Below are 72,089 nucleotides of genomic sequence, written 5' to 3' on the forward strand. Positions count from 1 at the left end.
TTTATACCATGTTTTTGCTACTTCCAGGTGATTTTACTCAGATAAGACGAAACATCTAGTGGTAAGAGGATTAGAAACAATCTCCACTATCTCATAATCTGTTTATTATCGTCTAGTTTCAGCAAGAATTTGAAGAATTTTTAAAATACGTCTTTTCAACAAGACCTGAGAGACACAGACGTGTAAACCGAGATAGGCCAGTGTTGGTGAGATCTATCTGGAAAAGTGATATGCACAATAGTTCTAGACCAACTGTACAAATACTGATTAAAAATGAAGCTGGAGTTTGTATCATCATCATCATCATCATCCGGACCTTCTCTCCCACCCAAGGGCAGGGTGAGGAGTAGCAATGCCCAGACAGCACAAACTTGCCCAATCCAATAGGCCACGCTTCCATTCACTCATCATTCAAGCCCCCGGAATCCTGGCTCTACCGGTTACGCCAAAAACATTCACCACATTCTGCAGCTTCACACAAACGTATCTGATTAAGTCAATTCGGTCGCTGCCATGCTCACAAGGGATGCCAAAATCCCTGATCATGCACTTCTCCTCAACATTCATCCAGCCAGCTCGATCTCTTGTCAGTTCCCTAGCCTCACCGACTTCCAAACCTCTCTTCCTCAAACACTCATCCACCATATCTCTCCATGTTCTCCTTGGCCTACCTCGCCTCCTCCCATCTTCAAATTCGCTCAGGTATACCTTTTTCACCACTCTATTGTTAACCATTCCTTCCACATGACCATACCATCGCAGGACACTCTCTTCGATTCTGGTGTCCGCTGACTTCCTCACTCCACACCTTACATGAATCACATTATTTCATATCCTATCCACCCTCTGTACTCAACATACATTCCTCAGCAGTCCCATCTCCACTGCTCTTACTCTTAACTTTTCACTTTCGTGCCACACCATAGTCTCACACCCATATGTTAAAGTTGGCACTAACACTCCCTCATGTATGCCTCGTGCAACTGCAACACTCAAGCCTCTGTTTCTTATCAAGGCCTTCATTGCACCAGCTACTTTTCCTCCTTGTGTCACTCTACTTTCAACTTCTTTTGCACATTTTCCTCTCTTTTCTCACTGTACCCAAGTATTTGAACTCTCTCACCAATTCCAGTCTCTCTCTGTTCACTGTGACATCACACTGGGAGTCACTTTCTCTCTCAGTAACCATCACTTTATTCTTCTCTACATTTACTCTCAAGGCACGATGCTCACAGACATCAGCAAATCTCAACACTAACCTACCAAGTTCTTGTCCGGTACTTGCAAGCAATACTGCATCATCAGCATACAACATATTTGAGATATTCCATCTACCACCATTCATTACCAACGCCATCCCTCTCTCCATTACTCGTGTTTTTACTTCTCTCATCACCCCATCCATACATATACTGAACATATATATATTTGAGTTTGTAAACTTATCTAAAGTAAGGAAATGCTTGTCTTATATACTGGTAATGTCAGTGTATTGAACATTGCTAGTAAGAGAGAATTATTTTATGGAACAGTTTAAACTGATGGAAGACAAGACTATTATCATTAAAGACAATGCTTAAGGTTCACTGCATTATCAGCATCATCGTAATTATCACCATCGTAATTATCACCACCATCATCATCCCAGCTTCTCATCTCATGCAAAGGGAGGATAGAGTTCAGGAAGCTGAAAAGCGTAATGGACTGGAAGAAGGAGTTACCAAAAGCATTAACAGTGAAACAGGCCAAACTTTTCTTCACTCCCCAGTCAACAAATCTTGGCTCCATCCCTTCCATCCCCAGGTATCATTATCATATTGAGAGGATTAAGAAGCTATCCTGCAAGATGAGGTGACAGTAAATATATTCCATCCCTCTGCATTTATATTTTACACACTTTGACGAATTAAGGCAGTTAGTTTCCTGGACGGAGTGCTTCATAACAGTGCTTCAGGTGAGGCATAACCCAGTGGTGACTGTATAAATGGCGTGGATGTTTGGCCTCTGGTGTGTAGATCAGGTAAAAGAAAATCCTCCTAAATAAGATTCTTGAAATTCAACTCCAGCAGGTACCTGCAATGTGTCATTAGTCTTTAATTCACAATGATGGACTGTATAAAACAGTTAGGTAGGTAGATAGTTAGACACTGTAAAATATATATAAATAAATAGATAGACAGATGGATAGATAGATAGTCGGATAGTATAATGTTAATATATCCAGTACCTGCTTGATTTTTTTCATAATTTAATTGATTTTTCTTTCCTATCCCATGCACGGTAATACTGAATGCCAGTTTTTTCATCAGCATCACCATCACCAATGACTCGCCTTTCTCCCTGTTCTTGGTGTATGCCATTGAGCATCCTAGTAAATGTGAGTATTTTTCTGCCTGTGCCTCACTTTCGACTACCCTCCTCATGCGTGGTATTGATTTACTTAATTTTATGTCAAGTACATCTCAGCCCTCGTTAGAATCCGTTTTCCTTTCATTCCTAACTCCTTTCTCATGCCTGGCCAAAGAAATGAAGGTCCACCACAACGAATATACAAGTGAGTGTGCCTGGGACTGCCCGGCGGCCATTTTGTTGCATCAGGTATTGAGCGAGGGACTCCAGGTGTGTGGGTGATGCAGGGGCTGTTGCATTATGCTCGGGGGGATTCCCTCTGACACTCACGAGGACAACATTGCAAAACATCCAGTATATATGTGGAAAATGGCCACTGGGGGAAAGACGACGAGATTTCCTTTCTTATATACCAATTAATGTAACGAGGTGTATATTTCACACCTTTTTTCCGGTAGATAATTACTATTTTGGAACTAATCGAAACTGTGAGGGGAATATATTGTTCCAGAAGCCTTGTAATATCTAATGACTATCTTCCCAAATTCACCCTTCTTATCAATCTTGCAATCTTGCCTCCAACCGTAGTCTAATTCCTATCTTTGTCCTTGGGTTCTTTATCTCATATTTCTTAGATTTAATTCATTCTTAGTTCACTTTTAGCCTTTCTTCACTGTCTCCATGTTCATTCCTCACTCCATACTTTATGCCTTTTACTTCCTTCTTTTCTTCATTAAGTCCTTCTATATACTTACTTTACTCCTTTCTCTGTGCTTTATTTTCTTCATTATGTCCTTGTTCATTTTCTTTCTTTTTTTTTTTTCATTCTATTCCATACCTTGTAACTTCCCTTACACTTCAATTACTCCCAGCCGGTTTCTCTCATGGCTTCTCCCTTCTACATATCTATCCTAAATCTTAATCATTTCTCTGTCTTTTTTCTTACTCCAAATCATCATCATTATTCCTATGTCTGCCTTCTTCCTCCTTCACCTGTCTTCCAGAGTTTCAGTCCATCTCATTTTTTTAGTGTCTCATCTAATTCGCCTTCTCCTTCTTTACGTACTTCATTTCTTTCTGTACCTCTTTCTTTCATTCCATACATTTTTTTTTTCATTCCGCACTCCCTTATCTCCTTCCATACTCCCTCTTTTAATACTCCCATCCCCCGTCCCATTCTCCTTCCTCTCATTCCATCCTGCATCCTTTCATTCTACTCACCTGCCATGCATTTTATACTCCCTCATTTAATAATCAGTTCATACTCCTCTTTCATTCCATACTCTTTTCTCTCATTCCATACTCTTTTCTCTCATTCCATACTCTTGTTTCTCACTCAGTACTCCTATTCCTCATTCTGTTTTTTTTTCTTTTTTATCTATGCTTCCCTTTACTATATAACTTCCTCTCATTCCATGCTCCTTTCTTTCATTCTACCTACTCCTTTCTCGCACCTTCCTTTCTATGCCTCATTCCCCTCCTCTTCCTGTGATTACCTGACGTTTCCTTGTCTCCCTCACTCCTTGCTTCTTCGCAATATCCTATGTTGTTGTTGATGATTCTCTCCTCAATTCGAGGAGACCGGGCCTTGCTGTAGCCCGGTTGCTGGTGGTTGTCTTGAGTAAAGGTAAGGGGGGAAGACAGGGCCTGGGGAATGCCCAGCACACACGCCCTGTCTCCTGGCTGAGTTGCGGTGTGTGTGGCAATATCCTATTTCCTCCTTTGTGCCTCACTTCTACCTGTCGTTCTCATACCCTACATATCCATCCTACCTCATGCCTTTCGTTTATCTGCTTATTTATCTCCTTATCAAACGTCTAAGCCCAGAGTTCATCCATGTTGTATCTCAGTCATTTCCTGTGGCACCCCACGGGATGCATAGGGCCTCAATGAACTCTCCACCAATATTTGTCTCTTGCCATCTCCTTCAGGTCCCACCAACACTCCTCTTCTGCTCCTTTTTTCATTGTCCTCAACCAGGTTTCCCTCGGCCTACTTCTACCTCTTCTTCCTCTAGCAGTCCACTCTGGCACATCCTGTATTAAACTACATTCTTTTCTGTATATGTGCCCCAGCCACTTCAGCGAGACACTCACATATTCATTAACTGGTTCCAATCTCGTAATATCCCTTACTCTTGCATTTGTAACTCTGTCTTGCCACTTTACCCCAAGAATCCTTCTCAGTATTTTATTTTCAAATCCTAATACTTTCTGATCTGTTGCAATTGTACTGTACCATGACTCATGCCCGTAAATTAAAATTGGTCTAACCATGGACTTGTAAATTTTCACTTTAGTATGTACCGAAAGCATATTATTATTCCAAACAGATTTCAGCATTCCAACAGCTCGCCAAGCCTGTCTAATCCTGTCCTCAATTTCATTGTTTAATGATCCATTAGATTATACAATCGTTCCCAGATATTTAAAGTTTTCTACATTCTTCACCACATTATTCCCAATTACACAATCGATTTGGTTCTCCACGTTCATATTAATAATTTCAGTCTTTCCACAATTTATTACCAATCCCACTTTTTCTCCTTCCTCCACCAGACAATCAAGCACCCTCTGCATCTCGTAAATACTTCCACAAATCAGTACAGTATCATCAGAATAGTCCAAATCCATCAGCTTCTTATTTTCTTTCCAGTTAATTCCTGCACCTGTTCTCCTTACAACCTTTTTCATAACATAATCCATAACCAAAACAAACAACAATGGCGAAAGAACTCCTCCTTGAATTACTCCTGATCTAACTTGAAATGGATCACTCAAAGAACCACCCACCATTACCTTACAAAAAGTACCTTCATGCAAGCTTTTAATAATATTTACAAACTTTTCTGGTATACCTTAGAATCTCATAATTTTCAACATAGCTCCACGTGAAACACTATCAAATGCCTTTTCAAAATCCACAAAACACATACTAAGTGGCATTTTCATCTCATTAGCTTGTTGCATTAGATGCCTTACAATAAAAATCTGATCATTACAACCTCGACCTTTTCTAAATCCCTCTTGTTCTTCTCTTAAAATTTTATCAATTACTGGCTCTATCTTGTTCAACAAGATTCTGGAAAAGACTTTTGCAACTACAGGTGTCAAAATTATCCCCCTCCAATTGCCACACACACTTAAATCTCCCTTTTTTGGTATTTTTATAATCACTCAATTTTTCTACTCTTTTGGAATTCCACCATTATCCCAAGCCACATTAAATAGTTTCAAAAACGCATTCATCAACTCGTCATTTTCCACCTTAAGCATTTCAGGGAATATTCCATCCTCTCCTGGGGCCTTAAAATTCTTTAACTCTTTTATAGATTTTGCTACCTCTTCCAAAGTTATATCCCCTGTTTCTATCTGCAAATCTCTCTTGGCTGGCAAAATGTCCTCTTCAGCTGGGATTGGTCTATTTAGAACAGGTTCAAAGTGCTCTTTCCACCTTTCTTTTATATCAGATCTTTAGTCATCAAATTACCATTTCTATCTCGTACAGGTATTTCCTTCCTTCTCTTTTCAGTCCCAGTTAACTCCTTTATGGCCTGATACGCTGCTCTTGTGCTCTTACCGTCATTTTTATTTAATTTGATTTCTGTCTCTGTCGCCTTTTCATCATATAGTCTCCTCTTATCAAGTATAATGAGTCTTTTTACTTCAGAATGTAAACTCCAGTACTTTGCTCTAAGTACTTCAACTACCTGGCCATCAACATGTTGTTCTTCACTTCTTAACTTAGCCTCTTTCCTTTTCTGAATTGCATTCCATGTTTCATCTGACATCCACTTTTTCCTTCTCGCTTTTCCCTTTTTCTTAATAGTAACCTTAGCACTTTCATGCAAAACCTCTTTTACCTCTCTCCACATTTGATTAATATCATTGTCTTCAGATTCCATCAAAGTCTGCAAGACTAGAAACCTGTTCCTACATTCCCACCGAAACTTTTCCCTCGTGCTCTCATCACTTCTCAGCTCATCAAAATCATAATTATTACCTCCTGTACAATTACCATTAACGTTTCTCTTAAGTTTTATTTTAATCTTTGACACAACAAGTTGATGATTACTACCTATAGCTGCCCCCCTCCTTACGCAAACATCTTGCAAATAACTCCTATGCCTTCTGCTAATTGCAATGTGGTCAATCTGGTTTCAATATTTACCACATGGTGAAATCCGAGTAGTCTTATATATTTTTCTATGCTCAAAGATAGTTCCACCAATTATAAGGTCATTTCCCAAACTAAAGCTTCCAAGTCGCACCCCATTTTCGTTCCTTAAACCAACACCCTCCTTACCCATACAGTCTTCAAAGCCATCCCTACTACTGCCAACAATCGCATTAAAATCACCAATGAAAACTAACACATCATGTCTTGCCACTTTATTCACTACATCCTGCAGCTTCTCATAAAAGTCATCCTTCATTTCATCAACAGCCTCATTTGTCGGAGCGTACCGTACAACCATACTGATATTACCATGGTCAGATTTAAAACGAGCATAAAGCAAGCGCTCATTAATTGGTTCAAACTCACATACTGCCTTACAAGCATTATCTACTCAGCAGTAAGCCTACTCCTTGGTAATGATTTCCATCACTCCTACCAGAAACCAACATAGTAATACCATCTTCCAAATTCATTTTATCAACTCCAAGCAACCTCGTTTCTGTAAGAGCACAAATATCCATCTTGTATTCCTTGAACACTGAAATAAGTTCTTCCATTTTACCAGCCTGATTGAGAGTTCGAACATTCCAGTTTCCTATTCTTAAGGTTCGTGTTGGATGTATAAACTTATTTTTACACCGTGGGATTCTTAGCACCCCCTGCCCACTTAAGGGCTGCACGGAACTGAGGGCCATTGCTTCGTCACCAGAGTTCATCAAGCTTTCTTAGGCAGAAAAATATTTTACCCTGGAGCCAATGCCAGTGACTCGCAGGACCCAAACAGTGGAGAGAGGAAATTAACTAAATGAAAGTAAAATGCAGAGGGTTTGGACAGACAAAGTACAAGGGAAAGAAAGAGAGCAAAGAGAATGTAGATAAAAGTGTCCCTTTTAGTCGCCTCTTACGACAAGCAGGGAATACTGGGGAAGTATTCTATCCTCCCTTCCCCAGGGGAAGGGAGCCCCACCAGTCATCACATATCCCTCCTCCCTCCTGCAAGCTCAAGTTACCTTTTTCCTATAATCCTTCACTTTATCCTTCCACCTCGTTCTAGGTCATCATCTTACCATCATCCTCTATCTACACACTATCGTCTACCTACTTTTCATGTATCTCCATTTCTGTTCACTTTCTTCTTACCATTCTTCATTTATTCACACTCATGTTTCACTTTTGCCTGTCTCCTTTCTTATATTTGTTCTGCCTTAGTTTTTCTTTTCTTTTCTTTTCTTTTTTACTTTTAATCTTCAGAACTAGTTGTCTGTCTCGCACTATAATTCCGCCTACTGCCATCACAGCACAGGTCTACTTGCCATTCATGCCTCAGTTCTCTTCCTCGTACCTTTTCGTTTTGCCTTTTTTCATGCCTCAGTTCTGTCTTCCTCATACCCTTTCGTTTCGCCTGATTCATGCCTCACTCATACCTCGTCTTATACTCCTTTCTTTTGATCCATGTGTAAGTTTCTTAATAATTTCATTGTCTTTCACACTCCATAGGCAATTCTGCTCCCATACTTCTCGTTCTTTAATTCCTTACATCCATTTTCCACCTCCTTCACACTTACCTACTTCTTTTTTGGCCTCTCCTGCCTGTCACTGCACACTTCACTGAATGGAGTTCTTTAAGTAATTAACAGACTGGTGAGATGGACTGGAATGAAAGAGTGGTGATAGAGAGGGTTGGGGGCATGTTTGTCTCGGTCTTCCTGGATGAACCCCGGGATTAGCTGTCTGACAATACATGCATAAACAGACGAGAGGCAGAAGGTAAGACAGACAGGAGATGTACGAGGAGGGTTCGAAAGTGAGGCGGTAAGACGTGGTAGGAAATTACGTAGAAGGAACCTAAAGAGGGAGAAAAGTGAGACATCTAAAAAGAGAGCGAGGATCATTTTAGGAATGGGTGACAGGAGTGAGGAAAGATGGACTGGAACTTGGATTGAGAGGAAGAAGCTTGGAATGTGAGGAAGAAGTATTGAATGACGGAAAGGAGTACGAGGTGTTTAAAGGGAGAAGAGTAAGGCTTGATGCAAAGGGGTTTGTAACAACGAAAGTAGATATGAGATGAAAAAAAGGGAGTATGGAATATTGGAAGGATGTGCATGGAGTAATGGAAAGGAACATAGAATGGGAAAATGGAAACATGCCAATGAAAGGGTACAAAGGAACATTAAGAGACAAGTACAGTCAGAACATATGAGAGAGAAGAAAAGAAACAGAACTTGTATTGGTGAACCCTTTAACTACAAGGACGTAATTTTCCTTAGTTAACCTTGCTACTACCGAACTAATAATTTCAGCTTAGGAGAACCCCTAGTAGTGAGTGTTATTGAAGGCAACCTGGTATATCATCCCTTCAATCTCAACAGTCTCTACTAAGATGAATAGAATCGTCTGTAAGTAGTATGAATGAATTGCAAGAGATATCATGTGACTGTGGGCATATACTGTACATGCAAAGTGAGAAGCTGGGGAAGAAAAGAAAGGGATTAAATAAGGAATGAGGGAGGTAAATACAGTAATATGGAATAAGACTATGTTTATGAGAATGAAAAAACAGGAATAGTATGGTGACGAAAGTGTATGTAAACTGAGAAAGGGACAGTGTAAGCAAATCACAAAAAATGAAAGATTTACAAGGATTGCAAAGATAGTGGCAAAAGGGAAAATGAAGAAGGTGGACATGAGAAGACAGGTATAAGGTAACATAGTGTTTCTTGATAACACAACAGAGGCTTAACATCCAAGCTTGGTCTAAGTCCAGCAACATGATTCTTTGCGCCTTGTCAAAGTAATTCATCTTCATCACCCTAACCAGTTCCTGCAAAAAATAGAGTGTATAGGATCTATATTTAGGGAAAGCAGTGCATCACAGTACAAGATCCCTCAATACAGCTTCAGATGAAATGGGCCATACATCTACTCATTCAGTAATTTGTATATGATAAAAAGAATTGACTGTAGTATTCATCACAGCCTATACTCGATGCTTTTATTGCTGTCATTACTGGGAACAGAAAGATCCCCCGCACAAAACAACCGTTCCTGCAACACCCACACACCCCAGAGTCCCTCGCTCGATAGCCCATGCAACAAAATGGCTGCCGGGTACTCCAAGCCTAACTTACATTAACCCTTTCCATCTGATGACGTTTTTGGCCTATCTCCAACCGATTTCATATAAACTTATCCATCTGGAGGGGCTAGTTAAGGCCTCCAATGACTCCCTTACTCTAAAATACCTCCCAAAAGCTTAATAAAATTGCCTGGTATAAGTAGAAAGAATTTAAAATTAACGTCCTCGAACTAAACGAGTTCATTTTCTTCGTGATACATAGCAAAGCAATCAATCTGTAACTGAAAAAGAGTGTGAAGGAAAGCACGGTATGGTAGCCTAATATCTGAAGGCTAAGAAACTGACAGGTATTATACAATGGATGGATGGAGTATATATGGAGATAAACATGACAAGGACAATCGGAGGAATTATTGTTTTACTGGTGTATATAAGGCGCATCGATAAATAAAAACAAAAAATACCCACGGTAGGTTCTCTTGAAATGAAACCCTGATATCGAAGGCTTAAATGAAGTATGAACGATTATATGACTCATTTCACTAGATATACTGTTTGATATTCTCCTAACTTTGTGCTTTCTCTTTATTAGCTTCTAGATCCTTCCCTACTTCATCCTAAAGGTGAGAATTGGGACTGGGATGGAAATGATAGCGATGGTAATTGTGATGATGATGATGATGATGATGATGATGATGATGATGATGATGATCCTTTCTGGCCTCATCTTTTAAGTGGGAATTAAGACTGGGATAATGATGATGATGATGATGATGATGATGATGATGATCCTTTCTGGCCTCATCTTCTAAGTGGGAATTAGGGCTGGGATAATGATGATGATGATGATGATGATGATGATGATGATGATGATGATGATTATGATGATCAGACCTAAGTACCTAGACAATCAAATGTGTTGTTATTTTACGTCTGCATTTTATTAAATTGCTACATCCATCTCTTTACCATCTTAACCTCTTCACTTCGATGTCTTATTTCATATCATAATCCTACTGCCGAACAGACAACTTGATGCAACTTAGGTGAGATCTCTGGTAATGAAGAGTTTCCTTAAGATTATACCTAGCCACTCCAGTTAGACGAGTTTGAGCTAATCTTAGTAAATTTGACATACCATAGGAAGAATAATTTCGAAATATATCATCGGATTGAAGGAGTTAAATAATTTGCATTTATTTCATTCCCTACTCTCTGATTTCTTTTAAGCCAATCAGAATACCCTGTAGAGCCTGAATGAAATTAATTACAGTATATTAAAATTCTGGCCCATGGTCCCTACGCTTCTGATGGGCCAAGGAAGGATTAGCTGAAAAAAAATAATAAGTATTGGTAGATATTAATAATCTAGGAATGCAGAATATCTTGCTTCTTCAGTGCGATTATAGGAGTCGTCTGTGCTTCAAACCTCTCGGAATTCTAAATAATTTTACTGTCTGATGGATTCCACTTTTTCACCCTTGTTTATAATGTGCAGTATAAATATTGACAGCTTCACTAGGAATACGTTTGTGTGTGTGTGTGTGTGTGTGTGTGTGTGTGTGTGTGTGTGTGTGTGTGTGTGTGTGTGTGTGTGTGTGTGTGTGTGTGTGTGTGTGTTTTCTAGCTACAACCTGACGATTTCATTTAGCTTAAGAGGAACTTTTCGAATTCCATGGGTTAAATGTAGTAGGATAGAAGTTGTGGAAGCAATGAAGAAAGTTAAATCGGGAAAAGCCCCAGGAATTGATGGAGTGTGTGGTGAAATGCTGAAGCATGGGGGAGAGATAGTAGTAGAATGGATGTGGAAGATGTGCAGATTGGCCTGGGAGGAAGGTAGAGTCCCGGAGGATTGGAAGTCAGGTATAATTATTCCCTTGTACAAAGGAAAAGGGGAAAAAGAAGTGTGTGGTAATCATAGGGGCATTTGTCTTCTTAGTATAATAGGAAAAGTGTATGGTAGGATACTTATAGACAGAGTCAGAGAAAGAACAGAGAAATTAGTTGGAGAAGAACAGGGAGGCTTTAGGAAGGGAAGAGGTTGTGTAGATCAGATATTCATTCATAGATCTTTAGTGGAAAAGTTTCTAGAGAAGGGAAAGAAGTTGTATGCGGCTTTCATGGATTTGGAGAAAGCATATGACAGGGTGGATAGACAAGGATTGTGGAAAGTGTTAAGAATATATGGAGTAGATGGGAAGTTGTTGAATGCTGTGAAGAGTATGTACGATGGTGCGAAGGCTGCAGTGCGTGTGGATGAACTAAGTGAATTTTTCTCTTTGAAAGTTGGGTTGAAACAGGGATGTGTCATGTCTCCATGGTTGTTCAGTCTGTACATGGATGGGGTAATAAGAGGTACAAGGTAGGGAAGTGGATGTTGGAGTGGCCCTGGTGAGAGAGGATAGTGTTTGGAAACTCCCTGTACTGTTGTTTGCAGATGATACTGTGTTGTTGAATGAAGACGAAGGGGAGCTGCAAGGCTTGGTGGATGAGTCTGAAAGAGTGTGTAAGAAACGGAATCTAAAGGTGAATGTAGGGAAGAGTAAAGTGATGGTCTTTGAGAGAGGTGTAGTTAGTGAATGTACAGCGAGGTTGGATGGTGAGGAATTGGAAAATGTGAGTACGTTTAAGTACTTGGGTAGTGTGATGAGTAAGGATGGAGGTTTGGAGGGTGAAGTGCTTGAAAGGGTACTGCAGGGAAGAAAGGTTGCTGGTTCTTTGAAAGCAGTGATAAGAAACAGGGAAGTGAGCATGGAAGTGAAAAAGTTACTACATGACAGTATTGTGATACCAACTCTAACGTACGGAAGTGAATCTTGGACATTGTTGGAAGGACACAAGTCCAGAGTGAGAGCAGTGGAAATGAGTTATTTAAGAGGAGCCTGTGGAGTCACGTGGAGAGACAGGCTGACGAATGAAGATATAAAGGAGTGTTGTGGTGTTGATGTGGATGTGATAGGAAGCGTTATGAGGAACACACTGAGGTGGTTTGGCCATGCGGAGAGGATGGAGGGTGAAAGACTGACGAAGAGAGTGTATGTGAGTGAGGTGGAGGGGGGAAGAGGGAGGGGGAGGCCGAGGATGAGATGGAGGGATGGGGTGGAGAGGTATATGAGAGAGGGGGGTGTGAGTTGGGAGCAGGGCAGTGAAATGGTGGGAGACAGGGCGACTTGGAGGCGATTTGTTTGTGGCCACCCCAAACGGGATTGAGGCGTCTGGCAATAGATAGATAGAAATGTAGCTTTCAGAAACCCTTTCTCAATTGGAGGTCGTCTTTTAGTGCAGAGTTTGCTTTAATTCACACAGGAGCATTCGAAACTGCACAGTGAAGTTACGCTTATGCAAACATACCTGCAGACATAGGTAAATCGGGTGTAGGCGAAAAAACTCCGTGACACAGAAATCCTTCCTGCTTTCTAGGTAAGTATCATCATCATCGTGGCCATTTTCCTACTTAAGAATATACTAACCATTATATTAATCATTTCACCGCGACGACATCTGTTTTTGTTATAATCTTGCTACAGCCAGACGATTTAACTCTGATTAGGAAGGGGAAGGTTGTTCTTTGTTTATGATAACATTTTGAATCTTCAATAACCCCTCCAATATAATGACGTCATATTTACTTCGTTCCTAATATCAACCATTGATGTTATTCTGTCCCAAATATAAGCCTAGAGGTAAGGGTACAGATTAATAAGTTTTTAGCCAGTTCTTCAACATTATTTTATTATTAATTTTTTATCGTGGATCTTTAACTGCCAAAATTATCACATGTTATATATCTTACTCAGTGTTTTTCGTACTTTGATAAATCTTTAATCTGTATTCGTCTGTTTCTTCAAGTTCAAATTTTCTTTGTCCATCACGTCCTCTGACTCCTCCACAGTGCTTTCTTACTGTACACTTTACTGTGGTGCTGTTACTCCCCGTCAACATGGACCTCTCATGAGCTATCCTTTCATCCCAAGTGTTTACCTGGGTACACACAAGTCAGGTTAGGACACAAGCTGGAATGAGTAGAATGGAATCGTGAGAACTGAACATGCTGATAAAGAAAACACGCTGCTGCTGATGATGACAATGATGATAATGATAGTGACACACACAGGTTTAACATCGTCTCCGGACGATTTTTTTCACCTCAGGATAAACTTTTCAAAATAGAAGGGTTAGATTATTGGCTCCATTAACCCCTGGATCCGTAGAAACCCCTCGTAAGCTATATATCATCATCTGTTACTAGCTTGGTTAACACACAAAAAAGAAAAAGAAAAAAATCATCTTTGTGAAAGGCCTAAGTATCAGGGAACACTCATATCACACACAGGATCATTTTAGAGTAGGTTGTATATATTTTTTTTCTATCAGTCTGGCTGTCAATGGTTAATTCCAACTGATATAAAATGTGTCTAACCTTGACCAAACAAAACTCACCTGGTGGAAGCAAGAATAAAGTACTTAAGTGAGGTGGAAGACAGAGTTTGGGATGATGATGATGATGATGATGATGAAAAGGATAAAGGACGAGGATACCAAACGAAGTGACGGACATTATGGCATCACAAAATAACTCAGTGACTCTCATACTAAAATCAAATTGTAATCATCCACAAAGAGTTATGCCACGAGAACGAGATGGAGACAGTCAGAAACTAAGCCTGAGAATATACAGACGAATAGAAAAGTCAGTATACCCGAGTAATGGGAAGGTTACAGGAAAATGAGTTAGGGAAAGAGTAAAAGTGAGATGTGTATATCTGAGGAGCGAGTGGGAGCATGTAAGAAGCGAGAGAAGTGGAAGGGAAGAATAAAGAATGAGAGACACATCACTGAGGAATGAAATGGGACGGGGAATAAGGAAGGCAGACAAGTACGAGACATGGAGAAGGTAATTATGTATGGAAGAGGGGATGAAGATAGGCAGAAATGAAGCATGAAGAGAGGTAGAAGTGAAACAGATGAGACAAGATTGAGGCATGAAGAATCCTAGCAAAAATGAGCCATAAGGAAATTATACAGAGATGTGTCTTATTGGAGGTTGGCAGAAGTGAGGTACGAGGAAGGTGAAATGAGAAAGACTGTTGCATGTGAGGCATGAAATTAGGCGGAAGAGAGACATGAGGAGTCTGACATGGGAAGGATAGGCAGAAATGTGACATGATGGAGGTCACCATGTCTGATATACTAGGGAAATGATGGCATGAAGAGATAAGCAGGAGAGGGATCTGAATGAGAGGGAATTGAAGAATGCGGTGCATCGAATGGATGTGAGAGACATAGTGAGGAATGAGATTTACTGCTAATAAAAGAATATAGACGCACGTGAGGAGTCAGGTGACCGAAATGGAAGTGGGACACAGAAGAGTGGAATCTGGGGTGAAAGGAGGAATTGGGAAAGGATGGAAACAGAGATGAGGGGCAAGAGGAAAAAATTGTTAAGGAAATGGGGAAAATAGAGATATAAAATAAGACCTACTATGATAAAGGAAATCTATACGAAAAATATAAGGAGACAAGACTGTAGAACAAAATTATGAAGAGAGAGAGAGGTGGCAGTGAATCGACAGTGGCATATAAAACTAGCCAAAATTCCGGGGACTTTGATGATGGGTAAACTGAGTGTGTGGCCCATTCCACCAGGTATGCTCTTAATTAGTTCATCCTTTAACGTGCCGTCTCTTCTCTTGCTTTCTCAGCACGGCCTCACCTCATCTTTGGGTGGGAGAAGAGATTGGGATGATGATGATGATGATGATGATAGGTGTTCGGATCATCAGGACTTACACTCTGTCTTTTTAGTGTTAGGGTAACCAGTAGTAGTACATACACTGGCCAAATTTATACCTGCCCTCACACTGAAGAGTTCCTCGGTCGATGGATGCAGCAACGAGAGGGCCACCAATTGCTGTGGATCTGCCTCACTATTATTTCTCAGGGTTGTGAATAGTTCCCTTGTACAAAGGAAAAGGGGAAAAAGAAGTGTGTGGTAATCATAGGGGCATTTGTCTTCTTAGTATAATAGGAAAAGTATATGGTAGGATACTTATTGACAGAGTTAGAGAAAGAACAGAGAAATTAGTTGGAGAAGAACAGGGAGGCTTTAGGAAGGGAAGAGGTTGTGTAGATCAGATATTAATTCTCAGATCTTTAGTGGAAAAGTTTCTAGAGAAGGGAAAGAAGTTGTATGCGGCTTTCATGGATTTGGAGAAAGCATATGACAGGGTGGATAGACAAGGATTGTGAAAAGTTAAGAATATATGGAGTAGATGGAAAGTTGTTGAATGCTGTGAAGAGTATGTACGATGGTGCGAAGGCTGCAGTGCGTGTGGATGGTGAACTAAGTGAATTTTTCTCTTTGAAGGTTGGGTTGAAACAGGGATGTGTCATGTCTCCATGGTTGTTCAATCTGTACATGGATGGGGTAATAAAAGAGGTACAAGGTAGGGTAGTGGATGTTGGAGTGGCCCTGGTGAGAGAGGATAGTGTTTGGAAACTCCCTGTACTGTTGTTTGTAGATGATACTGTGTTGTTGAGTGAAGACAAAGGGGAGCTGCAAGGCTTGGTGGATGAGTTTGAGAGAGTGTGTAAGAAACGGAATCTAGAGGTGAATGTAGGGAAGAGTAAAGTGATGGTCTTTGAGAGAGGTGAAGTCAGTGAATGTACAGCGAGGTTGGATGGTGAGGAATTGGAAAATGTAAGTACGTTTAAGTACTTAGGTAGTGTGATGAGTAAGGATGGAGGTTTGGAGGGTGAAGTGCTTGAAAGGGTACAGCAGGGAAGAAAGGTTGCTGGTTCTTTGAAAGCAGTGATAAGAAACAGGGAAGTGAGCATGGAAGTGAAAAAGTTGCTACATGACAGTATTGTGATACCAACTCTAACGTACGGAAGTGAAGCTTGGACGTTGTTGGAAGGACACAAGTCAAGAGTGAGAGCAGTGGAAATGAGTTATTTAAGAGGAGCCTGTGGAATCACATGGAGAGACAGGCTGACGAATGAGGATATAAAGGAGCGTTGTGGTGTTGATGTGGATGTGATAGGAAGCGTTATGAGGAACACACTGAGGTGGTTTGGCCATGTGGAGAGGATGGAGGGTGAAAGACTGACGAAGAGAGTGTATGTGAGTGAGGTGGAGGGGGAAAGAGGGAGGGGGAGGCCGAGGATGAGAAGGAGGGATGGGGTGGAGAGGTATATGAGAGAGGGGGGTGTGAGTTGGGAGCAGGGGAGTGAAATGGCGGGGGACAGGGCGACTTGGAGGCAATTTGTTTGTGGCCACCCCAAACGGGATTGAGGCGTCTGGCAATAGATAGATAGATAGATAGTGAATAGGTGTATAAAATGTCTGATAACCAAAGTATTACTGAGGCATTAAATGAATAGTTCAGCTTCTCTTACATCATCTGATAAGCTTGACAATTCAAACAATGATAATAAATGAACAGACAAATATTAGAATGAAATGTGAAGGTTAAGGGAATGGAGAGTAAGACTGAGGTGGTCACTTCTGATGCCTGAAAGAAAACATTTAGGGATTGAGTGAAACAGAACTGAAAAAAAACAAAACACAACTGAGGAAATGACTGAGGCCTAAGGAATATGGTACTTAGGTAAATGTGGGGCATGAAAACGCAGACACCTAGAGAAGACATGAATAAGGCACAATTGAAACATGAAGCAACTAAGCAGAAGTGAAGAATGAAGGAGGTAGGTAGAAGCGCAGCAAGATTGATGTTAAAATGATGTAGATAACGGTGTAACATAAGGTATTAATGCAAAGATGAGGCATGAGGAATGTAGACAGAAGTGAGGTATCAAGATATTATACAGAAAATGAGGTATGAGGTGGGTAGGCAGAAATGAAGTACGTAGAAGATGCAAATGGAGTAAGATAGTCAGATGTGAGGTATGGTGAGGATAGGCAGAAGAGAGGCACAAGGAGGTTAGCTAGAATTATGACGTGATGATACGGTAGTTAGAGATGAGGCATGATGGAGGTAGGCAGATATGGCACATCAGGAAAGTAACTGAAGAGATAGTGAGAGATAAATTTGACAGAGGAGGGAAACTGAGGAACGATGTAGATCTAAGAAATAAATGAAACTTGACTAAGAGATAAGAGGGTTTGGAGACTAAAGAACAAGCGAGAAATGAAGGAGCTGAAAATAGATGGAGATAGACAATTATGAAAAGATAGAAATTATGAAAGATGAGTGCTTCATTGAGGAATAAAAGGGACGGAGAGGGAGATAAGAGACTAGAACACTTTTGACGAAGATAAATGAGTACGAAGAAGAAATTTTTTTACATGAAGGAAAAAAAAAAAAGGAGAATAGAGATACGGGGTAAAGGTGCCTTATAAGGAATATCAGACATCTGAACGACAGGGTAGAGGTATGAAAGATAGTTTAAAATGAGACATAGAGGGGTGTGTTAATGACATGCTTCTAGATAGGATAACACTTTTTTTTTCTCAGAATCTGCATTTTCCATTTAGTACAAGCCCCATCACCCAATGGATCTAACACCCAGTGGACTGATGTTGCTGAAAGTCAAGCAGGAATGATTTAAATAAAACTGGAGTTATAATACAGAACTCATACAATGCAAATACAGGGTGGAATAATAATCGTTACAAGGGATGACAGGTATTCATAAACTAGCAAAGAGATGTTTAGTGTAACACGGTATAGTAATAAAACATGTTCCCCGCTATGAAAACAACAGAGTACTACTAGATTTATATATTCTTTAATTTTCAATATAAAAACGTCATTGTTTTGCCATAAGGGCTCATCATGTTATAATATCAGTTGGTTAAGAATTTTGGTATCCGGTTGCAGTATATATAGAGACCAAATAGACCAAATTCATGCAATGTCCACTCACTAAGACATCCTCGGTCGATGGAAGAATCAACAAAATGGCTGCCAAGAAACGTGGCCCAAACTTGCTTATACTGTTGACCCTTTGGGTGATAAACTGATTAATGAATGACTAAAGATAAGAAACATATTAGAAATATGTGAAAATTAAGCTTTTTCTCTCTTAGGCAGCTAGGACAGACTGACAGAGCGAATAAAATACGTGCGTGATTAATAATAAATAAACCGTCTGAAGAAAACATTACAAGACTAATGCGTAAGCTGCGGATTCAGGAGGAAGGAATTAAATTGATGATTAATGCTGCAAAAAATGACGAAGACCTGTGCAAAGATCTTGAAGTATTAGCACCATTAACAGGATTCTTTGAAGCATAGACTCGATTTAAGACTAAAAGAAAAATATATATATATATATATATATATATATATATATATATATATATATATATATATATATATATATATATATATATATATTCTGACATAAGCAACCAATTCTTTCAAACTGTCAGACCCCAGATTGTTCAAGTAATTATAAAAAGTGGTCAGGGTACTTTTAAATGAAGGAGTATTGTAGTTCGAGACCAAAGACACTGAGGGAATCTTTGGACACGATGTTCCGGGAGGTGTGAACAGTTAAGGAGGAGAGGGTAGGAGTGTGGCTGACACATTTGATGAAAACTGAAAGGAATATAAGGAGGAGACAAAAATGAGGCATGATGTGAAGAAAAAGCATGGGTGAGGGATGAAGACCGATAGATAAGGAAGGCTGGGAAAAGTTAACAGGAAGTGAGCCATAACGAAATGAAGCCAAACCGAAGTAAGAGCGGCAAGGATTAGGCACAATGAATGTAAACAGATGAAAGGGAACACAATATGTTGTGTGAAACAGAGAGACCAGAGAAGCTGTAAAATGGAAATCAGATAGGGAAAGTTTTATTTGATCCTCTCGAGGCCTTTGGATATAGGTTAGACTACGATCATGGTGTATATTCTATTCTATCTATCTATAGCCCGACGCCCTAATCCCGCAAAGGGTGGCCACAGACAAAACGCCTCCAAGTCACTCTGTCACCCACCATTTGACTCCCCTCCCCCCAACTCACCCCCCCCCTCCCTCATATACCTCTCAACTCCATCCCTCCACCTCATCCTCGGTCTACCTCTCCCTCTCCCTCCCTCCACCTCACCTACATACACCCTCTTAGTCAGTCTTTCATTCTCCATTCTCTCCACATGTCCAAACCACCTCAGTGTATTTCTCCTAATCTTTTCAACCACATCCACATCTACCCCACAACGTTCCTTCACTTCTTCATTCGTCAGCCTGTCCTCCACGTCACTCCACATGCTCCTCTCAAGTAACTCATTTCCACTGCTCTCACTCTTGACTTGTTCCCCTCTTGCAAGGTCCACGCCTCGCTTCCATACGTCAGGGTAGGGATCACAATACCATCATGCAGTGACTTCTTAACTTCCATACTCACCTCCCTATTTCTCATCACTGCTTTCAGTGTACCAACAACCTTTCTTCCCTGCTGTACCCTTTCACGTACTTCATCCCCCAAAGTTCCATCCTTACTCATCACACTACCCAAGTACTTGAATGCACTCACATTCTCCATATCCTCACCATCCAATCTCACTGCACACTCTGTGACTTCATTCCTCTCAAACACCATAACTTTACTTTTGTTTACATTAACTTTCAGCTTCCTCCTCCTACACACTGTCCCAAATTCATTCACCAAACCTTGCAACTCCCATTCATCTTCACTCAACAATACTGTATCATCAGCAAACAGCAACACCGGAAGCTTCCAAATCTCACCCTCATTCATTAGGGCCACCCCCACATCCACTGCCCTACCCTGCACCTCCTTTACAACCCCATCCATATATATATTAAACAGCCATGGAGACATCACACACCCCTGTTTCAGTCCCACATTGAGATCAAAGAACTCACTCAGCTCACCATCCACTCGCACCGTAGCCCTAGCTCCCTCGTACATACTCTTCACAGCACTCAACAATTTCCCCTCCACTCCATATATTCTCAATACCTTCCACATACCTTGCCTATCTATTCTGTCATAAGCTTTCTCCAAGTCCATGAAGGCAGCATACACTTTCCTTCCCTTCTCTAGATACTTCTCCACTAAACATCTTAGAACAAATATCTGATCTACACACCCTTTTCCCTTCCTAAATCCCCCTTGTTCTTCTCCAACTAGCTCCTCTGTCATATGCCTAACCCTATCAATGAGTATTCTACCATATATTTTACCAGTCACACTAAGAAGGCAAATACCCCTATGGTTACCACATACTTCTCTCTCCCCTTTTCCTTTGTACAGAGGAACAATTATTTCGCAAATTAGGCATCTGTTGTGACACATGAATGAGGCATGAATAAAATGAGAAAAGTTGAGACATGAGAAAAAAATGACAGAAGTAAATCATCCAAGAAGCTATATAGAGAAGGGGCGTCCAGGAGGTAGGCAGAAGTGAGAGCTACGAGGAAGCTGAAAGTTAAATATGAAAGAGACAGTTTTGTTTGGGTTCTTAGGAGGACAGAGTGTAGAGAGGCATGAAGTGGTTAGATAGGAGCATAACAGAAGAAGAATAAGCGGAGATGAGGTGAAAGGGGGATAGGAACGAGAAGATCTGGCATACTGAAGAAGCAGTTGGCAAATATAACGAGATAGGCAACTGAGAACTACAAGTGAGGCGGAACATTGAAGAATGAGGCTTCACATTCAATGGAATGAGAGAGACATGACTGAGTAACTGGAAGAACTTAGAATTCCAGAACGCAGACGCTTATGAGGAATGAGGAAGTGGAAATGGGGGAGGAATACAGGAGAATGGGCTTTGGCATTACAAGAAGACGTGAAGAATGATAGGGACATAGATAAGGATGAAATAAAAAATAAAACAGTATATACTACGACTGGAGTATAAATCACGAAGGTGAAAGGTGGGAAGAAGAAATAAATGTTGCTAAAAAGAGGGCTAGGTATAGAGATATGAGCAAAAGAGGCACATTGAAAATGCAGAGGCAAAAACTTTCCCAGGTCAAGCAAAAATAAGTCACAGAAGGCCTTGAACAATTCTTTATCTAAATGTTTTAATCGTGGCTACTACGGTATTTTCTCAGCTGAATATTGGTCTTTTTTGTCATTATCATAAAGTTCACATAGACTGTCCGTATACGCGAGAATAAAAAACTACTGATGACTTGCGAGGTTGGTGCTTCTTTGTGGCACGAGAAAAGGAGGGAGACAGCATATGAAAGCAAAGCATAAAGGTAAGGAATAATTTAAGGACAGAAAAGGTAAGTATATCAGAGAAATGAGTGGATAGTTAGGACAAGGAGGCAAAGAGTGAGGTTGACATAGTTCATGAATCGAAGGGAAGAATATAACAACTGAGAGATAGGAGTGAAGAATGAGAAAAAGAGTATGACAGCAATGAGGACTGGAAATTAGGAAGTTATGCCAAATAAAAGAAGTGGGATGAAGTGAGAAAAGAAGGCCAAGATAAAACAAGGGTAGAGTAGGCAATAGTGAGGCTGACGTGAGGCATGAGCTGTACAGTACATAAGAGGTGAGCTATTAAAAGAATAAAATAAAATAAAGGGAAAATGAAGCTTAAAGAAAGGTAGCAGAAGTGAGTTACGAGGAAAGTTGAAGCACATAGTACATAGAAGATACAAGTAAGGCATGTAACGAGTTAATCTCCTAGGGCTACTTAGTTTTGGAGAAGCTCTAGCCCCCATGAGTGACATAAAGAGGGGAAAAAATGAAATAACATAACTAGTCAAATGGAGGCCATTAGGAAGATAGTAGGACAAGAAACATGAGGAGGATTAGGAAGAGATATTGGGAAGGATACATAGGAATGTAACGAAGGGTATCCGAGAGGAATGAAAAATGAAGAACAGTGATCATCTAAGGACTAAGAAGGCAATGAGGAATGAAGTCTGGGGAATAAAGATTAGGCACAAGTGTGGAATGAGAAAGCAGAAGAGGAGGAAGGAAACAGTGGAGCTGATTTTGGAAAGATAGGGGAAAGTGATGAATGGTGGGAGCATGAACGAGAAATACAAAAAGTTATAGGAGAGTGACAAATCAGAAATGAGGAATAGGAAGAAAGAACTGCTGGGGGGTAAATAAGAAGAGGGCTAATTAGACACGTAAGCAATGAAAGAATGTAGGTTGGAGTAAAATACAAGTCTAGAAAGACTGTAGTATTCTGACTATGGACTAGCAGAGATAAAGTCCTTTACTGCATATATATAATTACAGTAGTCAATAAAGAATACTTGTTTGACCACCAAGTCTCGTCATGTATATATACTTTTCTCTTACTGTTTTGGTATCAGTGAAATTATATGTATAAATAAGATATATGTATACTCCCCCATTCTATACACCTTCTCTCCGGTTTTCTACTCGCTCCGTCCTTCATCCTTTCCAACATTCTCCTTCCCCTAATCTCTTCTTCCACCCCTCTTCCTTATCTAAAAGAAAAGAAAAATCTTCGGTCGATGGAAGAAGCAACAAGATGGCCGCCGAGCTGTCTGGACAAGGGAATATAAAGGAAAGAAGAAATTGCAAAAAATAATCATGACATTAGTGAGATGTAACACAGATTAGATAATCTTCCGTAAAATGTAGGCGTTTCATTACCTATGCTAGAGAGAGAGAGTAGCCTCTTGTAACACGAGGAAGGCAACAAGCAGACATATGGCGGCATGAGGGATGTATAGAGCACTGCGGATTGAGGCAGGTACATAAATATGGCTTACTAAGCAGGCAGAGGAGACAGACTTGGGACGTTAGTATGTATTAGAGGGGAATTAGAATTTCTTAACCTCTTTATATCGATTACCACATTTTCTAGTTTACTCTTACTACCAACGGACGATTTTTGCAGAGCTCATGTAGGACTTCTCGTGGTGAAAGAGAAACAGTATCCAGTAACTCCTACAGTACTATATATCTTGTTTACTCATGCCCCTGTCAAACTCTTTCTTAGAGCTTGATATCAGGAAAGTACAAGAAAATAAGATCTGAGGAAGAGAGGCAGATGTAAGGAGGAAGGATGTCAGGAAAAGCATGAAAGAAACAGGTAGATCTGAAGTTTGAGTTGGGAAGGAAGACCCATTTTTAGCAGTGGGAATGGGACTGGATTTAAGATGACGACGACGACTCTCAGCTGAATGTAATCGTCTACTGTTAGCTGGAATAAAATACTTGAATTGTACCGACAGCGAGGGAGTAAATGGTACAAGAATTAAGTCTCCATCGCTCACTCTAAGCTAATCAAAATTGTCCGGCGCTAGCAAGAATAAAACACAAGAGCTGTCCCAACCACAACAGGGTTAATGCACAAACTCTTACGCAGATACAAGTCATATGGAGATTAGTTTGATATATGACGTGAGGAAGATAAGTAGAGATAAGGCAAAAGCGAGGCAGGTAGATCTAAAGTGAGGAAGGCAATTGTTTAGTATGAAGAGGAAGGCAAGAGAGAGATATGAATGGAGAAGGAAGCTGATGAATTAGGTTCATCTAAGGAACGAGAGAAGCATGAATGAGGGATAAGGATATGGTTTAAGCAACATAGGCACAAGTGTGAACAAGGTACAAAAATGAGTAACTGAGAAAAAATGAAAAATAATGAATGATGGAAACACGAATGACGACTAAATGATATGAGAGACTGAGTGTGAGAAATATGTGTGGAGTATGAGGAGAAATGGTGAGAAATGAAAAGAATTACTATTAAAGAAGGAGAAAAAGGAAAAAAATATTGATTGGGAAAGGAAGCAGAGTGCAGAAAATGGAAGGTAAAGGAAGATGTGGGTAGAGAATAGAGAAATAAAGATAGAAAACAGCCACGAGATGACAATAGGCTATGAAAGAACAGCTCATTAAAGATGTGACGTCACGTTCTAGGTCAGTTTAATTCTATAATGTCTTCACAAGTCTTTGATCTCAAATAATGCTATGCTGTAGTTATCTGTTAAGAAAGCTTGGTTTGCCCCAGTGTGATCCCTTTACTCATTATCATATGGGTAGAATATTTCATCATCATCATCCTAATCTTAATTCCCTCCGACACTTGGGATGGGGAGGCGACAGAAATAGGGAAGTACCAATTAATACTGCACATTGCTAAATTCTAACCTTACCTCATCATGATGTTCATGATGGAAGGGAGGGGCAAGAAAATGGCAACCAAGAAGGCAGGACCAAACTTCTCTAGGTACTGTAACAAGAAGAGCAAATTACAGTCACGATGTTCGTGAAATATGAGAATATATATCGAATTTCTGACAAAATGCAGTAAACTACAGAAATAAGAGAATGATTAAATCTTTGAACTTCATTATATATTTGGCCATTCTTGCTGTCTCCAGACAATTTTATTTATATTAGGGTGGACTTTTCGAACTGGAGGGGTTATGTACAGCCTTTACTAACCACTTCACTACCCAGGGGATCTCCTGAACTTTAAAAAACCGTCTGTATGCAGCGGAATAAATTATAAAAGATGTCACGTGCTGAGGGAGGTTATTTGTGTGTGATTAGTATAACAAAATTCACTTGGAAGACTTAACCACCAACACCAGCGCCATCATCTGGCAACTTATGGTCCCTTTATTCTAGCCTCTACCGCAAATGATGGTTTTTTTTAAAATATGTCATGTCTGACCGAGATCAAAACTAATGTTTAGGTAGTAAGGGAGAAAAGAAAATCTTTATTCTATATCACTAATATATTGGTAACCATCAGCAATGTGTTCATTGTTTCAGCACCCAGCTACTGATAAGCTATGTCCGCACTGTTTGGCGGCCATTTTGTTGTTTCTCTTATCGAGGAATTCTTAGCGGGTGGACAACGCCTAAGTTAAGTCTGTGAAGGTTCTGATCCTGATTATCATAATACTAACTGAGCGAAGATTATTATGATCAGGCAGGTAATTTATTGTTCTTTTTTACTACAGTCAAAAGACTTATCAAGCAGTACCATCCTTCCAGAAAGTATATTGTTGCTCAAGTAATGTTTTCTTACTGTACATAAATCTCTCACATCTGCCTTCCTCCACTCATTCCGTTTCTTTCAAGCCTCATAAACCGCTAGGCCTTTTTGAGTCTCCATTCTCCTTAATCATTTCCTAACATTAATTCTTCTTATCCATCTTCGTCTATTATTCTCTGTCATTCCACTTTTAGTCCTACCTTAGTCTTTCCCCATTTTGGAATGCTTCCATCTTTCTTCAGTTCATCTTGCCTGACCATTATGCATTCTCCTCTCCCTTCGTTTCCATCCCCTCATTCTTCATTTGCGTCTAAGTTCTGTAATTTCCTAATCACTCCTATTCCTCGTTCATATCCTTCTCATTGCTTAGATGCTACTCATTCTTCAGTTTCCTTATTCACTCACATCCCGCTTTTCCGTATCTCTTCATACTTAACATTTTCTTCCCTCTGACGCCTGGTCTACCTCCCGCATGCCTCTTCTCGCCTACTCATATCTTCCTCGTGTTACACTTGTGTCCATCTCATTCATCTCTCACACACGAATATCTCTTTACTGTTTCACTTCAATATTCGTAGCATATTCTACCTTCCAGAGTCATCATATTTGTTTCCCATACTGTGTATTTGACTCACTGCTGTCTGCCCTTTGCTTCATTTTTTCCCAATTTTATCATACTATATTTTGCCTTATGTTCCTCATGCTTCACATTTGTCTTCCGTATGTCACACACACTTCTACCTATCATCGTTCTGTCTCTTGTAGCTGCTATTTCCATGGTTCATACTTCCTTGACCTTGTTCCCAGTCTTTAGTCTTGAGCCATATATCTCCCTGTCCATGTTTCTCACTATATCTCCCATTTCTAACCTGCCTGCCCCCTCATTCATCAGATGTGCCCACCTCACACTAACCCACCCTTCCCTGACTCTCCACCCTTCCCTGTAACTTCCCTCACTCCTTATAAGTTATATATGCCTTTTTTTTTATGCTGACATTTTTTCCGAGGTTTTGATTTTGTAGACTGTCTAGGTGTTTCTTGTATCACAGGAAGTTTAAATTTTCTGTATGTTACCAGTATATTCAATGCATCACCATCCAAGAAAAACAGTGTCAGTGAAACAGGTTCAGTGTACTGGGCAGCCATTTTGTTGCTTCCTTCATCGACCAACCTCTCTTTTGAATGGCCAGTGCATAAGGCTTTCAGTGTATGTATAGATGTTGATTACTAAATTACTAGTAGAACAGTATACAGCTGTCAGGAGAATCAAACAATTGAGGATGTTTCACTGACTTTTTAACCAAACATATGAAATGTTATCATCTCCATCAGGCCATTATCAACACATCACCATCCTCTTTCTACTCTTACCAGTCACTCCTGCCTTCGTTCTTTTGTGCCTTTTTGTCTTTCGTTTTATTATAATATGCCTGTGTTTATCCATATTTGTATTTTCTCTTCTGTTTTCTTCACATTTATCTCTTCCTTCTCGTGACCTTTATCCCCAGTATCGTATTCCACCCTTTCAGTCCCCCTCGCCCATTCTTCCTTTATTCCTTACCTGTGTTCTCATCATCCTTTATATCTCCCTGTCATTCCAAAAGCCACCCTCCCTTTCCCATACTCTAATTTTGATCCTCATATTTCACTTATGTCCCCGACCTTTACCTCTCAGTCCTCATCCCTGTCATATCTCCCATTAAGATATGCCTCATTCCTTATATTCCCTCACTCATATCTCTCTTCTATCTGCATCCTCATATTTGTCATTTATTCCCCTCGTATGACACTTCTGGTTATCTTTGTCATGCTTTTTCTCAGCCTACCCTTTTCTTTCTCATGCCATACTTTTACTTAATCGTCTTCTTTCTACATTTGGTCTTGATACACCACATATGGCTGTCTCATTCAGGCTTCACTTCTTACATACCTCATGTTTCATTTCTCCTTAACTTCTCAGAGCCTCACGTCTGTCCATTTTTCCTCTCACTTCACTATTGCAAACCTCCCTTGTACCCCAATTAATGACTGCCATCCTCCTGTCGCATTTCTACCTAGCTTTCGCGTGTTCTAATTCTACCACCTTCAAAAACTATAATTAATTATCTATCTCTTGCATTATTTCTCTGGCCATTCTTCATGCCTCATTCTTGCTTGTCCTCCACTTACATTCTTACTGTATACCACATTTCTCACGTCTTCCTATCTACCTTCGTCATACTTCATATTTCCTTATTTTCCTTGTTCCCTGGTGCTCATTCCTCAGTCATGTATCACATTTCTCTCATTCTTCATTTCCATCACTCACAGTCCTTACATCCGCTCCCTCATTCCTTACATCCTCTCCTTCATTCTTCAGATGTACCGTCCTCATTCTTAATCCCCTTCCTCCTAACTTACTACATTTCTCCTATACCTTCATCACTTATCTGATATTCCTACCTCACCACTCCTTTCATTGCTCCTAATTTTTTTTTCCATACACTCTCTGTTCCTCTTTCTTGTCCCATAATATGTTAACCATTTCTTCGTCTTGACTAAAATGCTCATAGTACCACCATCCAGGAAAAAACAGTGAGCCAGGTTTAGACTACTTGGCGGCCATTTTGTTGTTTCTGTCATCGACCATGGAACTCTTACAGCAGTGGGTGGGTAGTAATGCATGAAGCTTGTAAGTGTATATATGTACGTAAATATGCTTGATTACCATAATAGTAAAAGAACAGGGTAAATATTGGCTTACGTTATGGTGGTCAAAGAAGTATGTTTTTTTGTTATGAAAAGAAATTTTATCTTCGGCAGCCCATTGTGAGAACATTGGTACGTTTTTTTCCTCCTGTCTTCATCCATTCATTCATTTCATCCTTCCTTGTCAAGCAATTACCCTCTTCATATTTTACACCTGATTATCACATTCACGACTTCTCATATTTGTCCTTCATCATGCAACACATTTGCTTACCTTGCTTTAGCCCCAGTCCACATTCCTCAGTGATGACTCTCCCTTTCATAATTCCCCACTCCCTCGTCACTTTCTTCATATCCTCTCGGTTATTCATCAAATGTGCCCATCTCACTCAAACCCTCCCATCCCAAACTCTCCACACATCCCCGCATCCTCCCTCTTTCCTCGACTCTTACTATGTTTTCTTCTATCACATTTTTCTTAAAGCTTTGTTTTCATAATGTGTCTCACAGTCTCTCTCACATACCACAATAGAATAAATATTTCTATATCGCTCGTATGTGTTCAATTCTTCATCATCCAAAAAACTTATTAGCGAGACAGATTCAGAACGCTTGCCAGCCATCTTGTTCCTTCTATAATCCACCAAGAAACTCTTACAGGATGGCAAATACATAGGACTCCTCAGTGCATTTACTGATATTGTTTATCGTTAAATAAAAGAACAGACTTATGTGTTGGTGGTTGAATCACTAAACTTTTTAAAAACAATATACGTTTATGAACATAGACGGGCAGATAGATAGATATATAGATAGATAGATAGATGGATAGATACTATATCCTCTCCGACAGCCCATTGTCATCAAATTGCGATGTTTTCTTTTCTGTACTTTTTTTTCTTTCGCTCCTGCTTTCGTCTTTTTATTCTTTTTCCCTATTATAATATGGTTATCCCATATCTATTTTCTCCCTTCACTTTTCCGTACATTATTTCCCCTTTCCATCATTTTTGTCCCTGTTATTCCACACTGAGTCCCTCTTTCTTAGCTTTCAACCATTATCTGTAATCATATTATCCTTTCTCTTGTCTCACTTCTGCCTGCCATTTCTTGCCTTACTTCTTTCTACCTGCCTTCTCTTGTCTTGTTTCTGCTTGCTTTCTCTTGCCTGATTCCTACCTGCCTTCTCATGCGCTTATTTCTGCATGCTTTTTCTTGCCTCATTTTTGCCTGCCTTCTGTTGCCTCACTTCTGCCTGCCTTCTCTTGTATCACATTTCATGCCCTCTCTTGTTTCATTTCTATTTGCCTTCTCTTGCTTCACTTCTGCCTGCCTTCTTTTGCCTCACTTCTCACTACTTCCCTTCTTCCTGTCTTTAACCTCACCTCTTACTAACCCCCTCAACGAGACAATGTCATTTTTACATCATTCTTTCTTCCTTCAAGCCGTTTCATTCAGCTTAGGACACTCTTTTCGAAATGTAAGCCTTCAATAATCCCTTCACTACCAGGGGGTTCTCCTAAGCTGAATAAAATCGTCTGGTAGGATTGTACCAAGCATAAAATGAAGATGAGGTCCACTTCCTGAAGAAGTTCAAGCTTTCAAGGGACTTGCAGAGCGAATAAACGTTGTATATTTCAGTATTATACTAGTACCTTAATTAACTATTGCAGTTTCTTCGATACTCTCGCTTTACAGGTATAACAGTGAGTGACAGATGAGTGTGTGAGTTTGGTCCCCAGTGCCTGGCGGCCATCTTGTTGCCTGTGTCATCGAATGAAAGTAGAAGTGTGTAGATACTGAGGAAGGTCATTCTTTTTTTTACAGATTCTTTGTATAAAATCAATCATAACAGGATCACTGTAGGACCGGATTATATGTACTGTATATCAGTACTGATTGTCAAAACACTAAGTGAACAAGCTTTGTATCGTCGAGTAATTACGCAGTGTAACATATTTTGTCAGTCATTGCAGTCTTATTTGTGGATGCAACAGAACAGTCATGAGCTAGCCAAAGTTGGTTTTTAAAATCATGGTCATGGTGTCTTCGGCGGAGACATATTGTCATTATATTACAGCATTTCTTACAACACTACCTCTCACTCCTGCTTTCATCCTTTTACTTCTTTTCCCATCATTTCTCACAATAAGGTGAATTAGCTTGTTCGATAGTTCACCATTATCTGCACGTCACTCTAGTCCCAGTCTCAATCCTCTCTCTTAATTTCATACCTCATTCCCTACCTGACAGTTTCATTCCTCTTTTTTTTTTTCCCCTTCAACCCAGCCCCTTATCATTCCTAATTGATGACTGCTTCCTTCATATATCACTTTCTTCCAACTTTTTCATGTATCATCTTTCTCACCTCCATGCCTCACATTTTTTCATCTTTTTAACTCTTCACTACTCTTACCTCCTTCATTACTCATTTCAGCCTACCTTCATCACTTCTTATTGTATCCTACCCTTATCGTGTATCATTTTATTATTTATCTAACTTTTTTGTCTCCTACGCCCACCTTTTCCTTTGCCTACCGCCTAATGTGTTCTACATCTACCTACTTGTTCTTTGCATTATTACCAGCTACTTTCTATTCTCTGATTCTTTCTTACATAAGCCCACCTCCCATCTTCACTTTTCCCTCCTGTCATTTTCTTACACTTCTGCCGACCTCTGTTATTCTTCACATATCTATACGACATATATCTTTTGTTGCGTCTTATCCCAGCCACGTCTAATTTCGCCTTTCTTCGCTAATACTTAACTAGTCTCTTCCTTCTTCATAGCTCTCTATTCCCCTCGTTCTTACAAATGTCTTCTTTCCGTCTGCCTCATTTTTACCTATTTTTCATCCGATATATATTCTTCTTCGTCATTTATTTCTCATTCCGGTATGGCGCTTTCCTGCATCATTTTATTTATCTACAGTATCTTATGCTTATCACTTCCTTTTTTTTTTGTCTCACTCTGCCTCATTTATCTTATCTTCCTCCTCACTTTTGCCAACCTCCTTTCTGCCTCATTTCTGCCTATCTGTGTTAATTCTGCCTACCAGGCTCATTCCTTACTTCTTCCTGCCACCCCTGCCTCACTCTACCTACCCCATGCCTCACTTGAACTAGTACCAATTTCATTCTGTCTCACATCCCTATTTCCCTCCTCCTAACATCAACCTGACTTCCTGTGCATATCTTCCTATCTATACTCACTTTCACTTCTGCCTACCTCTATCTGTCCCACTTCTTTGTGCCTTCCCCATGCCTTACCTTTACCTACCTTCCTTAGCTCTTGCTTCTCTCTCTCCCTTATTTTTAAACTTCTGACTCTCCTGCCTCATTTCTTCCTTCCTTCCCCATCTCTTCCTTCCTTCCTTACATCATCCTCCCTTCCTCACGTCTTCCTTCCTTCCTCATTTCCCCCTTCCTTCCTCACGTTTTCCTACCTTCCTCATTCCTCACTTCTCAATACTTATTTCCTTCACCGACCTCCCATCTTCAACCCATGCAGCCCGGGTACGTGGTTTATATCTACAGTAAATTTAGAGCTGCTTGGTGATTTTATTCTATTTAGGAGAGATTCCTACTACAGGGTTTAATGAAGGCTGTATCAGATCCCTGCAGTGTTAGAAGTCCCACCTGAGCTTAATAAAATCGTCGGGAAATAGCATGTTTATAAAGGAATTATGTCTTCGTGCTGAAGGGCTTAAACCTTTCAATGATTATGAACAAAGTATATTTCCCTTTAACACTAGAGACTTAGTTCACTGCAGCAACTTGTTCATTAAATCAGTCTCATTATATGATAGTCATTGAGCATGTGAGTGCAAGAGTGAATGAGTGAGTGGGTGAGTGAGTGAGTGTGAGAGTTAATGACTGAGGATTGTAATAGAGAGTGAAAGAGTGAGCGAGCGAGTTAGGGTCCCAGTGCTTGGTGGCCATTTTGTTGCATGTATCATCGACCGAGAAACTTGAGTGATTAGATAATGAGGAATCTTACTCATTTTCTACAGGGTCTGTACATTATATAATCAGCATCATTATATCAACCCATAACATGATCACTGCAGGATAGACCCATACCACCGTTACCCTTATTAATATTGCTAACCACGACAATAAAAGAACAAAGCATTAGTAGTGATTTGTGGTGACCAAGGCATAATGCATTCATTTGCAATCTTATTTATAAATCTATAGGGATATTTATGACCAAGACAGAAATGGTTGTTAAAATTATGGCTCACTAGTCGTCTGGGGATGCTTATTGTCATGATCGTACAGCCTTTCCCTTACCTCACTCCTGCATTCAAATTACAGTACATGTGAACATTTTTACGCCAACAGTCTTCAGGAAAGGCTGCTTATTTTCAATCCTTAGCCTATTCATCTCTCTTCATCACTCTTGTCTCTTTTCTCATTGCTCACCTCATCCACATTCATCACTCTCCACCAAGGCATTTCATTCTTCATTTAGCTTCACTCGTGTGTCCCATGATTTCTAGGCGCTGCACATCTTCCTGTGCTTTACTTTCTCCCGACTTCTTCATGCTTCATCTCTCTTACCTACCCCATATCACAGTCTTCCTTACCTCCTTCATGCATCAGCTTTCTTAACTACTCGTACTTCATCTCTCATTTCTCTCCTTTTGCTCCTTTGTTCCTCATCCTTTCCCACTTCATGTTACACTTTCTCACCTCCTCCATGCCAGTCTTTCTCGTCTCCTTCATGCCTCACTCTTTCTCACCTCCTTCATGCCTCACTCTTTCTCACCTCCTTCATGCCTCACTCTTTCTCACCTCCTTCATGCCTCATTCTTTCTCACCTCCTTCATGCCTCATTCTTTCTCACCTCCTTCATGCCTCACTCTTTCTCACCTCCTTCATGCCTCACTCTTTCTCACCTCCTTCATGCCTCACTCTTTCTTATCTCCTTCATGCCTCACTCTTTCTCACCTCCTTCATGCCTCACTCTCTCTCACCTCCTTCATGCCTCAATCTTACATCCTCCATGCCTTACTTTCTGCTATTTGCTTCATGGTTTCTTCGTCTCTCATGCCTTACTTGTCGTCCACCTCATAAAATATTTCATTCCTTTTACTAAATACGTGTCTCGTCCCCAACCTCTGCCATCTTTACCACTTCCTACCTTCCTCCTACCTCATTTAATCTACCTCTCTCCTGCCTCACCTCTTCTCCTGCCTCACTTCTTTCTACCTCCCGTCATTCATTTCTTCGTTCATTTCTTTTGTGCCATTTCTGTCTTCCTCTTTTCTCACTTCTCCCTGCCGTTTTCCTACCTTACTTTGCCTGTCTTTCTTATATTTCGCATCTTCCTACTCCCTCTATCTCACTTCTATCTATTTTGCTCCCTCTTACCCATACCTATCTCCCTCGCTTCTTCCTACCTTCTTCTGCCTCACTTTTGCTTACTTCCCTCATTCCTCGCTCCTACTTACCTCCCTTATGCCTCCTTTCTGTCTCTCCCCCTCATACCTCCCTTCTGTCTCTCTCTCTCTCTCATGCCTCCATTCTGCCTCTCTTCCTCATACCTCCCTTCTATCTCCCTCCCTCATACCTCCCTTCTATCTCCCTCCCTCATACCTCCCTTCTGTCTCTCTCCCTCATACCTCCCTTCTTTCTCTTTCCCATATACCTCCCTTCTGGCTCTCTCCCTCATACCTCCCTTCTGTCTCTCTCCCTCATACCTCCTTTCTATCTCCCTCCCTCATACCTCCCTTCTATCTCCCTCATACCTCCCTTCTATCTCCCTCCCTCATACCTCCCTTCTATCTCCCTCCCTCATACCTCCCTTCTATCTCCCTCCCTCATACCTCCCTTCTATCTCCCTCCCTCATACCTCCCTTCTATCTCCCTCCCTCATACCTCCCTTCTATCTCCCTCCCTCATACCTCCCTTCTATCTCCCTCCCTCATACCTCCCTTCTATCTCCCTCCCTCATACCTCCCTTCTGTCTCTCTCCCTCATACCTCCCTTCTGTCTCTCTCCCTCATACATCATTCCTGCCTACTTCCCTCATGCCTCACTGCTACCCACCTCCCTCTCTTCAACCTCTCGTCTTATTTACCTCTTCAGTGAGTAGGAGGGAAAGATAAGTATTGTATATTTCCATGCTGCACCAATACCTGAAAAAAATATGTCAGTTAGTTTCATATTTCAGCCTCAGATATAATACCGTAGTGAGTTTTGAGTGAGTGAGTGAGAGGCCAGCACACTTTGGCGGCCATCTTGTCTCCTGCTTCATCGACCGAGAAGCACAAGTGTGTAGATAGTGAAGAAGCTTTATCCATTTCCACAGTATCTTTGTTTACTATACCACCGCCATCAATGTCTGTTCATGCCAGGATCGGTGCAGGACAGGCCTATTCGTATTAGTACTGGTTACCAGAGCAGGCCTAATAGATGAAACTAGTCATCGTATTAAGATATGGTGAATAAGCAAGACAATAAAGCAGTGTTGTCAGTCATGTATTCCCAACAATAAAGGTAAAAGAGCAGAGTTAGTCAGGGGTGAATGTTTGTATTTTGATTATGCTATCGACTGCGGAATTATCTTCATCATATCTGATCCCTTCCATGCAGCCTTACCTCTCACTCATGCCTATGGTTTGACACTTCTTCTTCCAACATTGCTCATAATCGGCTAGTTTTCCTTGTTCCTTAGCCCATCTTTCATCCTCACAGTAATCCCCCAAACTGTATCACTTCTCGTTTTGTGTCACTTCTTTTCTCCTTTGCCATTCTTCATTCTTTCCTTCCTCTTCCATGCATATCTTTCTTACCTCCTTCATTCTTCACTTTTACTTCCTTTATACCTAATCTGCTTTACCTCCTCTATGGCTTACTTATTACCTCCTTCCCGCCACTCTACGTCCTATCCCTGTCATGTTTTATTTTCTTGTCATTACTTACATAACCTCTGACTTTTTGCGACCACCTTTACCTGTACCTACCCCTAATTTGCCTCACTTCTATCAGCCTCCCTCTGCCACACTTATATCAACCTGCCTCTGCCTCACTTCTACCTCCTTACTCTGTCTCACTTCTGCCAACGTTAATCTGCCTTGCTGTACCTACCTCCTTGTGCCTCTCCTCCCTACCTCCCAGTGCCTCTCTTCTATCTATCCTTTTGTGCCTTTATTCTCCCTGCCTCCTCCAGCCTCAGCTTCTCCCTGCCTTAATTTTCCTCATTTCTGCATAACACCCTCTTCCTCGCTTTTATATACCTTCCCCTCTGCCTCAGTTTCACCTACCTACCTGTATCTCACTTTAGCTAGCCTCTTTTCCTCACTTTTGCCTTCCTCCTTGTGTCACACTTCTGTCTCTCATTCTAACTTCTTGCTTGTGCCCCTCCTTATTTCCTAAGTTGTATCACACCTGCCTTTCCCTCCCTGTCTCACTTCAACCCACCTCCCACCTTCTTCTCCCGATCTCACATTTTATTAAGCTTCTCAAGAAGTATGGGGGGGAAATAAGAGCAAAATATTTCTGCATGATACCAATAAATTACTTAACTAGAGAGGTTTGTTAAGTACGTCAGCCTCAGAGATACAGTAGTGGGTGAGTGAATGAGTGAGTTAGATCCCCACTGCTCGGCGGCCATCTTGTCTTATCATCGACCGAGAAACATAGGTGCTTGTAGGTAGTAATGGAGCCTTTTCAGTGTCTACAGAATCCTTTTACATTATCAGCATCAGCATCAGCATTTGTCAGTCCATGGCAGGGTCACTATAGAACCGGACTATGTGTATTGTATTAACACATTACTCAAGAGAACAGGGTATGTATCATATTAGCAAAACAATGTAGCATAATTTATATCATATACAGTCTTATATAAAAGTTAAAGAAAATACATTATCATCACAATGCAGTCTTTCCCAGCACCTTTAGCACTCACCTCTCACTCCTGCCTCCAGTCATACATTTCCTCTCTAACTTGTGGCTTTTCTTACTGTTCAGTCCATACTTATCTCTCATACACTCCCATTCCCTTTCTCGAGCCTAACCGCTTATTCCACACCTCCCATTGCCTATCTACTTCTCTCATACTTCGGTTACTTCACTCTTGTCTCCCATTATTCCTCAGTGCTGCCTACCTTCCCCATTCTTCACTTTCTCCTATCTCTTTTAAGCCATACTTCTGCCTATCACTTCCTTCCTTCATATCTACTTACCTTTCTTTCTCTCACTTATACGTATCTTACATCTATAGAATTTCTGTCTACATCTCTTTTGCCTAATATCTGCCTAGCCTCCTTGTTTTTCACTTTTATCTCCCAGTCTCCTACCTCACAGTATCTCATTCTTATCCTTGTCTTCTCCTTACCTTCCTTCTCGTACCTCTCTCAACCTTACTTCTGTCTGTCTTCTGCCTATCTTATTCTCTCTCACTTCCTACCTTCGTGTCTCAGTTTTGCCTGTCTTACTCCTGTTTCACCTTGCCCTGTCTCTCTCAGTTCCTCAGTTCTGCCTACCTCCCTTTGCCTAACTTCTGACTACATCCCTCTGCTTCACTTTTTAGAACTTCCTTCTGCCTCGCTTCCACCTGCCTGCTTCTGTACTGCCTACCACTCGTCCTCACTTTCACCTACCATCCCCTTTCCCACCTCTGCCTACCTACCTACCTCTGCCTTACTTGTACCTAGTCCATTCTTTGTCATCCTCTTTACCCGTTTGTATCTCCCTTAACCAGAGTACATTACTTATATTTAATTTGGCTGGAAGCAGACGATTTTGTTCGACTTGTGAGGGAGCCCTGAGAGTTAAGGGGATTAATAAAGACTATCCCTAACCCTGCAATTCAAGAAGTATCCTATATGCTGGATCAAATCGTCTGGAAATGCAATGATAAATGATAATGACGTCCTTAGGCTGAAATGATTAAGCCTCTCATGGAAGTAAGAGGAAAAGTGGACGATGTGTATTACCATATCAAACTTACTTGTTAATTAATTGTAGCATATTGTTTATTACTTCTGTCCAAGAATTGTAATAGTGAACTTGAGTGAATTAGTCCTCACTCCTTAGCGACCATCTTGTCTGAATCATCGGACGTGAAGCACAAGTGTACATGTAAAACCATACTCCATTTCCCCAAGTCTGGCACCATCAGTGATGCTCTCAGCACTTGTAGCATTGATAAAGGTCCTCAAGAACTGGATATACCTTTTTGTATTGCCTTTTATATTGGTTCTCAAGGCAGTATAATAGAGGCTCACCTGGTGCAAAGGATTAACAACACTACAGGAGTTGAGGACATCACTGATGGTGCCAAACTTGGTGAAATGGAGTCTTGTGAAGGAGCTTTCCATCTCCTTGAGGGTCCTTATATAATATCATCATCTTCGTCATTTTCAGTCCATAACAGGGTTACTGCAGAAGCGGACTATGCGCATTAATACCAATTTCCACACCACAGAAAGTATGAAATATTTATCGTAGTAAACTATGATGACAGTGCAATAAAGCATTGTTAGTATACATGCATTTTCTTAACTGTAAGGTAAATGAATACTTAGGAGGTAGCCGGAGAATAATTATCACAATTATGCTATCGTGTGCAGATGTATATTGTCATCAAACTGCAGTCTTTCTCTGCACACATATCTCACACCTTTCACTCCTGCATCCATCCTTATATTATTTTCTTCCTCCTACTTTCTTCATAATGGACTAGCTTTTCATACTCTTTTCTTTTCTTACTCCTTTTATTTTTTTCTTCCCTGCCTTCCCTCTAGTCCCCCTCCCCCTCCTTGTTTCTCACTCTTTATTCCACAGTATTTATTTTTCATTTCCTAAAGTTCTTTTTCAATTCCTTTACTCCGGTCTACTATCATTCCTCAATGCTGACTACCTTCTTTATGCATTACTTTCTCCTACCTACTTCATTCCTCATTCCTTTCATCTGTCATGCCTCACTTTTTACCTCCTTCTGTCTCACTCTCTTACTTCCTTCATGTCTCATTCTTTCTTACCTTCCCGAATTCTCACTCTTTCCTGCCTCCTTCATACCTAAATTTTTCTTACCCCGTTCTGCCGCACCCACTCTTATGTCCTTCATGCCTTTCTTTTTCTTATCTTCCTCATGACCCACTTTTTCTTACCTTCCCTAATTCTCACTCTTTCCTGCCTCCTTATACCCAACTCTTTCTTACCTCCTTTTTACCTCACTCTCTCATTTCTTCCTCATCCCTCACTCATCCTCTTACCCTATTGACTGTATGCATCATTTCTTCTTTCTTCATTATCATTACCTTACCTGACGTCTCATTACCACCACTGTTTCTACTTACACACTCTAATCTTTCTTTTGCCTTCCCGCCTACAGTCTCCTTTCTTCCTGCCTCTGTCCTGTGTCTAACTTCTAACTCCTTTTTCTCTAAACATTCAGTTTGTCTCATTCTGTCTTCCCCATTCTCACTCCTTCGTATCTTTTTCTTGTCTGTTTTCTACCATCTCCTCCCCAGCCTCTCTTCTGTCTACCTCCCTCCTGCCTCAGTTCTGTCAGGTTCCCTCCTGCCTCACATCTGTCTACTTCCCTCCTCCCTCATTTAAGCCTTCCTCTCTCCTGCCTCACTTCTGCCTACCTCCCTGATACCTCACTTCTGCCTTCCTCCCTCCTTCCTCACTTCTGTCTACCTCCCTCCTCCTCACTTCTGCCTACCTCCTGTCCTACTCCTACCTACCTCTCTCCTGCCACAATCCTGCCTACCCCCCCCCTCCTGCCTCATTTCTGCCTGTCTCTGTCATCTGTCATTTCTGTTTACCATCCCCCCTCCTCATTTCATCTATCTACAGTATATTATGCGTCTCTTCTCGTACCCTTTCGTCTTCCAGGTCAGACGTAGCATCTAATATTTTTTCCTGCTGTCATCAACACTCTCAGGCTCCTGTCACTCACTCTCGGCAGACTAAAACTGAAAAAAAAAGAATGGTAAAGTTGTCACCACCATGAGCGGGTTGGTGGTGACATAAACACAAGCAGGTCAGTTTGCTTGAGCCTCACCTGATTTTTTTTTTTACTAACAGAACAAAGGAAGGGAAAACAAATGAATAAAAAAAAATAAAAAAAATAAAAGTGTCTGGCGTTAGCTAGTATGAAAAAAAAAATACTAGAGTTGTCCCGATCATGAGAGGTTTAATATACTGGTTCTCAACACCACAGCTTCAGCTCCTTGGTAGTGACATGGCTCGCGATAATGCTTGGCGGCCATTTTGTAACAACCCCCCTGCAGCCGAGGAATTCAGTGAAGGAAGTTTTAACAGAGAGCTGTAGAGTTTTTGGTGTATAGTACTTTTATTTGCTACGTCATTAGAAAAATAGAGTACAGTAGGCCTATATATACCCTGAGCAAAGTGATCAAACGACGAAGAATTTTTTAAACTCATCCCATACGGTGACATTATCATCATTATCATCATCATCATCATCATCATCATCATCATCATCATCATCATCATCATCATCATGACCCTTTCTCCCTCCTAACGATAAGGTGGAGTAGGAATCAGGAACAAGGTAAGTGATAGGAGAGATAACATCCTCTTTGGTATGTTGTTCCTACCGCCATTCACTTTTATTCAGCTTAGTAATGAACTCTTGTAGGGAAGTGGTTTGGAATAATATTAGTTAACTCCTTCAATACGAAGACTACTCTTCTTGCAAAAGCAAGTCTATTTCATTGGCTAGGAGAGAGAGAGAGAGAGAGAGAGAGAGAGAGAGAGAGAGAGAGAGAGAGACCTCGTAGTGAAGAGATTAACGAAGATAGCTAATAGTGGCAATAGTGGAGAAAAGTATAAAAGGCCTTCTTTCAGGAGTCAATTTTCATTTCGCTGACACCTCCATTCCCAAATATCTATGCCTCCAGCTTCCATAATTTTTTTATTCTTTATTCCAGTTAAGACCTTTATTATAACGACGTCTTTAGGAACAGCATCCCTCAAATGAAATATAACTGAAGATTTTGTTTACTCTTGCTATAGCCAGACGATTTTATTTGGCTTATTGGACATACCCTTAGTTTTGTGCAGCAGTTAGTTAACCATTTTCTTTTTTTTTACTCTATGTTCTCCTGAAACTTTTCTTTTCCTCACGTAGTCATTTTTATTCCTAATTTTCTCCATCCTTATGAAGCACTTTATTCTCAGTTCTCGTATTTATTTCACACTTCGTTGCAATCTCTCATCCTTATTCCACAGTTCACTCTTGCCTCCCATCCTCCTTCAACACTTTAACTTCAGTCTTCCCTAATTCCATACCCACATCTATCCATTTTACTTATTTCTCACTTCTGACTGTGTTCCCTAAATGCTGAGTCCTTGTTTCCGTCTCTCTTTGTCTCTTCTTACTCCTCAGTTGCGTCTTCCTTCATAAATTCTCGGTCTTTCTTTTTCCATATTCATTCTTCTTTTTATTACTCTTGTTCTTCAAGTCTGTCGTTCATATCTCATACATGTGTCTAATCTAACTAGATCATCACTCCTGCCTCTCTCATTCATTAGACGTGTTTCTTATTTGTTTCATTCTTCACTCATCTGTCATTCATTCTTCCGTCACGTCTCTAATTTCTCTCATTTTTCATTCCTATCTATCTCATTCCTTACACTTATGTCACTTTTCTCTCATTTTGTTCGTAGTTCCTAACATGCAATTTCATCCATCTCATTCTGCACTCCTGCTCCTTTTGTTCCTTACACATCACTTCCTCATTCATCTCTTTCTTCACTCGTTTCTCATTCCTCAGTTACGTCTTCAGTTTCTTGTATTCTTCACTCCTACATCTCACATTCCTAACATGTGATTTCCTCATTACTCCGTCGCCTCTTTGATCTGCTTACATCCCTCATATCCAACATGCCCCTGCCTCCCTCGGTCATAACATACTGTAGGTTATAACTATCCTCAACATACGGGACATCTGCCAACCATTTTCTTTTCTAGCATCTGCCTAAGTTCATCATATACACTGTCTGTTTGCTTTTCATTTATATCACTTCTGCCTACCTCCCTTATGCCTTACTTTCTGCCTACCTCCCTCATGCCTTACTTTTGCCAGCCTCCTTCATGACTAATAGCTTTCCAAGTTCATTATATACAATAGTTGGCTGCCTTTCTTGTATAGCACTACTGCTTCGTTCCCTTGTGCCTCACCTTTGCCGACCTCTCTTGTTCTTGACATTTCCTAGACTAATAATAGTCTGTTTACTTTTCCTCTAAACACTAGTTTCTAGCATTCAAAATCCAGTCCTCCCTTCCTTCCTAATGCCTCACTTCTACCTGTCTCTCCAGTGCCTAACAACTTCCTACATCCTCATCCTTTGACCTGCACACGTCCCTCGTGCTTCACTTCTACTTGCTTCCTCATGCCCCACATCTCCCTGCTTCCCTCATTCCTAATATGTCTTAACTTCTTACCCATCTAACCATATTATTTTTACTCTCACTTGGCCTCAAAATGCCATCTCCCCACCTTGAATACTGAGTTATAACAATAGATTAACCTTAAAATATGCTGCTAGTCACGAAGAAATGCTGTGCAAGGATGTAGAGCCGTTCTATGATCTTTTTCTGCCACTGAGTTACGTGAAATGAACTACAAAAGAATGAAAATCTGGGTTAGGTTAGAATAAAAACAGTACAATTGCTCTCTGTATTCAGGTACTTCGTTAACTGTTTAGCTCTCAAAAAAAAAAAAAAAAAAAAAACAATAGTGCATTAGTTTCATCCTTCTGGCGGCCATCTTGTCTGTCTCATCGACCCAGGCACCCAGGGGTCATATTTATAAACTTACCTCAGCTTACATTGTTTATAAGATTGTGCAGCTTTTATCTTCATTCATGTGGCTACCAAACCTTTCATAATCCAGAGTGAATAATAAAGTGACAGAATGCGGAGATAGAATTATAAGTAAACAATATAAACTGTTATGGAGACTTGTTTACCGTGAAAACTGTTTAGGATCCTTTATAATGTCTGGGGATTTGCGTAACTGGGAAGGGCCTTTACATTTGTTAATACTGACTACGACATATATCTAAAAGAACACCATGTATCCTGATGGGTCTTAGTGGTAAAAAAAAATCGATATATGTTACGATTTGCATGTCTGGGAGATGTGCATGTAATGAACTAATGTTATTGTACCAAGCGTTATGTTATTGTACATTACGTTCATCCTCCTGCACTTAATATATATATGTTTGTGTCCTTTAGTTTTTTTGTTTTTTTTTTATCCTTATAGACGTATTGTTCTTACTTAAATCACTTCCCAGTCAGGTATCCTTTACTCCACATCTCTTATCTACGTACGTATTACTGCAACTCTTATTATCACCTACAGCACTTCCCATGTATTTCCCAATCTTCCTTTAAGTCTTCCTTCTTTTTCTGTTTCCTTTGCTCACGTCTTGCCTCCGTCCTTCATAATTCATTTCCTCCTCAAGTATCTTCTATTGTCTTTTCCCACACTTCTGCCTCTCTTTTAGTCATCCAGTACTTCTTTTCTTCATCATTTTCCCATCCTCCTTCATTCCTCACTTGCTGTCACCATCCCGTTTCCCAAATCCCTCTCATTCCTCGTCAAGTTCCTTATCTCTTTTACGTATCATACTTGAGCCTCCTTCTTTTCCTCAGATGCGCCCTTTTGATCGCATGAGTTCTAACTTACCAGTTACTCACGTGCCTACTACCTTCATACCGTAATCCCCGCCAGCCTATCCTGTACTTAACGCTGCCTACTTCCATCATGTTCTTTTTTTTTTTTTTTTTTTTGGAGTCTGGTGACGTCCTTTTCTTCTATCTACTCTTCAAATCTCGTGACGATTTTCCTCATGTCTGGAGAGAGCTTTTGAACAGGAGGAAGCATAGCCATCATAAACCCCTTCAATATCAAAGGTCATTACTTACTGGAATACCATCACCTGAAATAGCAAAAAGAAACCCAAGTACGTCACTGGATTCAAGGGGATAATGCAGTAAAAGATAGAAGCCATTTCTGAGAGTCTGCAAACATTATTCCTTCAAACAAAGTTCAACAAAGGAGGAAACCAGAGTCAAGGCCCGTTCATTTCGATTTGCCTTGACATGCTGCATACAATGGTTTGGTCATAAGTAATGGCAAAACAGACTGAGAAAGACAGACTGAGAAGGACAGTTCCAGAGCTGACCAGTTGCTTAATCCAAAGGCCAAGAGTATATAACTCATTCATACTCCATCTCATCCTTCTTTTCTGCCTGGTCATATTTAGTATATTTCTACCCATTTCATGCCCCACATATATTTACCTCCTTGATGCTTCATAAACATGTTTCCGCTCATATTTTCACTTCTTTCTACCTTTCAGCCAGTTTCACCCAACTTTCCTCATTTACGTGCCTCCTTCATACCTACTTCAACTTATCTCCCTCGGGCCTCACTTGTACCTCCTTCAGCCTCACTTGCAGCTACATTCGCTAAGCCTCATATCTGTGTAACTTCTTCATGTTTACTTCATATTTTTATTTTATGCCCCATTTCCCTCTGTTGTCATCATGCCCCAGTTGCACCTATTTACTAATACGTCACATCGGCATCTCAGTTAATATTTCATCTCAACATATTTTGTCTCCTCTACCTTGCTTCTGCTTATTGATTCAAGCCTAACTTTTACCTCCTCTTCTCCATCCCTCTCTTCTACCTGTCTCTTCAAAACTTCTCTTCTGCCTGTCTTTTTCGTATCTTAAGTTTGCCTGGCTCTAGCACTCATCAAACATCTACTTTTATTGTGCCTCATTTGTCTATCTATCTGTCTATTGCCAGACGCCTTAATCCCGTAAGGGGTGGCCACAAACAAATCACCTCCACGTCGCCCACATTGCCCTGATCCCAACTCACACCCCCCTCTCTCGTATACCTCTCCACTCCATCCCTCCATCTCATCCTCGGCCTCCCCATCCCTCCTCCCTCCTCCACCTCACTCACATACACTCTCCTCGTCAGTCTTGCACCCTCTATCCTCTCCACATGGCCAAACTACCTCAGTGTGTTCCTCCTAACGCCTCCTATCACATCCACATCCACAACACAACGCTCCTTTATATCCTCATTTGTCAGCCTCTCTCTCCATGTGACTCCACAGGCTCCTCTTAAATAACTCATTTCCACTGCTCTCACTCTTGACTTGTGTCCTTCCAACAACTTCCAAGATTCACTTCCATACGTTAGAATTGGTATCACAATACTGTCATGTAGTAACTTTTTCACTTCCATCCTCACTTCCCTGTTTCTTATCACTGCTTTCAAGGAACCAGCAACCTTTCTTCCTGGTTGTACCCTTTCAAGCACTTCACCCTCGTTTGTAAGTTTAAAAAATTAATTTTCAAGTTCATTACTCATTTGTCTCTTTGCTTTTTCTCTCCAGTTATGTTTCTCAAACATTACCTGTGCCTCCTTCATCTGCTGGAGGTGGTTAACATTTTTTTCATAATATCCCTGACACCCAAGATGTACCTTCTTTCTCCGTCTTACGGTTTGTTTGTTTGTTTGTTTGTTTTTTTAGTTTTTTTTTTCTACGTGTACTAGCACATTTCGAATGCTAGTGTAACGATGAATGGAAATGTGAGCCGTATTCGCTGAGACACTGACGACCTTTTTCCCGTTTGCATTATTATTCCTGTTTCCTATTCTGGACTATACCCACCTTATGTATATAAGCACAGGGCTCTAATGTGATGTGATGATAGTATGTTCTGAGATTCTCTGCCTCACGTAATTACTTCACCAGTGAAGTAAGCAGTCGAAATGGGACAGCTTGTGTGAGATCCATCATGCTGTTAAGGCACGCAGGATAAGGCTTACATTCTTCGACATATCAATGAACTCTGTAAATATCTACCATGAGATAGTTTTATACTTTTGTCATCATCACCAATATTCATCATACATATACACAGATGCCCGGAGCATCATGTGATCAGACACAAAGAAAATACTGTATAAATATAAACATACTGTAAAAGATTATCAGTATACTCGTACAGGTATATCACAGTAATTGTTTTCTTTATAATAATTTGTACAGTACATCATTTTAACCCCGACTTTCGGCGGCCATCTTGTCTCTTTCATCGACCCGTGTACCTGCACAATGCGGGGATTTTGTGCAGCCTGAATGAGTATTAGTATGTGTTGATATTAATTACTGTGGTACCTCTCATATATCCCACTTCTACCTACCTCTTTCATACCTTACTTCTGCTTACCTTCGTCATACCCCACTTCTGCCTACCTCCCTCATATCCCATATCTGCCTACCTCCCTCATACCCTTTCTTCTGCTTACCTTCGTCATACCCCACTTCTGCCTACCTTCCTCATATCCCACTTCTGTCTACCTCCCTCATACCTTCTCTTCTGCTTACCTTCGTCATACCCCACTTCTACCTACCTCCCTTATATCCCTGTTCTGCCTACCTCCCTCATACCTTCTCTTCTGCCTACCTCCCTCATACCCTACTTCTGCCTACCGCCCTCATACCTCACTTCCGTCTATCTTCTTCATGCGCCATTTCTGCATATCTCCCTCATACCCCACTTCTGCCTACCTCCCTCAAACCCACTTCTGCTTACCTCCCGTATGCCTACCTTCTCCATACCTCACTTCTGCCTACCTCCCTCATGCCTCATTGCTACCTACCTCTTTCATGCCTCCCTCTGCTTCTCTCCCTTATGCCTTACTTCTACCTGTCTCACCTCATTTGTGTCTGCCTTCCTTAATCCTCACTTCTTCCTGCCTGCCTTAAGCCTTACTTCTCCCTATCCGCCTTCCTTATGCCTCACTTCTGCCTACCTGCCTCCCTTCACAGTTCTCTCCCCTCTACCTTTCCCATATTGTTTTTATGATACTCAGTTTCCTCTTGAGTGAAGCTTCTATATTTCTTTTCTCATTTTCGTTCTTCTTTTGTATTTTTCGCTTTGACCTCTTCTTACACCTAAAATCTTCCCACATCCTTCATACCTAACATTTCCCTACCCCCATATGCCTCTATTCTGCAGACCTTTTATATGCCTCGCTTTGGCCTCTTCATGCTTGTATCTGACTGTCTTCTACTTGCCTAATAAAAATCAACCTTCCTTATGCACAAAGATCTGCCTTCCTTTCTTATACCTACATCTGTCTACCTCCCTCATGCCTAACATCTACCTCAATTTTTCATATCCAAACATCTGCCTTTCCCTCTTATATCTAACATCTAACTTTCTCATACCCCCTCATTTGTTATACTTACACATATTCTCTTTTACTTTCATCTTCGTATAGCCTCTAAATGCGTTCCATATATTGTACTTTATAGCTTAAGGGGGCCTGCCGTCTTTGTACCTTAATTATCTCATTTACTAAGCCCTTGTGTCAATCTGCTTCTTAATATCCTTCTTCTACCTGTTTTTTTCAATACCTCACTTTTACCAGTATTAACATCTTCAATTTGTTTATTAGTACGTCATTTACATCTCTTTATTAACATATCTCTTATACCTTATTACTAAGGCCTTATTTCTTTTTACATCTCCATGGCAGTTTTCTCATTTCTGCCTCATTATCCATACATTTTCTGCCATTATCTTGATTCTTCACATGTGCCCAAATTTTTATCCTTGTTCCTTTTTTTTTACTCAGATTATTCATGCATAATAATTTTTGTTAGTTCATGTATGCCTCACTTCAATCAATTTCCTCATGGTTCTCCTCTACCTGTTAACTAGTGCATCTTTTGTACCTGTCCTCCAACTTCTCTCGCGTCCCACCGCTCTTGTGCCTCATTTGTAAGCTGTATAACAGAGTATGCATTTCTTTTCATTACCTAGTTATCACTTTCTTTTCTCTAATTCCTTAAACCTATATCTTACACCTTACATGTGCCATCTTCATTCTTCAGATGGACTCATATCACTGTAATTGCTCCCTATCCTCCCTCTAAAAACTGCATTAGTACGATTACTTATTTTTTATTTTTAGTTTTGTTGTTCTTGCTACTGGACTATATTACTTAAGTTAGAGGAGAGCCGTAGTAGAGAATGAATTAATGAGGGCTGTACTACAATTCTAGTTTGAAAAGTTTACACTAAGGTGATTATTATCGTTTGCTAGAGATAGCATGGAATAAAAAAAAAAAGGTATGTCATCCGATATAAGGCGTAATATTTCCTTATAACCTCCCTCACATTTATGATCCATCTGCCTACTCTCTTGTACGGTTTCTTCTGAAGGCATTGTACTCTAATAATGGATTACGAAGGCTTGTAAGGTGAAAGAATACCAGTGTAATTCATATTTACTAGACAATGGCGACACTTTTTCTATTTGTGTTTTACCTTTTTCCTATTTCTGAACCCACCTATGTATAATAGTGGAAAGAATGTTAAGATGATAGCTGTGGACGATGATGATGATGATATATTTTTGTAACTATCCATTTGCATAAGTAGTTTCATCAGTGATGCATGCAATCGTTTATTTTCTTGAGCTGATATCTTGTGTGAGAAGGATAATGCTATATGGGTGCTTATTATGGCCTAGTATCTTCAGTCTTTTAGTGAGCTTTGCCTGTAAATTTCCTGTGTGCGATAAATTTTCCTATTGATTCTTGTACGTTTCTGTCAGTATGGTGGTCAGTAGTCTACAGTTTGGTACATTATTGCTGGGATTATTAGTTGTTCAGGCACTGAAAAAGCAAGACTTAATTTAAATTGCATTAATAATTATTTTATACACATACCTTTGTTTTGGCTCCTTGATTTAAATTTTCACAACCATCTTTTATATAATTATTCACTTTACTATTTTCCTCCTCCTCCCCCCCTCCTTCCTCCACGACTCACGGCAGCCATCTTGTTGGTTCTCTCATCGACCCAGGTGCCTTGATAATGCTGGAGTTATTGCACACTTGAATGGGCCCTAGTATGTGCTGATATTAATACAACAATAACTACCTTATGTCTCTCTTGCCTACCTTACTATTTTGTTTTCCTCATTCACAACTTACTGCTGCCTACATCTTTCAGTTCCTCACTTATATCTACCATCCACACGCCTAACACTTTCCTACTTCCATCATACTAACATCTACCAACCTCCATCTCTCACGTCTGCCTACCTCCCGTCTTCCTTACAACTTACTACTAAGCACTTGCTTGAAAGTTGTGTGTATTCTTCATATCTAAACACCTGCCTCCCTCCCTAATACCTATTATATGCCTATTTCCCTAATACCTAACATAGACCTACCTCCCTCACACCAAATATATACACTTCACCACCTCCTAGCAAACACCTCGCTATCTCCCTCACATCTTACTTACGATTTCTTCCTTTCATCCTCATTTCTAAATAATTTCTTTATGTCTGTTCTTTACATTATGTTTCACGTCGGCCTGTGTTCATCGTGCCTATTTTTACCTAATTATTTATACCTGTTTTTTAATGCCCTACTACTTGTACGGTCATCCTTACCTACTTTTTCATGCCTCACTTCAAATTTTCCATGCCTCACTTTTTCCTGTTTATTCATGCCTCATTTCTTGTACATTTCTTCCTCGCTTCCACTTAGTTATTGAAGTCTTGTTGCCTCATTCATGCTTCACTTCTACTTGCTTATTTGTATCTCACTATTATTTTTTCTGTATTACGCATTTCTACCTTTTTATCCAGCCCTCTCTTTTACTTATATACTCGGGTCCAAATTTTGCCTGCACCTATCTTCTTGATGCATCTCTTTTATCTGTTTTTATTAATAATTTGCTTCTATCTCTTTCACTGGACTGTCTTCCATAGTCTGTATTTGCCGCTGCCCATGACCAACAATCATTTGTATGGAATGTGTCCAGTTATTTCAGAATGAATAAAGCTTGCATTCAGCTTTCTTTTTTCTTGGAAAGAAAAATTTCACTGGCTCTTAGCCTTTGGTTCTTTCTTCTTTTCATATGAAAAGCAACACATCTTGTGTTTCTTAATACCTCTTCTTCCAGTTTATTAATGTCTTACATCCACCTGTTTAGTAAAATCTCACGTTTACCTGTTTATTAATACCTTACTTCTACCTGAATACCTCACATCCGCGTACATATTTGTCTCATTTCTACCAATCAGTTTATGCTTCACCTCTTCCTATCAATGTATGCCTCATTTCTACTAGTTTATTTATACTTTATATTTACCTGTGATTAATAATGTTAACGGCATGTTCTGGTGCCCCGCCATAAATAGTGTCTTCATCAGTAATATTTTTAAACGGAACTTACTGAGCTGGCCTAGTGTGAGTGATATAATGCTGTCAGTGCACTCATTATTCTCTTTACTTTCTTCAGTCTTTAACTTTTAAAATAGGATGTTTTTTATATAATTTTTGTGGCTGTCAGACGTTTAAATGCAGGTGAGGGGCCACTATTGTACTATCTCGTGGACAATGTTTCTTCCTCCATCTCCACCACACATCCCAGAGTAAATATAATATGGTAGTATCAGAACAAAGCCTACGACGTCACTGTAAGGAGAGGGTTAATTGTTCTCTGCCTGCAAATGCCTTGTGTTAGATATTAATGGCTTTTGATATCTGTATGGTTGTGCGAGTCTTGTCGACAGTGTACATTTTTAAAAACTGAGATTATTGTATTTCAGGCCAAATGAAACAAAAACTTTCAATATCTCTAAATTTATCTGAATTTATATCATGAGACAACCGACTCTTGGCGGCCATCTTGTTGATTTCAGCATCCACCCAGGTACCACAATAATGCAGGAGCTTTTGTATAACTTGAATGAGTCTTAGCATCTGTAAATAATAATTTTACTATCCTCACTACTGTCCATCATCCCCCTGCCTCGTATCTGCCTGTCTCTCTCCAGCCTCAGTCCTTTCTACTTCACTCATGTCTCATTTCTGCATGCTTCCTACCTGCCTCACTTCTGCCTACCTCCTTCCGCTATCACTGCTGCCTACTACTGACTGACTCCCTCATCTCTCTTGGATGCTTAACATCTACCTACCGAGCTTCCTCTTTCCTCACTTCTGCTGCCTTCTTTTCCCCTTCCCATCTTACTTCTGCCAACCTCTCTCATGCCGACTTCTTAAGCTACTTTTTCTGGAACCTGTGTCATCTCTTTTTTTCCTAATATAGTCATGAGGAAACAATACCTAATTTTATTATCCTCAATCCCCTTTGATTGTCCGCCTCATATCCCTGTTTAGTCCTCCATTCTTCAAACCAAATACTTTTCTAATTTCCGTATAATTAACATTTCCCTTCCTTCTTTCACCAGACCTCTGCCTTCCTTATATCTAACATCTGTCTGGCTCCCTCATGCCCAACATCTGTCTTATTTCCTCATACCTAACATCCGCTCACCTTCTTGACTAACATCTAATTATCTCCGCCATACTTTACTTGTGACAACCTCATCTAAACCTCATTTTTTTCCACTTTTGTTAAAGATTCTACTTATTGATTTATTATTTGTGTGGGCCTCATGCATCACGTCTGCTTCATGTCTTGAGAAAACACTTTTGTTTTAGATGGACAGTATATTAAGTGTCGTAAAGAACGGCATGCAATTTAAAATCTACTGTGTGTGTAGACTGCAGGTTTATTCTGGACGTACTGACGTGAAGTAACTGATTCTTCACCATCACAAAGGAAGGCGAGGGATATCTCTAATCTCTGTGTCCTGCTGAAGTGATGGCTGTTATCTTTGAACCCTCAGAATAAGAGTTTAGTCTACAAACAGTGGGTTATACTAGCATCGGTTCTACTGTACTTTCATGCCTACCTCAGTTATACCTCAAAGCATCCCTGGACTCCTAGTGACTTCATCTTTAGTTTAATCTTGCTGCTGCTAGACGATTTCGTTCAACTTATGGCACCTAGCAGTGAAGTGCTTTATTAAGGGTATCTCTAACCCTTCCAGTCTGAAAATTCTATCCTAAGGTGGTTAAAAGTAGTCAGGAGATAGCAACAGTGATATGAAAACGACATGCACGGGCTCAGAGGGTTCTGTTTTGTGCCACATTGATGAGATATTTGACCATTTATCAAAATTTCTTCTTTACTCATTCCACTATCTTTTTCTTATTCCTAAAGCCTCTTTTTTATGTCTTACGTGTCCTTCGTTCTTTGGATGGCCTCACTTCACTCTCAAAGCTCTCTTCCCTAGTTCTCTGTACTTCCTCGTAGCCTTCATCATGTCCATCTTATGTGACCTATGGTTCTGCTTACCCTATTTATTTCTGTGGATGAACTTGGGTATTATAATGTGGCCAATGTGATCAGTCCCATGCCACATTTCGTTTTTATTTTACTATTACTCTTTCTAGGCAACGTCATTCGAGTCTGAGATAGACCTAAGGCTGTGCAGAATATAAATGAAACTCTGTAAACCGTAACTATACATTGTCTCTGAAAAACTCAATATATTTGCCTAATGCGTAAGGAGAATAAAATAGAAAAGATGTCACTGAACAGATGGGGATGATTTCAGACTCTTCCATTTATCAAGACTTATCCTGCCAGTCAGAGAATTTCAAAATTTTTCGATTAAACCATCCCACGGCGCTGGACGGATTGGGTATTATGTTCAAATTTACCTCAGACGATTTTGTTCACCTGAGAGAAATCCTGGTGTGAATTAGGAAGACTTAAATGATGAGTCAATATGAATGGAAGTGTTGCGCTGTTTCTCTGGCCATACTTAAAGATTTCTCCAATTTTGTGTTAACCTCTTTCCCCTTTAAATCTTTTCAGTTAGATGTATTATCAGTCAGTCCACCCTCAGACGATTTTATTCAATCTGAGAGGGATTTAGAGTAGAGAAAGGATTAATGAATGCTAAATCGAACCCCTCCTGTTAAAAAGTCTCATGTAAGCTTAATAAAATCGTCTAAGGGTAACCAGAATAAAACGAAAAGTACGTCCTTGGAGTGAACAGAATTAATGTCTTCGCCATTCTATCAGCCTTGTTCGCACCAGACGATTTTCTTCAGTTTAGGAGAGGCGTCTTGCATTGAGGGCTTCATGAAGGCTGCATTGGAAACGAGTTCCCGGAAATGAATAAAATTGTCTGGGGGAAAAAACAATAGAAAATCAGTACGTCATCAGATTGAGGGGACTAAGATGACGTTCATGGTGTGTTTTCTTATTTGCATACCACGACTTTCTACAGTATGTAAGAACAGACTTCACCAGTGATGTAGACAATAGATTTTAGACTTTAACAATATAGACAATCAGACATAAGTTCCTAATGATGTCTGTACGATTATATATGTACTCTCTTCGATTCTTATTCTAGGTGTCCTGTGTGCTTCTTACTCTAGGTATCCAGTGCGATACTTTGTCTTTCGATGTATAAAAGTCTGTGTGTTATCTATAGTAACCCCTTCTTTGTTGTACCTTCAGATGATTCTACTCAGGTTATATAACGCCTTTCAAATCAATATGTCTATTCTAAACTAAATAAAATCGTCATACAGTAGTTGGAATAAATATATATTGCGTCCTGGAGATTAATTGTTTAAAACTATATTTTCTTTCGAGCTTCTTTTGAACTTTAATATTATTTCTTTAATTCTGCGATATAATTATTTCCTCTTCGTACAACTTCTTTTATATTTTTCATATCACACATGGTAGGTATATTAACTGTCCAAGCAGTACAAAACAGAAATAAGAGTCTTTTTTTTTTTTTTTTTTTGGGGGGGGGGGGGCCAAGATGTGGTAGTCGGTCGGGTCCGGACTCCTGGCAGCCATCTTGTTGCGTCTCCCATCGACCAATACTTCCCTCATGCCTCACTACGGCCTGCCCTTCTCTTGCCTAATATTTGACTTTGTCCCTCATGCTGTAATTCTGCCTTTCCTTTTCTTGCCTAATATTTACCTACTTCCATCGAGCCTCACTTCTACCTGTCTTTCTTCTTCCTATCTTTCGTGGCTAATATAAGCCTATGTCCTCCGTGGCTTTATTCAGCATATCCTTTCTTTGTCATATATCGTCTTACCTACCTCATGCCTGACACCTCCCTGCCCTCAAGATGCTCCACATCTGTCTGTCTCTCTCATGTGTCTTTTTTTTTTTCTCTCTCTCTCTCTCTCTAGTTTCCCTCATACTTCGTTTCTATGTACTGTACCTCCCTCAAGCCTATCATCTACCTACCTTTCCTTCCTCATACATAACATCAGCACAGTTTTTATTATATATTACTCATTCCTCTTGGTTTCCTCATTTTCCATTCCTCCTGCCTCAAACTTCCTCATACCACATGTCTCTTGCATTTCACTTTTTATTCTTCCTGATACGACATATCTAATCTTACCTGTTTAATGCTTAGTTGTCTGAAAACCACTTCACACTTAAGACCTTCATGATTTACTCATACCTCCTCACCTATACCTATTTCTCTCTCACTTCATTTGCGCCTACTTCACATCTCAAGGATCAACCTCTCTCCTGCCATATTTTATTGGAGAAACTCCGTAATTCCCAAGTTCTCTTCGTCGCTCTGTTTCTAATTTCTCAAGCCTGTCTTACTTTTTGACATGTGCTGCCTTTCATTTGTCTCGTGTATCCACCCCAGTCCCTGTCCTCCTTTCCCCACGTCATCCAAAATCTCCATTATCTCCTTCACACATTCATACAGACCTTCTTTCTCCATCGTACAGTGCTCCTCTAGGCTCTTCTTATTGTATGTGAATCTAACTTAGGTATCCTGTATGCAATACTTTCCTCTCGGTACAGAAATGTTTACATGATCAGTATTCATATTATATATTTTTACCTCGGGATGTTCTGATCTCTTAAATTTAGAGTTCTGAGTATGTCCCTTCAGTATATATATATATATATATATATATATATATATATATATATATATATATATATATATATATATATATATATATATATATATATATATATATTATGCCACACATTCTGGGTGTATTAACTTTCAAGACAAAAATATGAGAAAAAACGCTAATTCATACCTCACTAATTATTTTATCATTTTTAATATATCTGCACTCTGTTCATTATATTTGCTCTCCGAGAAATACTGGTACGTCTTGCCCAGGCCCTTGGCGGCCATCTTGCTGCTTCTCTCATCGACCCGGGAACCTAGACAACGTACAGGGTCCAGCAGTATTCAAAACAGTCTTAGTATATGCCAACTCTATATGAATGAATTTTGCTAGCCTTACTCCTGCTTGTCTCTCTTACGCCATCATTCTGCATACCTGCTTCCATCTTAATTACTGCTGCCTCCCTTATGCTTCACTTCTGCCTCCCTCCCTTGTGCTTCACTTCTGCCTCCCTCCCTTGTGCTTCACTTCTGCCTACCTCCCTCGTGCTTCACTTCTACCTTCCCCTTTCATACTTCACTTCTGCCTCCCTCCCTCATGCTTCACTTCTGACCCTCTCTTACACCATGAATCCTGCCTGCCTCCCTCATGCTTCATTTCTGCCAAACTTCCTCCTACTTCACTTTTGCCTGCCTCTTTCATGACTCACGTTTACCTCACTCCACCCATAGTATACCTATGCCCTCCATACATCACCTACACCTGCCCTTTCTATTAGCTCACTTACACCTATATCTTCCATACCCCATTATAACCCACCTACTCCATACCTCACTTCTAACACACAAACCTCCTCCAGCAAACCTCACAAACCTCCTCCATATCCCGCTTATACCTATCTCCTCCGTACTTTATTTCTAACGCTGAGACCTCCCTCCTCCATACCTTACTTATACCTCCCTCCTCCATGTCTCATGTATACAGCCCGTGCATCTTACTTACATCTGCCTTTTTTTTCCGAATCTCACTTATACCCGCTTCCTTCATCCGTGACTCATGCCTCATAGCTTGCTTTAACATCCTCATATTTCACTTATACCTACCTCATTCATACCCCACTTCCTTAACACTTCACTAACTTTCATACCCCACTTACAACTAGCCTTTCATGTATTATTTCCTCTTTCTCTTATCATGCCTTCACCCTAGATCGTCTATTTTACTCTTTCTATCACCGGACGATATTTTCGGCTTTTGAGAGGCTTTGTAAAAATGTCGAGGGGCAGGTTTAGCCTTCCTTAGCCTTCTAGTAAATGTCTGTCCTAAACTGAATTAAACCGTCTGGAGGAAGAGAGACAGAATTACAAAAAAGAAGTCGTAGGATTGAAAGCGTTAAGTATCTACCTTTCCATTGCCATAGTAAACCCCTTCAAGACCGATGACACACTTTATTAATTCATCCTTCGTATCTGCAGACGATTTCATTTAGCTTAAAAATCATATGTAGCGGTGCGGGGTTAAGGCTGTAGCTAACACCTTCAGTTTGAAAGGTCTCTCCTAGAATAAAATCATCTGGAGATGGAAGGAATATACAATGAGACGTCACGGGACTGAAGTGTTTGCAGTATGTGAAAAAGCTTCCCCATTTCCATGTTCATCTTTAATTTCTCAGATGTCATGCTTTTCCAGTTGCTCACCCTTATCAGTTTCTTAAGTGTTTCTCCTTTATATTTCAGATGGACACATCCTACTTTCAGACAAGCTTCCTAATTCCCCTTATGTTTTTACTTACCAAATGTCACTCTTTTTTTCTTTCCTCACCCATGTAATATATTTTTCATATGTATGTCCTTTATTTTTCAGATGGACTCGCCCCATTCTCTGATTACCCTTGCCTGCCTCCTCTTCGTATTTCCACCTGCCCGCCTTCTAATTACGGCGGCTTCTCTAAAGGTATGGTTTTGTGTTATTACGAGTATGTTTTCTTTCGGTACTGCCTTTAGTGCATTTCAAAGATTTAACTTCAACCTGAGGACGTTTGATCAGATTATTTTTTTACAACTTAGGAGATACCCCCTCGTAGCGAAGGGTTTAGTGATTTTATATATATATATATATATATATATATATCTCCCATCCAGTTCAAAATATCTCTCCAAAGCTGAGTACAGTCGTGTGGAGGGATCAGAACTGCAGAATACAACTGTGTGGAGAGATCAAAACTAAAATCAGAGTACAATCATGGGCCGAAAGGCGTAACTGATGAGTGAATGAACTGAGGCCAGTTTTCATTCTAGTGGTACATTTGTTTTTGCATTGTTTTCTTATTTCCTAAAACTCACCCTAGGTACGTAAAATAGCTAGAGTGAGGTTAGGATGAGTGATGGATGAAACTAGGTTTTGAGTCTCGTATTTTCGACATGCATTCTTTTATTTACTTCATTTTTTACTGTTTGTGTGTGTGTGTGTGTGTGTGTGTGTGTGTGTGTGTGTGTGTGTGTGTGTGTGTGTGTGTAAAAATCAACACCATGTACGAAAAACAATTTGGATAAGGATAAGACCATAGTGACGGATGAAATTCGGGATATGTATTTAGGATGCAAGATTGCTTACTGAGAGTCTCCATCGTATATAAGCAGATTGATGAAGTCTCTAATGATAAACTGCAGTCTGATTTTAATATGGTAAAATCCTGTGTGAAGTCCATTCAGATGTTCTTACACGCATATAACTATTTAAAATCTTTGAGAACTCTGTCTGTAGGTATCCTGTGTGCGATGCTTTTCTTTTTTTTTTTCCTTTCAACGTCTGTCATCATCGTAATTATCAGTCATATTATCCACTTAAAAATGCTCCGTTTCATTCAAGTTGGTGTTCTGGGCATTATTTTATTTTATTCTTTTTTTTTCTGGATTTGTTTATAGGTTTACTACTCCAGGCAGTATAAAAGAAAAAATGCATACTAATAGTCTGTATTGTATTTGCTCATCGATCTAACCTTTCGAAAAATAATAGTCAGCTTAGTCTGGAATTTTTCTGCCATCTTACTGCTTCTCTCATCTACATAAATAGCCTACCTTGACAATGTGAGGGCTTTTGTATAGCTGTAATGGATTTTGTGTAAGTATAGAAGCCAACAATACCCTCCCCAAACCTTATTTCTTCTCGCTTCAATTCTGCTTCACCTACCTATCCAAAATCATACCTCTGATGCCTACCCCCTTTACGTCTAATTTCTACCTACCTCCCTCACTGCTTTACCTCTCCTTACTTACCTCATGCTTTACTTCTGCTTACTTCCCTCATGATTCACTTCTCTCTTCCTCCCATATGCTTTACTTCTGCCTACCTTCCTCATATTCTATTTCTGCTTACCTCCCTCATGCTTTACTTCTGCCTACCTTCCTCATACCTCATTTTCCCCTGTCCTCACTTATGCCCCACTAACCTACCCCTTCATGCCTTTTGCTTAGTGCTTACCTCCCCAAGATTCCATTTTTTTTTTGTCCTACTTTTCTCATAATTTAAATCCAGATAGTTCAAAGTTCTCACATCATTCTAGTAACTCCCTTATATCATTGCTTTGTACCTATCTCTCTCGTGCCTAACTTCAGCCTAACTTCAACCTAATATGTGTCTCCTCGTTCCCATAACACACTTCTCACTGTCTCCTCTAAGCCTCATTTCCATATACTATCCTTATGCCAGTTATATTTTTTTGCGCCATGCACACGTCAGCTTTCATTCTTTCATCTCAATTGTTACAGTATTACCTCCGGACGATGTTATATAGCTTAGGAGATACTTTTCGAACTAGAGAAGGTTATGTATAGTCTTCAAAAACATATTCACTATTAACCTGGTCTCTAAGCTGAATAAAATCACGTCTCAAGATATTTAAAAACAAAAAAAAAATGGGGGAATGAGTAACAGTGAAGTGGTAATTTTCTTGTCGCCACACCTAAATTAATTCCTAAGTACTAGAATGTCTCCATTAGTTAGACCTTTCATTTTCCATGTGCCTCCTCCATTCTTTTGGTGTTCTGATCTCTCTCTCTCTCACCGTGCTTGTCTGTCTAATAATCTCCCACTCACCTTTGCACCTTAACCTCTTCCAGTCTGATGTGTTACTTTGAATTTTGCTCACCAGACGATTTACTTCAGTTTGTGATTTTTGGAATTGCCAAGGTTAGATATGGCCTTCATTTACTCCTTCATTTAGCATGCCTCTTGTATCCTGCATATCTTTAAGTTTACGAGTATACAGTACATACGTTCACCATGTCTCCTTAGCGTGTCTTAGCCCCTAGTGTGAGAGATCATCCTTATCTGTCTTTATAATAATCGACAGGCTGGCTGATACGGAAGACACATTAGTAGGCACTCGTCACTTATCTTTAGATGTATTTAGTAAACTTGTCACTACCTCAGTTACCAAGGGACACAGTATAGGCTTGGGCTACTCGGCGGCCATTTTGTTGCATCCCCATCGACCGACGAGCTCTGTTTGTGTGGCTAACCCAGGAGGTAATGCATGATTACATAGGTCTGTGGCTGCATACGTATTACTTTATTATTATCATCATCAGCAGCAGCAGCAGCAGCATCATCATCATCATTATCATCATCATCATTATCATCATCATCATCATCATCATCATCATCATCATCATCATCATCATCATCATCATCATCCTATCTTTGTATTTCACTGTTATAAACGAGGTGGGTGGGATCTAGCGAAAGAAACACACACACACACACACACACACACACACACACACACACACACACACACACACACACACACACACACACACACCAAAGCGGGAGCACCTATAATGAGAGAGATTTGAGACATACATTAATTTACTTATTACCCAAACTTTAAAACGTCTACCACAGTGACAAGGAACAGTTAAAACGGTATCTTCCAATCCCATATTGCTCCTCGTCGAAGCGTAAGGGCCAGAGCATAGGAATACCTAAGCCAAAACATTTAAAGGCAGGCGACCAAACAACGCCTCCAGGATTCGAACCATAGCGCGTACCGCTGAGCATTTTCCTGCCATCAGACCATCAGGCGTCTTATAAGGAACAAAATATGGAAAACAAGAAGCGGTGCCAGGGCACAGCAAACCCGTCCCTGGCAGTCATTTTAGTGCTGACGTATAAACACAACAGGATATCTAGTCAAAGATTTCACATATCAAATTTGGAGTAAATCGGGTGAAAATTGACGATTTTATGCCCATTTGAAATATTAGGTCCAACCCACCTGACATTGACCTCCGTACCGCTAACTGGGGGGTGACCCCCTGATGTACTGTAATTAGGAATGTTCTAGGACGCAGATTTGAAAGATCCACCTTTAGGTTTTGGTTTCATGTCGATATGTCGAATCTGAAAGGAGTTATGGCGAAAAAACGATTTTTTAAAATACATTTTTTGGGCCTACAGCCTGGGCCTTGGCTCAAGTTGGCCCAAAATTTACTAAGGTGATCAGAAGGTCATAGCCCATCATCCCTGTAATTTTAGTCAAAATCGCACCGGTAGTTTTCGCGTAAATTTGTTAGCAGACAGACAGACGGACAAACAAACAAACCAAGTGAAAAAAGTACCCGTTTCCGAGTCCCTCCGGGGCATGGACGGGTAATTAGGAGTCGTTGTGAAAATTTTAGGTTTTGTATAACGATTGCTATGTGTCTATATAATGAGGTAATTATAAGGAACCAGTTATAACTGAGATGTAAATTGAGTGTCGTACCTTCTCTCTGGAAACCAATTATTTGCACATGACCGTCTTCCCATCCCCATCCTTTGGACCATTTTCTGCCCAGCTCGCTCCTGCCTACCTTCCCCAAATCTACCTACCTCCATCTCTAATGTCTACCTCCCTCATTTCGGCCTATCTCTCACTTTTGTATACCTCACTCAGTTCTGCCAACCATCCTCACTTCTACCTGCATCCATCAGTTCTGCCTACCTCTCTCGCATTGCTTACCTCCTTGGCTTTCCTTATCTCCCTCACTTCAACCTACCTCCCTCACTTTTGCTTACCTCCCTCACTTCTGCCTACCTTCCTCACTTCTGCCTGCCTCCCTCAGTTCTACCTACCCTATTCACTTCTGCCTGCCTCTTTCACTTTTACCTACCTCCCTCATTTCTCTCTTCCTCCCTCAGATCTACCTCTTTTATGCACATTTATCTACCTCCTTCACTTCTGCCTACCTCCTTCACTTTTGCCTGCTTCCTTCACTTTGCATACCTCCTTCACTTCTGCCTACCTCCTTCACTTTCGCCTGCTTCCTTCACTTTGCATACCTCCTTCACTTCTGCCTACCTCCTTCACTTTTGCCTGCTTCCTTCACTTTGCATACCTCCTTCACTTTCGCCTGCCTCCTTCACTTTGCATACCTCCCTCACTTATGCCTGCTTCCCTCAGTTTTGCCTGCCTCCCTCTTACCTCCCTACCTCATGTATCATTTTCATCTACCTTCCTCATATCTCACCTTGTTCTTGCTACCTTCAGACGAATATTTTCAGCTTGGGAATGTTCTCTTATGGAACAAGTTAATGTTGGCTTCACCTAACCCCATCAGCTCGAGAGGTCTACCCTAAGCTGAATAAAATCGTCTGGAAATGGCACAAAGAAAATACAAAGATGTTCTCGCGCTGAAGGGGATAAGAGGCTTTTTGACACTACTTCCTTTTCAGTTCATTTTTTCACGTTATTGCTCGCCTTACTTTTCATCTTAACTGTTTGTCTAATGTGGACGTAGTTTACATTAATAAGCTGCATGAATATATACCTGCGATCAAATTTACTTAATAAAATACACCTTTTTCAAGTGAACATCGTTTGCATAAATACTACAAATGGGAATATTAACGATGTGTGCAGAAATTAACTGGTTAGGAAGAGATGCCAGTGAAATTCCTAAGCTCATGGGATTACGACTGTTCTCTCTCATTCGGACCTCCATACTTAAGATATTTTATTTCTTATTCTTATACTTGTCCTTTTCATAGTCGTGTAATTCTTACTTTTTTTCTCCTCTTCGTTCTTTATGTTCTTCACCTGAGTCCTTATAATCGCGACTTTTGGTTCACGAAACTTAACATTATACTACGACTGATCTCCCATTCGTTGAACAAAAATTCTTTCGGCTACAAGAATGATATAAAGGCGTCACTATACGGAAGGCTGAATGGAGATTTCTTTATGCCCTTTGCTACAAGACGCATCCCCCAGCAAAGTAAAATAATCTGGTGGTAGTAAGCTTATTATTAAAAGAAAAAAAACGTAGGCTACTGAACGGATAAGGAATGTTATTATTAATCCCTTCACTTGGTAAGAGTCGTAAGCTAAAGAAAAAAAAATCATCCAGCTTTGAAAGCGTGATGTAAAGTTGTCATGCCTGCTTCAAGAGGCCTCCGTTAAAGGTCTTGTATGATGACGACACTTTATTTTGGTCTAGCTTCCATCAGACATGATATTTAGCTTGGGGGAGACATCCGGTGGCGCAAGGGTTCAAGAAACTACATCTAACCTCACCAGTTTGAAATCTCTCCTAAGCAAAAAAAATATATAAATAAATAAATTCAAAAATTGTGACGATAGCTTTAATACAGGTGTTTGGTAACAGAGATGTCATCTTACTGGGGGAGGTAACACTAACTATAATCGAGAAACTGTACCAGGTCTATAAAATCTTGGAATTGAGTGAGGTTAACTCACTTCCTAATTCCATTGTCGTTCATGCCATAAGCCTCTAACACTCCTCACTTTGGCGTACTCTTCATAAAAGCCTACTCCACCATTTTTGCTTCATTCTGATCCTATAGTCTTCTACCCTGGTGAGTCCTATTGTTTTCGTGGTTTCATTGCATGCTGTCATTCCTCATATCCTCTTCATTCTTGTATCATTCTCCACTCTGATATTCGTTTTTCTCCATTCCAATTTTTCCTTAGTACTGTATCTCATTCCACACTTCCGTCTCTCATCCATACATGTTTCTCTTTTCCTAATTCTCCATTTCTCTTTCCTCAGTCCTATTGTGTTCCTGCCTCTTTTCAAGTTTCCGTCGTTCTCATGCCTCACTTCTTCCTCATTTTTGTATCTTTCCATTTTCTGCAATAATCTTCCCAATACGTCAGTCCTTCTCTTTTCATAGTTCTATTGATTTTATGTCTCACTGTACGTTTGCATTTTCTTCTTCCTTCCATTGACTCTCTTATTCATATTTCCTCTCTTTAGCTATGTTTCTCTCTCCTTAAATCCTCACCACATCTCTTTTGTCAGTCTTAATTTTTTCCTATTCACAGCTCCATCATGTCATTTCTTACATATGCCTTCCTAACTTTTACTTTTTCTTCTGTATTTTTTGCTACCCTTTTGTTACGGACCTCCTTCCTCAGTGTCATATTGTTTTCCTGTTTTATTCCATCCACCTGTCTCACTTACTCCTTATATGAGAACTTTTCATTCTTACTTTTCATTTCTTTTTGCCTCACTGTGTTTGCCATGGCACACATCCACTCCATCATTTCTACATACATCCCTCATTCCACACTGCCTAACATTCTCATTCCTCAACTGCATCTTAATCTGCCTCCCTCCCTCATTTCTGCTAGTTCCCTTTGTGACTATATCTGTCTGAATCTCGCATGCCTATTTCTACCTACCTTCCTCATACTTCACTTGTGCCACATTTCTTTTAATCATCACCATCATCATCATCATCGTCAGTCATATCCCTGCTCCCACTATCATAGGTCGGTAAGTAGATTCCTTCACTGCCTTAAAAGGGAGTAGGAAAGTTTCAGCCAAAACCCCTTATGTCCCTTAGTAACAATTAAATAGGTCCATGAATAGTTTTCAACATCCCTTACTCTTTTTTCTTCTTTATGTATGTTTGTATTGTTTATTTAACCTACTTTTCATTCACTTTGCCAGCCTCTTACTCCTCATATCTTTCTGTCTTTCTCATACTCCAGCTTTCTTAACTCATTTCCACCCAAATCAACCCACTTTGCCACCTAACTCGTTCATCTTATCTTCCTCATTTTCCTCGTTTTATCTACTTCCTGATACGAATTCTTACTTGTTTAACTTATCGCTCTCCTTTTTCACTGAAGGTAGCCTCTTCCTTTCCTCATTCTTGCCTTCCTTTACTTTTATCCATGTTTGCTTCCTTATTCTTTAAATCTTGCACACTTTACGTCTAGTTCTTTTTTCCCGATGCTTCTCGTCATTATTTTTTTACTTCTATTTTTTGCCTCATTCTTCACCATGTTCTTACAAGTATTTTTTAAATCTCTCCTTCATATCTTACTCCCTACTACGAGCACTTTTCTAAATTACCTTTTTCTTTACTCAATTATATTTTTAACAGACACCAAATCCCAGTATTTCAAGGGCGGCCGCCACCAGATTTCCTCCAAGCTCCTCTGCCTTTCCCATTTCCTTTTCTTCTTCCTGCTTTCCTTTATGCACCATTTTCTTCTCTCTCATGGCTGTTCCTTCCTTCTATCACATATACATTCATACATTTTAGCCCTCGTTATCGTTCTTGGTCTTCCTCTTCTCATTTTCCCATCACTTTCGCTTCTCAATTATACCATAAGTCACATCCACCTCTACCTTGAACCTACCATCGTTGTTTCATTTTTGTAAAGGTAATGAAAGTTCCATTGGAACAAATTAACGTTGCCAACCACTGGACCTAATTACAAGCCATAACGAAAACATTTTACTTTAGTGAAATTGATCTTCAGTTTCATCACTGATCCCTCTTGGCTTTTTTACGTTTTACAGAAGTTTGACGGAAACAAAAAAATAAAAAATAAAAGAAGAAAAGAAAAGAAAAGAAAAAGAAAGAAAGAAAGAAGAGAAAAGAAAAAAAACAAATTATGCAAGTGTTGTGATCTGGTTACAAGATTGTCAAAGAAATGGGCAGTGAATATGTTCATTTCTCAATCAAGTCTACGAGGTTGATTTTTTTATATATCTAATATAAACTACACGACTGTCAGAAACTAAGGAGTCCATCTAGGAAAAATAAATGGACTGCTTGGCCTGATGGTACGGACTGTCAAGTGCATGCCTAAACTTTAGCGGATTAAGAACAAAAAATTGCTATGAACCCAGAATCAAAAGTTTTCTCCCACTGAATTTCGAAAATTACACTAAAATGAATAACACTAAGGAATGTTGAACATTTCATTTCATAAAATCAGGCAGTCCACTACTTATAAAAATCATCACGTCCTGTAGTATTTGCAAGTCCTTCAGAGGCGAGATCGTTTGAAATGCAAAGTATGTTATAGCGCCTACATAACCTATAGGCCTACTGTGGCGTCCTGAACAATACACCATTGCCACGTCATGGCTGGTAGTGTATGTTAAGGTACAGAATCCTAGTGAAAGGTCAAGAAAGGTTTTGGCACTGCAAGTGGACAGGAGACAACAAACTGCATGTAGAGGATATAAGATAAAATGCCGCGATGTCTTATTGTATATTATCAAATTTATGTCACTAAGATTCGGCCGAGGACTGCAGTGTAATATATCTCGCCTTCGTAGCCGCTTCGGATGGACTTGTCTAATTTCAGCTGAGTAACATCGCCTGGTATTAGAAGAGAATTTAAAAGACGTCCTATAGCTGAAGGGCTCTACACTTGCACCTCAAATGATAGGTGTAGTAGTTAAGATTAAAATTGTGGCACGTCCTTTAAATCGCCTGAAAAGTGAATACTGATTTCGCTGTAAAACCAAATAAGACAGAACAGTGGATCCAGCATTTAATGATTTTTTAAAAATCCTAACTGCAAACGCAAGGTTTACGTAGCGATTTTCCGAACCTAGTTGTGGGTATAAGAAAAGTAAATTCTTCTTCTTTTTCTTCTTCTTCTTCTTTTTCTTCTTCTTCTTCTTCTTCTTTCTTTCTTTCTTTCTTTCTTTCTTGCTTGCTTTCTTTCGTTCTTTTTCTTTTTCTTTTTGTTTTTATTTGCCTTTTCTTTCTACTTTCTTCTTCTCCTCCTTCTTCTCTCCTCCTCCTTATTCTTCTCCTCGTTTTTCTGTGGCTCCTTTGTCTTCTACGAAAGCATTACAAAACATAACGTGCATTTCATGTCCATATTGACAGCAGCTTGTGTTAATACGTTACATGGTTTGATCCCCAATGAAAATAGTAAGGTATAATGCCCGGATCTCGTGGCGGCCATCTTCTTGACCCTGGCGTTGACTCAGAGGCCGCAAGTTTATGGTTTATGTAAGAAGGATCAGTATGTGGATGTTCAGCCCTCCAGTCCAGTAGACAACCTTAGATATTGTACTTTTATCAGCCTGCCTCCAGTGATTTTATTCGACAGAAGGAGATGGCAGTGAATGGGTGGGGGGCTATATAAATGTCTCACCTAATGACTCCATTGGAAACAGTATATGTGAAAAATTAATGGAGTGACTTGCTTAGTATCTAGAGATTTTGTCAAGTTCCTCCTAGTGGAAGGTTAGGAAGCTTGACACTGATCTTGAACAATTATCTCTACAATTACTGACCTGAAACAATTTAATTAAATGAACCCAAGTTTAGGGATGTTCAGATTTGCCCAACGATCATTGTCGATGGTAAATCTGGTCAAACAAAATCGGAGATGCGGCCTGCTGTAGGTCCTAAGAGATCACAAATAATACTTAAGATTTTTTGGGGACTTCATCTCTTCTTTCTGCACATTTGTTTGAGGCCTAAATTGCCAAGAATGACTTCACAGTGTTCATTATTACAACATTATCTGGCACTCAGTTATTTCGACTTTTTTTTGAGACCGCAGTAATGATCCCGATAGTAATAAAAGTTTTTAGAGGAAATTGACCCTTCAAAATTTCACACTTAAAAAGTATGCCATGTTTCTCTAGGCATGAGAAGGTCAGGTTTTGCGAAGAAAAGATAACAGATGGACAGTCAAGATAGTGGAGTGGCAGTCCATATATAAATAGAGAGGAAGAGGCAAAGAGGAAAAAAGGCTGGGAGTGAAATCTACAAATATCCCGGTCTGGAATGGAACACATCAACAAGAAGCAAGTCAGAGTGGAGAGAGATGGGAGAGGCCTTCGTTCATCAGTGGGCTGTCAACTGGTGTCGATGATGATGGTGATAATAATGATGATAACTTCCCAAACGTCAATCTGTGATACTGAGTATCGTTGTAAGTTCATCATCATCATCATCATCATTAGCAGCAGCAGCCTTAATCTCTCCACTGCAGCATGAAAGCCTCCAATCTTTCTTCATTTGACTTATTTGCTCTTCGCCCAGTTCATCAGATCTCAACAAATCTGTTTATTTTAACTTTCCACTGTTTTTTCACTGTTCGTCTATTCCTTTCACTCCTTTTCGAGTCTGTCACTCAGTTGCCCTGGCTGTCCATCTATTATCTGTTCTAAGACTGACATGACCTGCCCATGTCAATTTGTGCTTTCAAATTGGGGTGATTATATCATCTCTTCTCCTTTGTTTCCATATCGAAGAAATTAGCTCTTTATCTCTCAATTTGGTACCATGCAGTTCATTTTCTACTTCTCTCTCAGGTCTAGTTTACGTTTCTATTATTATGTTAGCATCATGAATTTAATTCTTATGTTAAAAATCGATTATTTTTCTGACAGAGGCAAATTTATTTCCTTTAAGGGGTTACTTTCTTTAACCAAGCCCTCCATCCCACTCCCATTTTTCGCTAGATTTCGTCGTTAATGACGGGTATTGTCTGTTCTCAGCGGAAAAATTCATCATCAGAGTTTAGCTGTTCATCTTTTGTTTTTAATGACAGAGGCAAAATATCTTTGTTAAATGTATTTTTTTTTATAAGCAGCGTAAAACCTACTTTCAAATCTTCCAAATTGATGGTTGTCCAGTCGCTCACCGTTCGTTGCTTCCTTTGCCATCTAAATTTCTGAAAATGTCCTTGGTGTCAGTGTGTCTCTTTATCTACCCCCCCCCCTCTATCTACTAGTATTTTCTGGCTACTTTTATTGTGTTTTATGGTAGCAGTGCCATATCTGTATTCACTTGACTTTAAAAATACCTGACGCAAAATATTTTACATCTGCTCTTTTAATTTCTCTTATCACTGTTGCACTCTAAGTACTATACACTGACATCTCTTAAAATGCATGGGTATTCTTTTTCATTTTCTTTTCTTTCCTTTTCTTTTTTCTTTCTTTTTTTAAGAGGTTTGATAACATGCATAAGGTCTAATGTAACCACTGCGAAATCCAGCTTGTTCTCGTGACTTATATCATTGTAAGATTAATTCTATCTGCTGGAATTTTTAAGTTTGTAGACGGCAAGGAGAAGACTTAACTGGACGATCTGTTTTTATTTAGGTCCTTAAGAATTAGTCCGTAAATTCCTGTACCTGATGCGTAATACATGATTTTGGTTCTGCATGACATAGTTAGGTGATAGCAAGAGCCAACTATAAAATACGTCACCGGACTGTAAGGGTTCATGATAGCCAAGGTGAGGCCATCATCGTCTGCCTTATCTATTTTCATTTCTTTCACAGGCCTTTTCTTTTCTCTTTTACTTTTTTTTACGTTTTGACCTGGGTGGGAGGGCTTTCCAGTGGCAATTAAAATCGTCTGGCATTAGCTCGAGTAAAATAACTGACTAATTCCCTGAGGTGCAACTCTTCAATCCAATGGGGTATTTTTTACCCCTCCTGCCTGACCATTTTATTCATCTTAAGACCCCCTCACCCCCATCCCATCCCCGGTATTAAAGGGGTCAGTGAAGGCTGTATCTAAGTCCTAAAATTGAAAAATGTCTTCTAGGCTAAATACAATCGTCGGGGAATAGTAAGATAAAATTAATAGGCCCGACATCAGACTGAAGGGATTAAGAGTGGGTATAATGCTGGAAATCACTGCGTCCATCATTTATTTTTCCTGAAAATTTTTCCATCGTTATGTTATCTGCAAAGTTTTTCATAATATCAGTGGACAGTATTCTTCAACTACTTTCATTTGTTTGCTTAGTTCACTGCTACAGTCATCAAAGTTTATATTTAGTTTTAGCCTATGACAAGTTCCTGTTTAGTTGTATTCAGGCTTTCTACATTTCTTAATGTCTTCAAATCTGTTACTGAATGTGGTTTTTTAAATCCGGATACCAGAAAAAATGTCTGCTTGGTAAAAAAAAAAAAAAAAATCGTAAAAGATCTTAAATAACTTACATTAAAACAAAAATGCGCCTATAATATTGCCAGGACTAAATCACTGCACACATGAAACATAACTTATGTTGATACAGAGACACTACCATAGAACATTAAATAATCATAAACACTTGTTTTAGATTATAGCATAATCAGTGATATGACCACTACCCAAGCTGAGTACAGCCAGAAGTATTATGTATGAATAACAATGTCCTAAAGAATCTACATTCACATACTTCTCCCTTCTTTTTATATACCCATCTACAGTAGTGTACTTATGAGGTTACCAACTTGTCCAGCGCCTCTGTAACATACTTTAGAAAAGTCAACTCTTGAAATGGTGGGAGGAGAGTATATAATATAGGAACCTGGAATAGCACCGTATCAGGAGACATTATTATTGTTACCAATCAGTACAACGAGATTAATTACAATTTTATATTATGGAAAGTAGCATCATTTTGACCGTAACATTCAAATCCATGAATGTAGTGTCACATCCATTGTAGTAATTGTTTAATATTATGAACTGAGATGTAAAGAAAAAATAATTCAAAAAAACTTTGGTAGGTGCATGAAGTACAGGTTGGTGGCAGAACAGGCGTATATGGTGATTGAGAGCTTCAGGGAAAATTTTGATGACGGTTTATGGGACGTTTTAATGATAAGGTAAACACTGAATGATGATCACAGTAATGAAGGGTGTATTATTACATCAAGATAAGCAATAGTTTACAGCTTACGCGTATTATGAATGCAACTGCTGTACAAAATTCTAATTACTTTGAATTCAAAAATCCAAAAATTAGCAAGCATCCCACAATATTAGGTTCAATAAGTCCTTTAATACAATGCCAGCTCTTATTCATTCTTCCTACCACCAGGCAATTTTATGTATATAGAAAAACCCCTGATAGTGAGAGGCTCAGGGACATTCCATTAATCTCATCAGTAAAAAGATATCTATATTTTATTCATGTCACTACCAGTCTATACTTTTGTTACTCTGACCTGGTCCAGATTTTCATCCTCCTGTAGCTTATATTGCTTTGTTTAGTGGCAGAAAAACACAGTGCTACAACTCTCCATCCTTTTCATATCATTTCTTCGTGACTAACAGCATGCAAGATGGAGGGATGTTAATTTTAGGCCAAGTTATAGTAAAACAGGTTAGATTATACTTAAGGGGAACTTCTCGTAGTAAAAGGGTTAACAATGTCTGCACTAAGGATATTATTAGAAACACCATGCCATGACAAGCTTGGATACAGCCATACTCCTTTTACCTTACCCTGGCTCAGATATTCGTCTTTTTTTTTTTTTTTTTGTTTCTCGAAGGTTAATGGAGGAAAAAGACAATACTATGGCTCTGCATCCTTTCCATGGCACATCTTCGTGACTACCACTCTTTACCAGCGTTAATCTATTTTTGCTACTCAGCACCCAAGATGAAGAGACGGTAATTTTAGGCCAAGTTAGAGTAAACAGGGTATAGTCTGTGGCACATTTATCAGGACTTCTTCCTCCAATCCATAAATTACCTATACCAAAATGAAAGCCAATGCTAGAAGCTGGAGATACCAGAGATAAATAATTAGATGACTTTATTATCCAGTATGGAGGAAAATAGACATCTTTCTTAATACAGCCAAGACGCAGCTTTGTACTATGAACTAGTGGATTCCCCGATTATGAAGACGTTTACATTTTCTGTTGTCTGGCTATTTTATCATCTTAGGAGAGCCTCTAATACAGTAGTGGGAAGATGAAAGCTAGATTACCCCTGTAGTTCGTTGCATCTTTCCCAGGCTGAATAAAATCATCTGGTATGAGCAATAATAAACCGCTAAGGACACCACCTGACAACACGAGTTAATTAACTGAATTATCTTATACGAAACGGGTCATTATAAAAAGAAAATAAATAAATAAATAAAATGGAAGATATCTCTGAACAACGTACCAAACGATCCACTTTTAATACATTCAACCATATAACGGATTCTGTCTACTGGATTGCTTAACATAAACTAAATTTGAAGTACCAGGGAAAAGAGCATATCCAGTCGTCTTACTATATTTGGGGCTCCATTTAGAATTCATTGTGTGTTTTTGAAAGTATAAAAATCACGTAATGTTCCTCGTACAAGAGAATGCCATGTATTATTCCCCACGTATAATACTAAAAAAAAGGTTCTTCTATTCTTCAAAAATGATATAAACGAAAGAGGCTGCAAATTCTAGTCCTTATATAAACGATAAAGAAGTTTAATTAATTAATCCTCATGTATAATAGAAAGAAAAGAAGCTGCCAGAATTATTCCTCATATATGACGAGACGAAAAATCTTCACTTATTACACCTGAAATATAATTTTAAAAAAGAACTAGCAAATTATATTCTCCGTATATGATAAAGACACTGCATGTACAAATTTTCATATATGACAAAAAAGATAATTTGCGTGAATTATTTTTCACGAGAGGATTTAATTTTCATCTCATAAAGGACACAAATGGATTAAGCTGCATGCATCATAATGGCAGAGATTTTATTAGGCTAAAAACAATATCTGTCCCTTGCAAGATCAGAAAAATATCATGACGAAAAAAAAGTTGTAAGTATTATTCCTCATACATAAAAACAGTTTGCATGTGCTGTCTGTCTGTGTATTGTCCTCAAATATAATAAAGAATAATGTAGATATTGTCCCTCTCATAAAAAATAAAATGCATGTGATTTCCCCCCAGGTATTATTCATGTCTACATATATGATAAAAGCCGAAAAGGGTTGGTTTGCACCTCCCTCGCCCATTGTAACCCAAAAAGGTGCGTTGCCATGGTAACCCCCACAGCCTCCAGATCAATAGGAAGGAGGCGGTTCAGGCTCTGCGCTTACTCCCTGGCAAAGGGTCACACTGGGGGGAAAAAAATAGAAGGGTCTGAGAAAGGTTTATTGAATGTCCAAAATGGCGAGCCCCTGTAGTGATATAATTAATCTTTTTGGATTACACAGAAACAAAAGAATCACTTGTAAATTTTATTCTTCAATTGACAGTGTACAAAAATAAAAGAGAATCACTTAAACTATTCTTAAACTATATCAGATTATACGGGAAGTTAGGAAAGAATCAGTAAAAATTATTACTAAGCAGTTTAGCAAGTTTGTATATCTTCGGGCATTTTTTCCTTGCCCTCTGGACGCTAACTCATCTCAACTTTAGATGAGAAAATAAGTGTGGATGATGACTGCGATAAACATTTTTTTCCAGTATTATATATTTCTCTGCTAGCTACTTATATACTCTGACACACGGTGGAAAGCAAATCAACTTACTTTATTTAATTATGAATGTAAATACAAGGGTTTACAATTACAAACATTTAAGAAAACCCTTCCCAAACCCCTCATTCTCATTCACATTTAATTAGAAATATATTTAAACTCGGATAATGGGTTTCCTAATATGTACATTAAGAAATCCCTATCCAGCTAAAAACTTTTAAGAGCATGGTATCTTTTTCTTTCTTTCTTTCTTTCTTTCTTTCTTTCTTTACTGGGACACATTCTGACAATAGGCTGTAGCGGGTGTGATGCTTTGCACTGTTTGTGTGTGTGTGTGTGTGTGTGTGTGTGTGTGTGTGTGTGTGTGTGTGTGTGTGTGTGTGTGTGTGTGTGTGTGTGTGTGTGTGTGTGTGTGTGTGTGTGTGTGTATGCGTGTATGCGTGCGTGCACGCACACTGTATATGTTTGTCAGTTAAGGGTATAACTCAAACAATTTGTAT

The sequence above is a fragment of the Coenobita brevimanus genome, chromosome 94 (genome assembly GCF_032717465.1).
Source record: "Coenobita brevimanus isolate Jiangsu-jjx chromosome 94, ASM3271746v2, whole genome shotgun sequence".
NCBI classification, from domain to species: Eukaryota; Metazoa; Arthropoda; class Malacostraca; order Decapoda; family Coenobitidae; genus Coenobita; species Coenobita brevimanus.